At 37.6% G+C, this 65,216-nt stretch overlaps 2 protein-coding genes across 3 annotated transcripts; both read left to right on the forward strand.

Moving 5' to 3' along the window:
• Positions 1–4,756: 4,756 nt before the first annotated feature.
• On the forward strand, positions 4,757–38,439 carry Asb15 (ankyrin repeat and SOCS box containing 15). 2 transcript variants are annotated; one of them, XM_076861925.2, is made up of 12 exons: positions 4,757–4,897; positions 6,689–6,780; positions 12,386–12,458; positions 17,644–17,749; positions 19,168–19,220; positions 19,311–19,442; positions 20,577–20,735; positions 26,737–26,982; positions 28,488–28,659; positions 30,294–30,864; positions 31,679–31,832; positions 36,855–38,439. In XM_076861925.2, the coding sequence occupies exons 4-12, from the start codon at positions 17,646–17,648 to the stop codon at positions 37,025–37,027; spliced, it is 1,764 nt and encodes a 587-aa protein (XP_076718040.2). In that variant the 5' UTR covers positions 4,757–4,897; positions 6,689–6,780; positions 12,386–12,458; positions 17,644–17,645; the 3' UTR covers positions 37,028–38,439. The 2 variants fall into 2 exon arrangements, with proteins under 2 accessions (XP_076718040.2, XP_076718047.1); XM_076861932.2 differs by lacking the exon at positions 36,855–38,439 and having other exon boundaries at positions 31,698–31,777.
• A 14,741-nt stretch (positions 38,440–53,180) lies between these two features.
• On the forward strand, positions 53,181–61,174 carry Lmod2 (leiomodin 2). Its single transcript, XM_076861945.2, has 3 exons — positions 53,181–53,565; positions 58,776–60,143; positions 60,689–61,174. The coding sequence occupies exons 1-3, from the start codon at positions 53,293–53,295 to the stop codon at positions 60,713–60,715; spliced, it is 1,668 nt and encodes a 555-aa protein (XP_076718060.1). The 5' UTR covers positions 53,181–53,292; the 3' UTR covers positions 60,716–61,174.
• Positions 61,175–65,216: the final 4,042 nt, after the last annotated feature.

Below are 65,216 nucleotides of genomic sequence, written 5' to 3' on the forward strand. Positions count from 1 at the left end.
GAAGAGACCTGATATGTCTGCTGAAACACATCACAGGGATTTAGTTAGGAGCTTCTTCAGGAAAACAGGATAAGAATGGGGGAAGAAAGTTGTTTGGGGCTTGGCAGGTTATGCCCATCTCCGAGCGGCTGCATTTGAACCTAGGGCTGTTAGCTGAGGCAGGGTGGCAGCATCATCTGGACTTGCTTGAACTGAGGAATTTCACCCAGGAGTTCCCAGAAAAGTAGCCTCCCTGCCTTATGATGGCTCAAACAAACCCATAATTTATACATGGCTTCCAACACTGAGTGGCTTGGGATGGGGTTCCTGTAAGAGTTCACAAACTGATTAGTGAGATATGCAGGCTTTTGTTGAGTTTCAGCCCCTGATGGCTTCAAATCCCTTCTACACCCATCCTCTCCCTTTTACACAGCCATGCTCATCCCCTCATTATTTGGGGTTGGGAGAGAAGGAAATGGGCCTCTTGGGAAGCATCCTTTAGAACTTGGGGAGCTGGCCACTTATTCACTATGCTCTCACTTTCTTCCATGGGAGGCTTCATGGGCTGAAGGGGGTTCATTATCACTGAGCTATGCTACCCTGGGGAAGGGGTAATGCAGGTAAGGGGAAAGTTTCTTCTTACCCTCTTTACAACATCTATTTTTGGATTTTCTTATCCGACGATGTGCAGAAACTTCACTGAAGTCCTATTTTCTATGGGTGGTTGTAAAAATTGGCACACTGTGGGAACATGACAGAATGAAACTCTTATTCTTTCATTTTGCTGATGTTACTTGTCAATTCCAGCTCTCTAGCACTTCATCTTGGTTTGACAAGATACATATTATGGACAGAGCCACTAAGCAATCAAATATAATCCCTTGGTCCTAAGACTGGAAATCCAACTTGGAAAGCAATATATTATATCAACAAAACATCTCAGAGGTTTGCTTTCCTGAGCTTAATTTTAAGCCAAAGTTGAAAAGGTCATTGGCCCCAAGTAATACTTTCTATTTTTTTAGTAATAAACCATATTATCCATCTCCTGCTTAAAGTCATTTAATTCACACACACCCCATTTCATTTTAAATAAAATTTAAGCTTCTATCCATAGTCCACCTCCCATCCTTACCCTTCTTCACTAAACTTCAGATTGACTTGTTCTTTTTTCAATTCCTCAAACATGGCACATTCTTTTTGCCTCAAGGTAACCAGTAAAAACTAAACTTGCAGTTTCATCTGTCTCAGACTGTCCTTTATACCTATCTGTGAAAAAGTCTTAGCACAAATGTGTTACCACTCAGACTTGTCCTTTCTAAAAGAAGTCTTCTCACATCAGTTATTAACTATTGCCATGCCTATTTTCTTCATAGAGTTTGCCATGATTCATTTTCTTACTCATTTAGCATTCACTTCATAGATATGAATGAAAAATTCTCATGCATAACAACCAGCTAGTTTTTTGGTACCAGTGTTTAAGTACCTAGTATTGTAGAAACTCAATATATATTTGTCAAATATTGCATTGATGAGAATCCCACATTCATCTTCTTCTTTGGGTCCTACCTTTCTTGATTTTGTCAGGGTCTCAACAGCCAATGAGCCAGTGTACTATTATTTCCTACCTAAAACCTCCTTGAAAATATTCATCTAGAGTGAATGGACTAGATATTTAGAATTAGAAAATTACTTAGACATTCCAAACTCAACCTCAATTTGATTTTAAGACTTTTTCAGTTACAGCATGCATAAAGGAAATATGAAAAATATGCTTTATTTTGTATAACAATTATATATTAAATCCTCACACGAAGCCACAAAACCAAATATTTAGTAGAAATACCTTCTGAAAATCTAAAGTATTTTGTCCCAGTACTAACATTATTTTACTAAAGAGAAACCTAATCTTAGCAGAAATAATCACAATTTTTTCTAGTTTCCTGAATCATTGAGCTTATATTTTATACTCTAATTATCTTAACATATACAAAATTGAAATATAAACAATAAAAATCTGAAAGCAAAGGGGAAAGAGTGGAATTTTTAATGGTGAAAAGGATGGATTTACATTGAAATTTTTAATTTTAGCATAGTGAGTTTTCTTCATCAAATTTATATAATTTCTTCCATAAGAGGTAATTTTAAAATGTTCTTTTTCATAATTAAATATTAATTAATAAAATGTCATGCAATTACAACTACAATTAAAAATTGAAACATATAACAGGAGAACAGGAATACTATAGTTCTTTTCAGAATGAACAGAATACAATAATTCAAAATTTTCTTTGGCTGATAATACCTTTATTGTATAATCTTGATTATAATTATGTTTGGTTTGTGTTAAACATGATATTAAGAATAGCAAAAGTCTCCTTGCCTTAGCACTACCTATTGGGGATATGTAAGAGGTCAGAATTAGGGGCTGGGATTCTAGCTCTTGCCTTTTATGTATGAGGCACTGGGTTTGATCCTCAGCACCAAATACAAAGAAATAAATAAAGGTATTGTGTCCATCTACAACTGAAAAATATTTTTTTTAAAAAAGAGGTCAGAATTAAAAGATACTAGAAGAAAAAGAAAGATTCTTTAAATTTCTTTGGCAATCCATTAATATAAAATTATTTTTTTAAGTTGAAATATGTGTGTGTGTTTGTATGTGTATGTGTGTCTTTGTTCTCAGATTCTCTCCTTCACAGTTAGGTCTGAACTCTCTTACCAAATTCTGGCTTTTGTTGTGGTTTTGTTCTCTACACAAAGGTAAACTTCTAGAACTAGAACCCATCTTAGCATACCCTGAAATGTCTACTTCCACATTCTATGCTTGCTAAAATGTGTGCCTACATATATGGAAGAGAGATCCAAATGGCATACTTTCTTTAATGTCTATTTTATGTCTCAGAAGTATGATATTATAATAGTAAATCCTGTATCTGCATAGGGATTGTCAATTTTCTTAATTATGCTCTTATTTTATTCTCAACAACAATAGTGTGAAATAATAAGAGCAGTATTATTTAGGAGGAAACAGGCATAAACACTTAAATATTTGCCTTAAGTCACAAAAATATTGGTAAATCTTAAGCCTAAAATCATCCAAGCAGGTGGTACAACTCAGGTGGCCAAGGGAGAAGGATGGAGGCTAACCTCAACAACTTAGTGAGACCCTGTCCCAAAATAAAAATAAAAAAGGACTAGGGGTATAGCTCAGTGACAGAGTACCCCTGAGTTAAATCCCCAGTACCTCTCTGTCTCTCTCTTTCTCTCTCTCTCTCTCTCTCTCTCTCTCTCTCTCTCACACACACACACACACACACACACACACATGACTAAAATATACATCCCTTGCCTTCATTAAACTCATGGTTGTTTCTTCTAAATACACTCAAAATGCCTTGCACAGAACTAAAAATTAAGAACTTTGTTATGAACAAAAAAAAATATAAGATCAACCAGCTTTTGAAAAACCCATCATGACTCAGTTTAAATCAAATTAATCTTCAGTTAAATTATACAGGAAATAACAGTTAACCCATATGGACAAGTCCCCAGTGTTAAACAAAATCACTGAAGGTGTATTTGAAGGGTGCTTCCTACGTGTCAACCCCTTTGCCAGCCACCCTTAACAAAGGGTAAGTAAAAATGAAACCCCGTACAGAATACTCCCCTCTCCCTTTGCTCATCATGGATTTAGTATGTCTACCTATACAGTACCTTACTAAAAGACTGCCCTCTTGTCACCTTGTCTTTGTGCTGCTGCATGGCAACGAAATGACCAGAATGATGTCCACAGTGGGGCTCCTTCCAAGGACCTATGACATCAGCACTCCTGGAGGTGATCATGCTAATGCATTGGAGTCATAGATTCTGTTGTTGGGTTTTCCATCAGAAAACAGCGCACAGCCCAGCCAAAGCAAACTACCAAGGCACTGGGGAACATACTGAGAAAAACAGATTTTTTTCCTCTCACATTTACAGTCTTCTTTATGCACAGTTGAAACTAAATCTGAATTTTTTAAATCACAAACCCCAAATGCAAAATAATGAACCTGTGCAAAAAGAGAGGAGAAAAGAGGAGAAAAATCTAAAATCCACGGAAGTAAATATGGAGCCAAGAGAGATACATATATAGGTATTTCTTACTAAACAACAAAATGATAAGATATAAGAGAGCAGGACTCTCCAAGTTGTTTGAATATTTCAGTTTTTCTAAGGGCACAGAGATAAAGCTGCATTTCTGATAAGGCTTTATAAAGAGTGGGTTGGAAAAAAAAAGAGTGGGTTGGGCTGGGTCAATAGGAACGTGATGACTGGCGCTGTGGGGCAAGGGAAGTGAATGTGACTACATGACTAATCATAGCAATAGCAGTATTTTTAATCCACAAAAGCCAACAAGCCTCACGCCTGTTCTCATGAACACAGAGTACCTGTGGACAAAGTGGGGAGTGGGGCAGTGGCAGGTGCCTTAAATCCGAATGCCAAGATGCCATGACGATGTCCCCTGGAAGCATACAGTCCTTATTCCCAAAATAGAAATGAATAAGTCCAAGGACAGGCCCTCTAACACTATGCCCCAACCATTTTAACCTAAGACTCTTCAGTATCATTTACTATAATTATCAGCTTGAAATAGGACATGCATGTCTTCCTAATTATAGAGAAAAGCCACGTGTACTTGGATGTCAGTGTCTTTAATGTACCTTCAGCATGATAGCAGTGTTCAGTAACCCTTCACAATTAAGTCACAGCTCTCCCTAAACACACCCTCACCAGACAAACCAGAGGAACATTGTGCAAAAATCTGGGATCATTTTGTTTCCACTTTGAGAAAACCCACAGGAAGAGCCAGCTTCCAAAACAGGCAAATGTGGAAGAAAATATTAACATAAGGAACAGATCATTCTTTCAAATATTTGAGGTACTCAAAGTACGTTTTATTTGTGTGTATCAATAACTAACTACTTCAGGAATAGACCTCATGAAAATGGGGGGTGCCATGGTCATTGTGTTATTATTCTCATAATACAGATGAATAAATTTCATATCAAAAATTTAAATAATTAATTGAAGGTACAGAAACAGCAAGTAGTAAAGCAAGATTTATTTGCAGGACTGTCTTTAGTAACTTGTTCTCATTCCTTTTATCACGCAGCCTCTCTGTCTCTCTCTCACTGTCTACTCGTCTTTGTCCTTTCTGTCATTTAAGCATCATTTAACATATAGTATGATATAGAAAAATCTGTACTAAGAGCTATAATATAACTGGGTAAGACAGGTATAAATTGATTTAGAAACAGAAATTTCACTGAAATATGACAAACCACATTTCAAAGTGGCGAGTACACTTTTTCCCATAGCTTTGCATTACACTTTAAATGAATTTATTTGAATTTTCAATATTATAAATATAAAAGCATTGTATAAAAGTTAAAACATTTTGTAATAGTAGTGCTTTCCAGGAAAAATATTATTGAATAATTCTGAATTATTAGATAATAATTAGCAAAAGTGTTTTTAATCTCCATGCTTGACACTTTCAATACAGAGTCAACGGTGGCATAAACACGAAATATTTCTTGGAGTTTGCTCTGAGGATGACTAAAGTGAACCCTCTCTATCCCAGGTAGAGGAAGCAGGACCTCTCATTTCACATTTATGCTTTTTCAAAATTTTAAATCAAACTCATAAAGTCCCTACTATCTGTATATTTATTCATTAACATCAAACACTAAGACCAGAAAGTTGAGAAAAGAAAGAAAAGCAATTCATGCTCCCAGGAGCCCAGAGACTACTGAGGCAGGAGAAAGGGCAGGAACCTTACGACAGATGTCACAGAGGACCTGTAAAATGAGAAGTGAGGAGCACCTTCAGCTTTAAAGTCAGGAGGCCAGAGATCTTCAGGGAGAGTTGTTTTAGTGTGGTAGAAGGGACAGAAACCTTGTGAATGCTGAGAGTAGCCTGGATTAGCCCAAGGATAGCCATGTCAAAAACTAACTTGAAGCCCAGTGTTTTCATTAGAAAATTACTAAGACAGAGACAGAAGACTTTATCACCATTATCATCATCACATCATCAAACAACTCTCCTAAATTAAAATCCTCAATTTTTTGCTTTCTTTACATCTGCTCCTTACATGCTAAAACTTGACCTTAAAAACGACTTACTTTTTTCTAGACTATATGGTCTGTAATATAACTTGACCTAAAAACTCTGGGTCAGTATAGATGTCAGGAAGTGCCCTGTTCCCATCTGTGTGTTAGATAGGCAATCATTAAATGCAAATCAAAGAGGCAGTTAGTATATGAAGGCTGTATTTAATTAGAATTGACCCAAATCTAAACAATAAAAAATGAGAAATGCTGTGGGCAAAAATTTGCCCAAAGAAATGAGGGTCCCTAGATACCTAAATCACAGATTTATGTCTTAGATACATAATTTTAAAAGGTGCTTTAGTTCTAAGTGGTTTGGTTTTGTTCCTGCAGCAGGAACCCTCCCTGAAACTGAACTGGCGGGTCATTTCTTTTCAGGGGAGCTGTTTGAACCAATCAGGACACAGATAATCTTATTAGCCCTCTGTAGGCTTGCGTTTCTTTTGATGAGAGTCTAGAGAAGTCATGGGTAATACTTGACCGTGTGCCAGGGACCACTTGTGTTTCAGTTGTACAAGGTCAGATCTTAATTTAACCACCAACTGGATGCTTAATTTTAGATACACAGAGGAACACATTGGCTCCAGGGTACTTCCTCTGGTTTAGAAAGGCAAGTCTCTGGATAAGATTGACAAGATGATCATTCCAAAAGGTGAGATTATGAAATATTTAATCTGTACCTTGCCAACTATTTTATGGAGTAGTTCAGTATTGGAAATCTTTAGAACAGATGGAAATGTTGGTTGTGGCTAATGTTTCTTTCCTAATGATAACCTGTAGGCTTGCCTATCTAGGGCCTTTTTAATTATAAGAGTAAAGCCAGGGTTGTCTTGTTTATTTAGAGACTATCAACTCAACTGTATAATTTTTAAGCATTACAAAAAAATATATCATGAAATAAGCTCAAGAGTGAATATGCTAATAGGAAGTGTCATCATACATTATAAGGAATCCCAGAAGGGTCTTACCTGACCCCTTAGTTACTGAAAAAAAAATTAATTTTTTGTAAATAATTAAAACACATCTCTATCATGTTTTTTTAAATTAGTTGTTGCAAAAGATAGATGTTCAGATTGGAAAAAAATCCGTTAAATTAAGATGGTAAAACCCCAAACTTCATGTGACTGAAAAATGTTCTTCCTGCAAATTATACACAATTTTGAAGCTGGAAGGGGCTTAAAATTTACCTGATACCATCACTCATCTGATACTTTATTGAACAACTTCTAAGGAACCTTCTACATCTAAAGTGATTTGATTTTTGTGACAGGGCAGTGATGTGAACAAGGGAGTCCTGCCACTGCTTTGTGCTGAGAGAATTTAAATTATGGTGATAAAATAATCTTAATTTTATATTTAATTGTTTTATAAGAATACCTTATTTTCAAATGAAAAGGTCTCTAAAATTTTTATCTTTCCACCACAGTTAGATGAGTTTGTGGGTTCTTTGCTTAAATTCTTTTAGAAAACTTTTTTTTCCCCTGAGGCTTATAAAATTCTAGGTTACCAAATGAGACCCATTCTTCATTAATTCCATCTGAGTAAATGGGTCATCAGTCACAGTGTAGGGACTTAGCTTGTGTGACATTTATTGTCAGATGACTGGGTATGAAGATTACACCATTCCCCAAACGTGTAGCTAGGTAAATTGCCTAACCACACTGTGCTTCAGTTTCCTTATCTGCAACATGAGAGAGAAGTCTGTCTTCTGTCCTCAAAATTGAATGCATAATCCAAATCCATTATGCACATAGTATCTGCCTCAATGAATGCCAGTTGCAATAATTATTAAATTTACTCTAGCAGATATACATTGAGGATTTACTATGTGCTTGACTCTGTGCCAAACCCTGAAAGAGAGGGAACAGTTTGGTATTGTTTCAAGGAGAAAAGTCTAGAATACATTGTTTAAAGGTAATAAACTCCCTGGGGGCATGGACCCTCTGTAGCCGTGTCTGGCACTATTCCTGAAACCTAGCAGACAGTAGACACATATTTTTGAATGGAAAAACACAATGGTCTGAAAATCTTTAGGAAAATAGAGTCATTGAAAACTGGTAGGTCAGTTCTGCTCCTTCATCTCTTTGAGTAATTGAGCAGGGAGGAGAGCAGATACTGTGCATCCATATTTTAGTAAGATATCTGACAGTGTCTGTCCATGATGGTTATCAAATCAGAGCCATGAATGCTGAATGGAGGTGTCTGTAGGAGGATTTGTAGCTGGATAAACAGCTTTTCTCCAAGGATGCTAAATAACGGATCAACGTCAACCTGGAGACCTCTGTCCTGCACCAATAGCTATTCAACATTCATCATTGTCAATGAGCACAAGCCACATATAAAACATACTTATTAAGTCCTAGCAGAGGAATAAAGGCTCGATCTTAAAAGGATGAAATGTAACAGGAATAAATAGAGTCTTGCATGAAACTGTACAGAAAAGAATTGTGGGTAATAATACAACTCGTAGAACTGGGGGCTTCCAAATCAAGTGTAACATGATACCTCCAAAATTCTAAACTGGGTTAAATTAGCAGATATAGAGTGTCTAAAGAGAGGGAGGTGATCATACCCACTTAATACTGTGTTGATCTGACCTTAAACCATGGCATAGGAAAACTCACTGTCCAAACTTGGAAGGAAAAGGCTCAGCAGAGACCAGACAACCTTGGGATAGTTAAAGGGGGATCTCCTATCCCAGAGAAACAACACTGACTTAATATGGTTCTGAGGGAAAGAAACAAGGACCATCAAAAAATGATTTCAATATATGGATTCAGTTTCAGTATTTTCCCTAATTGTTGAAGCTGGCCAAAGGCAAAGGGCTGTCGGGGTAGGGTTGGAAGTAGATAAGTTCCTTTGCACTTTGGATTCAAACTGAGACTGGCCAATAACTTGTAAAGAGATTGACAGTAGGTGGAGCTATCTGAAGGTTTTTAACTCTGAAGTTTGGTGATTCCATGGAGAAGGAAGGAGAATAAAATTATGGGGATATCAAGACCTAGAATAGAGCTAAAACTGCCCCGAAACAACCTAGGATCCTACTTCTCCATTCCAGAGGAGGAAAAACAGCAGGCAATGCTAATTGAATGTTTGTGACATGTCTGTGACATGTCAGACACGGCTCGCCAGGCAGCTAATGCTGGCAGACTAGAAGTGGAACAGTGTTCGATCTCTATGCCCTTTTGCCTCCAGCAGAAAGACATGATTTCAAAATAAGAAACTAAGAAATTCAGTGACTCATTGTTTGAGTGAGTTTCAAATGGAAAAAGATTTGACTTAAGCAAAGATTTGACGGAAACTTTTGTTATGTTCAATAAAATGCACCATGCCCAGGAACAAATTTTTTAGAGAGAAGATAAGTTTATGAATGTGTGTGTGCATATATATATATATGCACACACACATATATAATTATATATTTTATAATATTTTTTAAGATCTAGAGATACTTAAATTTTTATTATTATTGTAACTAATTAATGCAGTCAAAGCAATCTTACTCACCCTACGGCTCAGTTTTACAAACCAAAATTAGCTTTTTTATTATCTGCAGTTGGCCTCACTGTCCTTGGAAGCTTCCACTCACTAATCAGTGAAAAATAAACTTTTGGTCCTATGCAAGCAATATGATAGCTTAGGTTGATGAACTTGTGCTTGGCTGATTCAGGTTCAGCCATTAGTCTTTCAGATTTCTGCTTCTGCTCAAGCCAAGAAATTCTCCCCATCCCCACCCCAGCTTTCTGCTTTGCTATAGATGTGGGCAATTTACTCTCTCTTAAAAGTTGACAAGGTTTCTGGTCTTCTCATGCCAGTCCATTTTCATAGAAGGCTTGTAAATTTTCACTTCACAGAGTCATTCTCAATTTCCTTTTCTGTTGTTCCTGTTGGTGGTGAAAATATTTAAGACCTACCCTGCCTAGCGTATTTCAAATATACAATTCAATATCTTTAACTAATAATAATAGTCACATAGAAGTACAACAGATCACCAGAATTTACTCATACTGCATAACTAAACTTATAACCCTGGACCAACATCTCCCTACAGTCCCTCTCTCCAGCCCTTGGCAACTCTTTTCTAAGAGATCAACTGTTTCCACGAGTTGAACATTTTTAGATTTTACATATCTATGATATCTTGCAATATCTGTCTTGTTGTGTTGACTGATTTTACTTAGCATACTGTTCTCCAGATTCGTCTTTGTTACCACAAATGCCTAATATCCCATTGTCAATTTATAGCAAATTTTCTTTATGCATTCATTTGTCAGTGGACATTTAGATTCATTCCACATCTTGGCTATTGTGAATAATACCGTAATGGACAAAGGAGTGCAGATTTTATTCCTTTTGGAAATAAAACCAGCAGAGGAATTATTAGATCATAAACTAGTTCTAATTTTAAATTTCTGAGGAACTACCATACTATTTTCATAATGGTTGTAGCAAAAAAAAAAAAAGTGAAGTGATGGATATTTTAATTAGTTTGTGGTAAATATTTCACATGTACAACTATAAATATACACATATATTTAATCATTAGGTTTTACATCTTAAATATATGCAGCTTTTTAAATTGTCAATCTTGGTTACTTTAACCTCAATAAAGTTGAAAAAAAAGTCAATCTTAGTTCAGTAAAAGTGGTTGGTCATATCTGGATAAATGAGCATCATTCAGTTTACCTGTGAAATTAAGAGTTTATTCTTTGTGTATATTAGTGTGAATAATGGGTCATTTCATTGCTTGTGTGTGCAATAATGTTTATATGTATTGCCTATCATTAGGCATTTAGGTTGTTTGTAAGGTTTTGGAAATTTAAATACAACTGAGATAAACATTCTCACATACAAATACTTTCCTACATCTCTTATTATTTTAAAGAATAATTTCCTGGATGTGGAATTACAGACAAGGATGGAAATTTTTAAAATATGATCACATGAGCTTGTAATTAGGGCACATCTGCTAATAGGCTTTCAGGCCTCATCCTTGTCCTACCTTTTTTTTTTTTTTTTTAGTTGTAGATGGACACAATACATACATTTATTTATTTATTATTTATTTTTATATGATGCTGAGGATCAAACCCAAAGCCTCATACATGTTAGGCAGGTGCTCGACCACTGAGCCATAACCCAGCTCTATCCTACCCCTTTTAATTCTATCTATTCTATTTTAATTCTACCCTACCCTTTTTAATTAAGTTATATTCCCCTGGGAATCCATGTGGTTGTGAAACTAAAGCTTCTGTTTATATGTTTATAGTTTTAAAAAGCTAATATGCATCTTCCCGTGTTTCTCTCATAGTTGAATTTGACTTGGAAATCAATAGCAGAAAGTAAAAAAATTCTAATTTTGTAATATGCAACTAGAGATAAGTAAAACTAGTATGACGGGTTCTATCATTAGTGTATTTACATAGAAATTAATCATTAATCAATGTGGCCCCAAAATTGAAAGTGAGTTTTGCAAACAATGTATGTATGACCTAAAGGGAAAGCATGTAGTCAACCTGTTCTTTCAGTAATTTTAAGAGCAGTATATATTTGATCCTTTGATTATTATTCATCCAGCCTGTACTTCCCAAGTGCTCATCTATGGTAGGGAGTGAACTTAGTATCTAGAGATCCATTGGTCCATTTTGCCTTTTTCTAGCCTTTTCTGAAATGTCAGCTCGCATTTCTTTGAGGCAGCACAAAAGTAGCGAGTGTTTTCTGATTTAAGATTCTATGTACATGTTTATGTGTATTTTGCGTGTTTGTGTGTGTGTGAAATGTGTCAGCAGAAAATTTTGTGCTCTCAAGTAAGATGCTGTTTGAACTGATCCTAGTTGTCCCCATCATTTATAGGCTTTTTTTCTGTAGTGGAAAAGGCAAAATGCCCCACAGGGGGAATTCCTATAACATATTACTTGTAAAGTTAATGGTGACTGTGGGTAGAACCGATTGTCCCTCTGAGAACTCTTACAGACTAGCTTACTCTTTTGCTGAAATCAGCAAAATGAAATCATTTACTTGATTTTTTCACTTTGTGCTACACGAGTCTAAAAACTAAGATGTAGAGCCACCCAATAGTCACTAAAGTTTTAACAAAATTTTATCTGTATTATTTCACTCTATCTTTAAAATTACATATATAAATGGTCAAATTGCATAAAATGGGACTGAACATTATTTAGTATATAATAAATGTTTTCCTAACAAAATCAAGAAATGAAAATGTCCTAATTTGACCCTTACTCTTCCTCTGATAGGAAAAAATCCTGATGATTCTCTGTGGGACCTCCAGTAGATGAGTCCATTGTCAAGAACCATTGTGTTGTGAAGGTAAAAAAAAAAAAAAAAATCCTCTGTGAATCAGGCCCTGCATTCCACACAGCAGAAGGTTGCATTTCCTTCAGAAACCTAGGGTCTGGATTTGTGAAGAAAACCAAATTTTACTGTATTGCTTTCTCCTTTTTTCTTTTTTCCCCACTTGGTACCAGGGATTGAACCCAGGCATTTAACCAATGAGCCCCATCCCCAGCCTTTTTGTATTTTATTTAGATATAAGTTCTCACTATGTTGCTGAGGGCCTTGCTAAATTGCTGAAGCTGGCTTTGAATTCCTGATCCTCCTGCTTCAACCTCCTGAGCCTCTGGGATTACAGGCAGGAGCCACTGCACCTGGCTGTATTGCTTTTTTCTTATCCTCTCTCATCACCTCCCAGTAGACCTCAGCCTCAGACTTCCTGTCATCTTCCCAAGCCATGCCACTCCCAATAACTCTTCCAAGAAATGCTGGTTCTACCCTGGGGGCCTGTGTGGTGGTGTTGGCACTTTTAAAAGGGATGATAGTAGGATGGAACAATATGCCCTAAAGGACAGAATCTCTCACTGATGTAACAGAGTGACATTGATGTGACAGGTGCTGGGGACAGTGTGATATTTATGGACACAGAGCCCTGCCTTGCACCATGGAAGCAACTATCCACTCAGCCTGCTCTCAAGGCCAACCCTGTTATGGATTCATGGAAATAATTCCAAAATTGTTCTGCCCAAACCAGAGCATTAGGCTAGGTGGGGTAATGCACTTGTCTGCAATCAAGAGAAAGCCAGCTAAGCAATTCAAGAAAAAGAAGGGGAGTTGTGATTCCCTGATGTAGGAGCTACCATGTTTTAAAGAACCCTCTGGAGAGAGTCACAAACTTATCAATCACAAACTTATTATCCTCAAATGGTGAGGCATTAGCACAGATAGACTGGAGATGGTTTACAGAGGATCTGAGGGGAGGTGTCTGGTACTCGTGTCCACTCCTGCATCATGCCTTGCAACATCGTCCCAGCCTCCTGACCACTTCTGTCAGCCACCAGCTGGCATGTTGATCCTGTTTTTTGGAAGTGATGTTTAGACTCCAAAACAAAAAGTACAGAATGAAAGCAAGCTTAGGACACCTCAGACCACCCTAAGCAACACAAAACCTTATTGTGCAGAGCCAAAGGAAAAGATTTATGTGTTTGGAAGCTATTTTTTATTTTTGGAAGTTATTGTCATCTAGAGCTGGCTGTTAAGAACCAGATCAAAGTGTTTTCTTTTAAAGGCAAACGGCTGGGGATGTTTTCCTGCAGCTTCTGAAAGACCTTAGATGTGAAGGTCCTCCCTGTTTTGTTCAGACTCTGCTTATCAGCTCTTTGACACTGGGTGGATCTTTTAACCACCTGAAACCTACTTTACCACTTATTTACAAGAAGCTACAAAACTTACAACACAGAGTGAGGATTTAAATAAACTAGTATATGCCAAGTGCTTTGCACAGTGCTTGAAGCAAAGCCATCACTTCAGAGTTTTTAGGTCTTACTGTTATCAGCATTTCATTCTTACTAGAAATAAATTCTAAAATGTACATGATTGCTGAACTTTCCCTTTCCAATTAGCTAAGTTTGGAATTTATTTCAACCCATCTGTAAAATAAGTGACTAATTATTTATATCTGAATAATACATTTGGAACTTAGCTTTTAGAAATTCTGAATTTAGCTGTTTTTTGTTTTGTTTTTGTTTTTGTTTAAACCAGGAGTACATGAAAGAGCTTCAGAAGGTCCATGAGTTCCCTAAAATCATACAACATTTTGAGTGGGCATGCATTCCTCCAGAGAAAGAATCCATAGCTCTCATCAAATGTGTCCCTGACTCTCAGCAAGATTTAAAAGAAAAGGCTAATTATACAATAAGATTGCCCCAATTACTTGTATGTCAGGTACTTGTAGAGATTAAGCAATCTCACTAGTGGACTTCTCCAGAACAAGATTGAGTTAAGGGGAAAATATTATTAGGAAAGAGTTAATTTCTCCGGACTTAGAAGTGAGATACTTGTGAATATGTTACTGGTAGAAATCAGGTTCATCGCATTCCACAGACCCACAAACAGTGAGATAAGTAAGCAAGCAAGCAGAAATTTATTAAAAAGGAGATTAAGGTGGGAGTGTAAGAAAGCTCCCACAGAGAACATGGGAGGGGCAAGAGTGTCACCAGGGTCTCCTGACATCCCTTCTTTTAAATGCACAGGAGGGGAAGTTGACTGACCCACTTGTAACTGTCCTTGAGATTTTAATTGTCGGGTGTACGTGTTCAGACTGAATTGTGTAGTCACTTTTTTTTTTTTTTTAAATAAGAATGGAGGCTTTTGTCCCTTTTAGGAAACAGATATTGTTTGGCTTGCTGGAGCACATCAAATGTGGAGCATAACTCAGATGGTGGTCCTGATATCCGTCCTCCTTATTGACTCTCACTATTTTTCCCTACCTCAAATATATCTTAGAGGATGTCAAAATATTATTTGGTCTTTCCTAATACTCCAGAGTGGTGCTTTGTAAAATAATCTTGATTTGCCCCCTTCAGTGAGGACTGAGCCCTAGTCATTTTAAATTTGTGTATTAAGTGAGTGACTCCCTTCTTGCCTTTCTCATTGCATCTGGATGTTTCCACGTCCATTCCTGTGAGGCTCTTTGGACAGCCTGACACCTTAATACACCTGCTCACAGATCCTCACTTCATCCTCAGCTTTCAATACGATGCTAGAGAATCCTGAATGAGACTTAAATTGGTTCCTATCTGTTTTTCATCATTTTTTCCTTATGTCACTAAAGATACAAAACAGTTAAGAATATAGATAACCTTTTTAGTGGTAGTCAAAGGATGTTTTTAAAAAGAAAAAAGGAAAAGAAAATTTCACAGACCCGCATTTTCTAAGGAATCTCTCACGTCTCATGTACAGGAAGCCCACGTTCCCATCAGGGTTAGATTTAAGCTCATGATTTAAATAGGTGAAAGGCTCTTTGTCCTATTACTAATCCTAGAGCCATGCTATGGCCACAGTGCTATCAGAGAAAGGCCATGGGCAATGCCACAGGTTTAACTTCCTCCTCTAATTATTTGAAGGACTCCAAGGTTGTTTGCCAGTAGTGACTCAGGTCTTGTTTGTTTCAGTGACCATCAAGAGAAGCCGTTTGCTGCAGTTGAGTGGGAATGGGGAGAGAGGGAAGAGTTAAAGGAAAAAGAAAGCAGGCTGGGGGTGTGGCTTAGTGATACAGCCCTTGCCTAGCCCTGGGAAGCTCAAGGTTTGATCCCTAGTACTGCAAAAAGAAAGATATTTCCCCTCAGGAAGCTCATGGTGCAAGTGAGAAAACAAAACATAAATATGTGAAGAATTTGCAAAACAAATACAAAATGAGTATAAATCCAATGTTGAGAAAATGTCACACAAAAAGAGATCTTCATAAATAAAGAAGGCTGAGGGGGAAATGGAGAATTCCAGCAAAGCCTTCTATAGGAGGATTGTCTTGAGCCAGGCTTGCAGTAGTGTGGGCCGTGGTTTAGATGCCCAGACACAGAAGTGAGAAAACAAAGCCACACACAGAGTGAGCAATCTAATGTGTTCAGTTGGAAGAATGACTCTGAAAAACATGATTAGTTGTAAGAACAAAGCAGAACTCGGATAATGTTTCCATGGTTTTTTATTAACTCATTAATTAATACCTTCACCACACACGTGGAGACCACAAACACAGGATGTTGCTTCTCTAGGCACTGAGGTTGCAGACTAATTCCCTGCTCTTATGGAGTTACACTCTAGAGAGAAGATACAGACAAGGAAGCAGTAGTTGATTTAAAAAATAATAATAATAAAATGCCACTTGGATCTACTTGGCAAAGAGAATCCCTGGGGCTCACACTGGCCTTTGAGGAGATTGAGATATCATGACATCATCTCTTTAATAGTAAAGAGAGACATTCATTCTGCTAATTTGAAGCAAGCTTACTGGAGCACTCTGCCATGGCAGGTGCAGTCCCTGAACATGACCACTATGCTACACCTTCTGTTCCAAGGTGGGAGTAAGGGCATTGGCACTTACTTAGTACACAGTGAACAAGCACATCCACATGATGTTGCTCGGCACAGTCTGTCCAGAGGCCAAGGACCTTGGCTATCAGCTTATTGAGAACTGCCACTGGAGTTTTAGATTATCTAACCTTGAAGAATGAGAAGAGGAAAAGCACACATCATCTGTATTTTGGTAACTGCCTGAACAACATAGTTTTAATTTTCTCCCCTTGAAAAAGGCATATTATCGTGTAAAATTTCATACAGATAATACATTTTTGGTTTGAAAAGTACTACTAATTAAACGTAATTTCATATTGGTCAATCAAATGGCTACAGAACTATTTTTGTTTGTATACTTATTAAACTTTCTAAATAAGATGATGCAATTAATCCAATAGTAAAAAGAGACATTCATTCTGCTAATTTGATATTTGGAAGAAATAAGCCAATGAGGAATCATTTAAGTTCTTGCTTATTATACTCAGGGCAGGTGGTCCAGTGAGCAGTGGATCTGTAATGAATACCTAGAACTATATAGAGGAATAAATGAGGAATCTACAGGAGAGCTGGCCTCTAGTATATGGGTAGAGTTAAAATGATCTTTATCTTAACAGTTTGGATGCTCTGAGACCAATGAGACCTTACAACTGACCTCTGCTGATGTGTAGAGAATGTAAAAAGATCTCTGTTCTCTGTTATTGCCAATAACCCATTTCTCCTCTGGCTGAATTAAGCTTCTAATGTGCTGTATAAATTGATTCCAAGCTGGTAATATATGCTAATTTTGGCCCATCAGTTTGCACTGCACAAAATTAGTATATATTAGAAGCTTGGAAAAAGAGATTCCTTATAAACTCAACTGACATTACTAATAAGAAAGTCAAAAGTTTTAAAATGTCCAAAGTTAAAAAAAAAAATGGTTCTCAAAAGGCAGGTAATAAACGTTTCTACAGTTTGAACATTCTAAATTAATAAAATGGGCCTCATATATATGGATTACAGGTTCATTGCATTTGTGTTTCTTAAGTGGAAAAGGTGAATGTATTTTAGTTTTTCATTTTGAATTTGCTGTTAATTCCACCTGATATTCTGTATCATTTGCTGATAACAAGAGTTTTCTTCTTTTATATTTACTGTTTTTTATATTCAGATATGGAAAATAATGACCCCGATGAAGATCATCTTACAAGTTATGATATTCAACTCAGTATTCAAGAATCCATTGAATCCAGCCAGACTGCATTTCATCCTGAAAGGTAGCATTCTATTCAACTATCCTCACCAAAATTTCTTTATGGCATTTATTTTGGTATAAGATAAAATGAATCCCATTTCTCAATTCCTCTTATAGGAAAATACTTACCTTTTTTTCTGGCAGGGAATCTAATACCTCTACAGAGACCAGTGTCCACAGACTTTAATAATCTTGTCTTCCACAAATCCCCACCTCATGTGGAAAATGAAAATTACCTAGATGGGAATTCCCTAGTTGAATTTGGTTGGATAAGGTTGCCTATTTTCTAAATCAAAATGTAATCAAACAGACAATGAGTAGTTTGAACAAATTTGCAAGAACAGTTTATATAACCAGTGTATGGATAAACAGCAATCTGTATATTCTATAACACACTTGGCTACTGTCTCAACTAAACTTTACAAATAATCCAATTAAAATATACACAAAATTGATGTTTTATGTAAGTAGGAGTTTCAGGATTTAAAACTGCATAAGTAAATTTCTGTCTTGAACAACACACGTTTCTGACACAAAGTTTAGTTTTCCTTTATATTCTATTAATTATATATAGACTCTTGTATTCTAGAACTTAATAGTGCTTTTGAATAGATTCAGTGCTATGAAGTTATTGCTTTTGAGATTTTAAAAATTAGCACATTACATTTAAATTTCTGGTCTTTTTAATTTTTCCATTGTGTCTAACAGATTTTAGAACCTGAAAATGTCCCAGAAGCCATTCACAATTCTAGAATGTTAGCAGATATTTCTGCTTAGTAGAGTTAAATAAGTTTGTTATGAAATCCTTGTTTCTATTTAATAAACACATATCAGAGAATTGCCCTGAGGGTTTAAATCATGACCTGTGATGGGACACATGTTAGTAAATGCTCTCTGCTTGTTTTCACTTATGGATCAGTTGATTAGAGACACTAACAGACATTTTGGACCATAAGCTCCTGAATGTCTATTAGCAATTATTACGTTCAAGCAATGAACATCGGTTGAACTTAGTGCTTCTAAAGGTGGAAGAAGCCTTAGTGATCTTCCTATTTAATCCCACTGTTTCACTGATGAAGAAACCAACACCCAGAGAGATTGTGGACTTTTCTAGGATCACGAAATCAGACTGTGACCTGAATCCAGCCCTTTTAAGTCTGACTCCCATTGTTTACTCCCTTTCAGAGCTTAGCGCAATCTTAGAGATAATATCACAGTCTTGGATTTTCCCATCTTCACTAGTGTTCTTAGGTTTGGATATCGTAAATATACTCTGTCTCCTAAGCATTTACATTTTTGAAGAAAATAAAATCAGTTTTGTGCATTTCCTGTGGATCTCGATCTTTCCAATTACCCACAAGAACTCAATATAAATTAAATATTTTATTCCTTTAAGGATATCACTAGTATAAACGTGGCTTCTTTTTCTTTATCTTGTAGATTTGTCCCCCTCAGTGATCAGAACAGAAAACTTGTGGAGGCCATAAGACAAGGTAAATGGATTTCTTGTCTGGAGTGGGTTGGATTGGAAATCCTATCTTGCAAAGACAGAGATGTGTTAACAGACACTGTGTTTAATTTAGGTCACATTCTTGAGCTCCAGGAGTGTGTGAAATATAAGCGTGCACTGGACGAAGCCGATGAGAAAGGATGGTTTCCATTGCATGAAGCTGCTGTTCAACCTTTTCAACAAATACTTGAGATTGTTCTGGATGGTAAGAGAACATAACAGCCTTTTGACAAGTAGAGCAGAAATTTAGAAGTTATCATTGTTCCTAATGAACATAAAGAGTAAGAGATAGTTTGGAATATGAGAAAGTCACTACCCATATATTAACTCCAGGAGTACCAAAAATTAGCATATTTCATGATGCTTGAGGTTCACCCTTGCCATCCTTTTATCTTTTTAAAAAGTGGCATAGTTTTTGTGGGAAGGTGTTGTCATTGGCTATGAGAGATAAAGGGTTTTATATATAATGAATTAATTGATTCAAATATAAAGCTTTTTTCTTTTGGAAGTTGGTTTTTAATTTTTCATCTTGAACTATCAAAAGTTTCAAAAGATTATTATTATATATTGCAATGTTAATAATAATTTTTATGTCCTAATGGTATTTTTTCATATTTCAGCATTTATAGACCATTGTTAGAATTCCTTATGTTTTAACTTTCAGTGCTGCTTGCTAATTTGGAAAATTATGAGAAATACTTGATAATTGGCTGGCTAGCAAGACATCTAGAAAATGAGATAACTAGACAGATAGAAATGATGTTAAGAGGTTGGGATTGTGGCTCAGTGGTAGAGCATTTGCCTCACACATGTGAGGCACTGGGTTTGATCCTCAGCACCACATAAAGATAAATAAATAAAATAAAGGTATTGGGTCCATCTATAACTAAAGAAAAAAATGATGTTAAGGATAATATTTCTTTTCTAACACATTCTGAAAAAATGATACATTCATTCAAATATATTTTCATTCCTACATTTACGCACCTCATTTGACCAAAAGAAAATTCAGATGCAATTTAAATAATAAAATGAAGGATTGGAGAGTTGCTTTACAATGTTTTAAGAAATGAGAATTTGCAACCACCTTTTTTTTTTTTTTTTTTAAGCAGCTTGAAACATAGATGTTGGTTGGCTAGCTGTTGATTTTATTAGCAGGTCCAGGAGCATCTAATTTTCTTCACCTTTGTTAGATTGATTTTTATCATACTTTCAATCTTCCCTTTCTCATCAATTGACTTTTCCAATCTGTTTTACATAACAATGGGTTATTCTGAACTATGCAGTATCCCTTAAGTAAATATTTTCAATTTTTTAATACAATGCTTTCATATCTTAGCATCCTACAAGACACTCTGGGAATTCAAGACCTGTAATGGAGAAACACCCTTGACTTTAGCAATCAAAGCTGGTCTGGTGGAAAATGTAAGGACTTTACTTGAAAAGGGAGTATGGCCCAACACCAAAAATGATAAAGGAGAGACGCCCCTTCTGATTGGTAAATGACTTTTTTTTTTCCTAGAACTTTCATAGTTTGAAATAAATAATAAATATTTAATAAGTATTTTTTGGAAATCAATATGCTTTATTAAAAATTATATTACTCCAATTCTTTCCATTTCCTGAGGCTCCTCCTCTGACCCCTATTTCACCTGCCAGATGATTTTATTTTCCCGTCCCACTATGTGTTGGTCAGCTTTCTGTTGCTGAGACCAAAATACCTGATAAGAACAACTTAGAGGAGGAAAAGTTTGTTTTAGCTCATGAATTCAGAGGTTCAGCCCATGGCTGGCCAACTCCATTGCTCTGGGCTAAGGTAGAACAGACCATCTTGGCACAGGGTGTGGTAGAGGGAAACTATTCAGCTCATTATAGCTATGAAGGTGGGGTAGGGGCATGGAGGACAAGATTTAATCCTCAAGGATATACGTCTGGAGACCTACTCCTTCCAGCCATGTCCCCTCTACCTATAGTTACAACCCAACACTATAGTCCTTTCAAACTACTAATCCATCAAGTAGATTAACCCAATGATTAGGTTATAGCTGTCATAATCTGATTGTTCCACTTCCTATATTAACACAGGATATGTTAGTGGGTAACTCATATCCAAACCATAACACACAGTGAGATCAGATGTGAAGGATGACTACATTCTTCAGCATCTAAAAATGAGTGCCACTAACCAAGAAGAGCAGAACTAGTTTAATGAAGCCAGAGGTGTCAAGCCTTAAAGAAAACTCTGTAGGTAGGATCTAGTTGCAAGGAGGGTTCTATGGGGAAAATGTAGACAGAAGAAAGAGAAGATAACAAAAAGAGGGACATCAGATCCATATCGAAATGATCAGTCTAGTCAGACATGGTATCATATACCCCTAATCCCAGCAGCTCAGGAGGCTGAGGCAGGAGGATCATAAGTTCAAGGCCAGCTTTGGCAATTTAGCAAGATTCTAAGCAAGAGACCTGTCTCAAACTAAAGAAATAAATAAACAGGGGCTGGGGAGGTACCTCAGTGGTAAAGCGCCCCTGGATTCAATTCAAGTGCCAAAAAAGAATGATTAGACAAAACGGAACAAGTACAGAGTTTGGCACTTATGAGGGGATTAACAACATTCACACAACAAAGAAAGATGGCTTATCTGAAGGTGTCTTTACTAGCTTCTTCTCAGCCTTGTGCATCCTGCTTCTTGTTGAACAATAGGAATTGGCAGGTCTATTGATGGAAGCAGAAAGAGGTGAAATTAACTAGAAATGACCAGAGATATTAACTAGAAATGACCAGAGATAACTTTTTTTTTTTTTTCCTCTTGGAGACTATAGGAGGATGGATTGAGACTTTGGGTTTTGGGAGCTGACACAGTCAGTTTTATACCATTAAATGAGACTGTGACCATGGGCCTCAATGTCTTAGTATGTAAAATGGAAATACCACAGGCACCATGCAGTATTATTATGAAAATTAGAGAATATATATACAAAACCCCTCACATGTAATAGATTCTCAAGAGAAGAAAGCCATTATGAAATTGTCCGTGTGTGGTGGGAGGAGAAGCAGGAGGAGTAACACTCTAAGGTTATTTACAGCAACCTGGGAGGAGAGAATTAAACAACTCAAGCCGCAGACAGAGCTAGCTGCAGCTCCTTCTCAGAGCACATCATCGTATTTTGGGGACGGGGGGACACTTCAGTATTGTTGGTTAAAAAAACTTAGAAAATCTAAAACACTCATGCAATATTTTCACTTGATGGCATGAATTCAGCAACATCGGTGCAACAAAATGTATGGAGAAATGTGAAGCCAGGTGCTGGGCTGAGTGGCCTGGATATTAAAATGAGTAAATTTAATCTTCCTCCTCCCAGAGTCTAGGACAGCTAGATATGATTTAAATGAAAAAGTCATGTTGCTAATGCTATAATACAGGTGTATATTCAAAGTAAATTTGGAGAATAAAAAAGCAGTGAATCTAAAAATACTTCAAAGAGCCTAAACTCTTTGAATTGATTCTTGAGGGACATAGAACTCTCAAAGGATAATGTCACCAAAGCATGAGGTCACTCTGATCTGTTTTACCTTCACTGACGCTTGCCCTAGGTCAAAGCTTTCAGCCTTCCCAAATTCAGATTATTTATCAAGCTTTCTAATTATGAAAGTTATGGTATGGGCAAAGCTTCTGTCACAAAACCCAAAAACAGACACACAAGGAAAGCGAGCAAACAAAAGTGACTTAAAAATAAGTTTTTTCTCATATCACATTTCAGAGGTTCAGCTTTTGTCGCATAGGCACACCAAAGGTGTAAGAGAGACTAGGATATTTTTTCTCTATATGGATGACTTGTGACCTGCTAACACTTGGGGCTTTTATTGCTAAAAAGAAAAGGACAACCATGAAATATGAGGAACAAATAGTAGACCCTGAGCACATGTTTGTCAGCCTCTGTCACAATATCATGGTGCTTTTCATAAATGCACCAGAATTCTTGCCTGAGCATGTTCTATAAACAGTAGATGAAATATCCACTTGTAAATTTGCTTCACAAGTATTAACGTGATATGCATTATTTTTTAAAGGCCAGCATATAACATAGAGTATTTGCAGTAACATTCAAGAACATATTGTTGTTTCTATAGATAGCCTTTGATTTCTGGGAGTAGTGGGGAGATACATTTTTCAGAGTTACATACTGCTTCACTTTGCAAATACAGAATCATTCTCCACTGGTATTGACAATCCAGTTATGTTTTTAAAGAACACGTAATTTGTGACTCTCATTCATTTATTTTGCTTTTGCTTCATCTAAGTTGTCTTTAGTTCTTAATGCCTACAAATAGCATTAGGCATTTATATACATTTCGAAATTACGTATGTTGCTTTAATTCTCTAGCCATATATAAAGTATGGGAAAGGTATTTTATCACTGGATTATCAGAATGAAAATAGAATTAACATTTGGAAATAAAATTTTAAAGTTGTCAAAGAGAGGACAAAAATCTCCATAGAGGAAATGGTAAAACATAAAACATTCCGGAGGTGGAGTTCACACGCATCTTCATCACGCACACATCTGGAGAAAAGGACTTTTCTTGGTTGCCTTCTCCAGGACTTTTGGTGTGTAGCCATGTCAAGTCTTTTAGGTTCTGTAGGAAAATGGATCATTCATGTCACTTCCTCAGTTTTCTTCTTGAATCTATGGGCTGCTTTGAAATTTGCAATTCAAAGTCCATTAACTTGCGGAGGAGATATAAGAGGTCATGAGTATTGTTCCATTTTTTCTGTATAATTCCATTTTTTACATACTCTTAGCTTCATGCCATCATTTTTGTCTCTATTTATGGAATATCGGTAGAGGACAAAAAATAAAATAATTACTTTTGGTCCCCAGATCCTTTCTTCCCTGTCAGCCTTTGGTGTATCGCAGTCATGTTACACAGTTGCTTGCTGAGTCATATATATTTGATTTGTGATGATCTGACACTTATCGAGGTTTTGTTTTTTCTCTTGGATTCCCTTTCTGCCCATACCCTAGGATTTGGTGTCACCTTTCCTCAGTTGGATAGGCACAAGCTTACCCTGGCCTGTGGAACCCAGAGTAGGGAGGAAGCTCAGGTAACTGTTTGGCACTGTGTCTTAGGTGCACCATCTTCTGTTCCCCGTCACTTTCCATTTACATGTCAGTTCATTCCACTGCTGACAGTTTCTTTCTCTCAAATCATCCTCTCCTCTTTCAATCTTCCAGCCTTTGTCCAGATCCCTCAGAAAAGTCTCTCTGTATGTTTTATGAGTCAGAAAATCACTTGTAGCTGATAAACTAAATGATATGAGCAAAACACAAATATCCAGGGGAAAAGAAGAAAATGATAAATTTAAAATAAAAAGGAAAACAAAAACAAACAAACAAAAAAACCCCAGATGTTCAAAAGCGCCTATAATGGGTGCAAAATTTTTCATCTAAGTCTTGAAATTCTTCAACTTAAGTTAGGTTTTTCTTTAAGCATTTACTTATTATTTATTACAGATTAAAATGTGAAAATTAGTCTAAATTTTTTCTGAAAATATCCTAAAGAGTACTAAAGAATCTTAAGTTTTAGAATTTTAAATTCTAAAGAATTAAAAATATATGATGTATCCATATAAAACTAGAAGTTTTTAAATTCTTGTTTTACTTAATCTGCTGTGTTACACCAATACTGTGCCCTATGAGTTTTTCTTTTGTTTCTTTCAGTTATTTACTGGCTAAAAATGTCTTGGTGAGTTAGTTTGGGAGTGTTTTCCTGCTATTTGTATTGTTATTTCTGTGGAAAATATATCCATAGATCCAAAAAATTAAATTGGAAATGAAGTTCTGACTTTTGAGAAATTATTTTAAGTTGAATACAGCCTAGGTATGCTGTGATTTTCATGGAGAAAGCTTAATCACTAATCAATATACACTCCAAGTGAAACAAGAGCAAAACAAAGCATGAGGGAAGAGGTCGATTATTTAATACTTTTTTTCCAGTTACAAAAAAACTGCAACAGAAGCAAGAAGATAAATGAGGACATACTCCTCATAGTTGGGTTAGCTTGCTTGGTGCCTGCCCTGCAATACCACCAGCCAGGGTGAGGTAATTCACCAGAATTAGAGCTGCCACAGGCAGATGGGCAGTTCAGAGAGAGCCATTTGTCAACAGTTCTACTTTGGACATTGAGAGGAGGAAAATGAGAACCTGCCTCTAAAGGAAGTAGGCATAGTCTTTGTCCTCTAGTTAGGCAGTTTGGAGCCATTTCCCTCCCTTTGACTTTAGATCCGTTCTACATTCTGCCTCCTTCCTGCCCAGAATGTTCTATGTGGCCTCACAGCTCCTCCTGCCTTTTCCAGCAAAGGTCCAGGCTTTGAATGTCTCTTCAAATAGAAGACGGCCGAAGCTTCTCCTCTAGACAGTCCCCTTGTGACTCACCCAGAGCCTTCCACACAACTAGCATGAACTGAATGAATGAATGATGAATAGGAGTGAATGTATCTGACTGGTTTATTACCAAGGTTTTATCTAATGACAAGAAAAAAAAGGGTGACATATTTCAGTATTGTTTCCATAAAATAGAGAATGTCTTAATAATCCAAGGAGGGGAGAAAAAAAATTATTTTAACAGTGTATTTTCAAATATTAGAGACAAACAAGAGGGCGGAGACATCTGATTTAGTGACCCTCTTAGAATTGTGCTTCATTAACTCTCACATACTTCCATTTAGAACAACAGACCTACTGAGGTTTTTTACAGCACTATTATTAACCTCCATTGAAAGTACAGGGATGAGCTGAGTACAGCGGTGCACACCTGTAATCCCAGTGGCTTGGGAGGCTGAGGCAGGAAGATCACAAGTTCAAAGCCAGCCTCAGGAACTTAGCGAGACCGTAAGCAATTTAGCAAGACCCTTTCTCAAATTAAAAAAGGGGCTGGGGATGTGGCTCAGTGATTAAGCACCTCTTGGTTCAATTCCTGGTACTAAAAAAAAGGGAAAAGAAAAGAAAAGAAAGTATAGGTGTGAAAAGTTGTCTTTGCATGGGAAAAAAGAAAAGCTGTGTCTATGGAGGAAACTTGATACATACCATCTACTTATGCAGCTCTAGGGTCCCAAGGTTATAAAACAATACTGACACTAATTTATTAAGATCCTATTATATATTGGGTACTATACTAAGCATTTCAAATATGTAATTTATAGAATTCAACAATAGATGCTATTTGAAGTTTGAAAGAATGCACATGACATCCTATCCTGGTGACGTGCATTTCCCATGAAACTCCTACCCTCCTCTGAGTCTTAAAGAAAAAATAATTGTCATCTTGCAAACTCTAGAATTAGAAATATGGGTATGAGAAATACAATATCCCCTAGTAGCATAAAAAGGAATAGCTAATATCTATGTGATATTAAACTTGATAATTAGTTTAATACCACATCAAGTATCCATGTTAATATGCTTACTCTTGGATGTTCTTTTTAAAATGATTCTCAAGCTGTAAAACAGGGCTCCTACAATATGGTGTCTACTCTGATAAAACACAAAACCAACCTTGATCAGCCCTGTGTCAAGCGATGGTCAGCAATGCACGAAGCAGCCAAGCAAGGCCGGAAAGATATCATAGCTTTGCTACTAAGCCACGGAGGCAATGTCCACCTGAGAGATGGATTTGGAGTCACACCATTAGGTGTGGCCGCCGAATATGGTCACTGTGATGTGTTAGAACATCTAATCCACAAAGGTAGGTAAAGGGAATTGTTCTTTACTGGCTTTTGTCCTGGCTCTCTGACTCTCCTCTTCTACAGTTCTTGGGAGTTTCTCTTACCCACCTTGAATGTCACTGGGCGTGAGGCTTTCAGACCTACCCCTCATTCCACAACACATGGTGACCTACAGATCTACAAAGCCAGCCCTGATTGCTTTCTATAGAGAGCACGATTTTCACATAGATGACTCACCAGGGTCTCACCCTCCCCTTCTCCTAAACTGAAATCCTCTTCTTCTCCTGCTTCTTGATACAATAACTTATTTCAACCAGGACTGAAAGGTTGGGTCTATCTCTCCATCTGCCAGGCCCCTCACATCTTCCTTGGACCAGTACAATCATTTCTTCACCATTCTCCAGTGTTCCCATTTCCAAAAGACAGAAGCCACGCTACATACTGCAACCCGGTTCCTCTCCAAAAGGACAGCAGTTGCAGTGTGAACTATTCAGAAAATCTACTGCATCAACTTGAGTGGTTTTTCCAGGCTTATGCTTCACTATTCCCATCTTGTATCCCATGTTCCAACCAAAACAGACTAGCAGTATTCCCTCTGCTGGGTTTTGGATCAGGTTCTTGCCCTCCTCTGGAATGCTCTCTGACACCATCAAAGTCTGTCTTTGAAGACACTCCCTCACTAAATTTTTTTCCTACTTCTCCCCAATAGGTTGTGATCTTGCTCCTGCTTTAAAACTTCAAAGTGCTTTTTGTAACTAAAGAGCCAGGAGTTAAGAAACTTAATTCCTAAACTGGTTTCTGCCAACTACTCCTTGTGAGACCCTTGCCTACTTGCTTAAATGACTGGTCCTCAGTTTCCTCATTGATAAATTAAGGCAAGAACCACATGATCCCCAAGGGATCCTCTATCGAAAAATAACAAACATATTTTTGTCTCCCAACATAATTTCATTTAATTATCAGAAAATCCCTATAAAATAAACTGTATTACTCCAATTACAGATGCAGAGGGGAAGGTGCATAAAAGTTTTCCTGACTTTCAAAGTCAGCATCAGAGCCAGGTTCAAACACCATCCTGTTGCCCTTGCAGTAGGTTTCCCAGTGCTGGTGGAGCTCATATGTCACATTGTTTATGTGCCCTGATGACATCTTAAGGTAGTCAGAGTTATTCATTCTAGACTCACCTACAGTACTTGCACAGAAAAGGTAGCCAATAAATGTTGGTTGAATTGAAGTAGAGAGTGTTAACTGGTGTCGTTACATTTAAAAGCCTCATGTTCCCTTTATCTGTAATCATTTGTCCGTTGTGGAAATTGACTAGTTTCTCTGACAGTCTTTGTGACCCAAAGATTTTCTAATAAAACAAAAGCATGTTGCATTACTCTTTATTGAGAATATTGAGAACACAGATGCTATACTTTTTATTTAAGTGCTAACCAGAGGGGGAAAAAGAAAAAAGTCTTTTTAAAGGGGTCTATCAACAATACCATCTAATTACCTGCTACAATGTGCTTTATCCTGCCAGGTGGGGATGTGTTTGCTTTGGCGGATGATGGGGCATCAGTGTTGTTTGAGGCTGCCGGGGGCGGTAATCCTGACTGCATTGCTCTCTTGCTGGAGTATGGAGGAAGTGGAAATGTGCCCAACAGAGCAGGGCATCTCCCTATACACCGAGCTGCCTACGAGGGACATTATCTGTAAGTGATACCATATGGGGTGGTTACTTTAAGTTGAAAATACAAAATTATGAATACAGAATAATCACAAGTCTCTTTATACACAATACTCCCCTAAATTCAAAAAGAAGTAGGTAATGTTTGCAAGTTTTGTAATTAACTGTTTGGAACTTGCTGGGCTTTTCACCTTTTTATAGTCTTCTAATTCACAAAATGAATTTATACTACCTTAATAGTAAAAAGAATGCCCTTTCATTCTTTATTTAGAAGGAATTAAATTATAGTTGAGAATTCTATGCAAGTTACCCAAGAGTACTTTTCTGTTTTTTTTTTTTTTAAGTGTTTAACTAAAGGCCATGGAATTTCTAAAAACTTTGCTCTTGACAAAGGATTAGAATTTGTTAACAATACTCCGTTATTCAATGATTTTCCAGCATCTCCAGGATATTATAGTAACATTATAGTAAATGTATTCTAGAATAGAAAAGTTTCATTTTTAGATTTTTTTCCATATAAATGGTTGAATACATTTTGAAACCACAAAATGTGCTAAAGTCAACACACCAATAGAAGTTTAGAATCACTATTTTGAACTACCCACCATGAGAAGATGGTTTTAAGCAATTAAATGTAGTTTATAAAACTTGTAACCCAAAGATTTTCTAATAAAACAAAACATTTTAAGATTTATCATTTTAGGTGGCCACAGGCTAAGTTAAGGGGCCAATGACGCACCATTGACGCTAAGTGACATGTTGTTAAAGTTTACCTGGATTTACTCCCAGTGTTCATAAATTCACACATGGTAGCTCTGAATTAGGCACAAGAGATCAAGTTATCCTTGCTTGTGGCTCTCTTGCATGTCTAAATGGTTAGTCAAGTGTGAAAGTCACAACTATTTATCACATGTACTTAGAAACATAAGCTGTGGTCAGTGATTTCAATTGGACTAGTATAAATTTGATGGAATTTTTAAAGACTTTTTTTGACTAATAATTCAATAGCAAGTTGAATGGAAGGAGAAGTACCATAGCTAACATTAAAGAAGATTGCTTAAAAAGAGTGAGAGAGGAAAATTTATGAGAATTCAAAATGTCAAATCTCTAGTCCTTTCTTTATGTATAACTGTGTGACCTTGGACAAGTAATTTTCCCTCTGGAAATTTCATATTGTCCTTCTGTTAAGGAAAGGGGCTATATTAAATCATGTCCAGGATCACTTCCGGCTCACTTCCAATGACTCCATGATTCTAATGATCAAGGTTATGAAGAGTTCTTCTATGTCACGAGAAGGGTTTACTTTCTTTTATATTTTCTATAAAATTAGTATTGGTTGCTTATAAAAGAATTATATTGTGTAGAAAAGAATAGGAGTGTGGAGAGGAGTCCTGAGGAATCATATCTAGGGCCAAATACAAGACATATAAGATGTTGGATGTTCCCCAGGAAGATTTAGAGAAGAAAATAAATCAAAGTTTACTAAATTACATTAAATACTCGTAGCTTAATGTACAAAAGTTAAACATTTCAATGTAAGGTTATCTAGAGAAAGTAAGGAAAACCAAATGAACATGTATAGTAAAGAAGGGGGTTTATTCAATTTCTTGATTTTCTTAATGTCATGGGGTATTTGGTGGTTGTTGTTGTTTGTTTTAGTGCACTGAAATATCTTATCCCAATAACATCCAAAAATGCAATTCGGAAAAGTGGGCTAACTCCCATTCACTCAGCAGCCGATGGACAGAATACCCAGTGCCTGGAACTACTCATTGAAAATGGTTTTGATGTCAACGCCCTTCTTGCTGACCACATTTCCCAGAACTATGACGATGACAGGAAGACTGCGCTCTATTTTGCTGTCTCTAATAATGACATCCATTGTACAGAAGTCCTTCTGGCTGCAGGTGCAGACCCAAACCTAGATCCCCTCAACTGTCTACTTGTGGCAGTGAGGGCCAATAATCATGAGATTGTCCGACTGCTTCTCTCCCATGGGGCTAATGTCAATTGTTACTTTATGCATGTGAATGACACCCGTTTCCCCAGTGCCATTCAGTATGCCCTAAATGATGAGGTCATGATGAGGCTGTTGCTGAACAATGGCTATCAAGTGGAGATGTGCTTTGACTGCATGCATGGTGACATCTTTGGAAATTCATTCGTGTGGTCAGAAATAGAGGAAGAAGTACTGCCAGGATGGACATCTTGTGTAATTAAAGATAATCCGGTGAGTTGCATCTTCTTCTTCTTCATATGGGGCCATCATCTTAACTCTTATAGTAGTCTAACAAATGTTTTAATTTTTAATATTAATTTTAATTTTTCCCTTTTGACTGCCTCGTCATCCATTGCTACTCAGGAGCATGCTCTTTAACTTCCATATGTTAGCTAAAGTTTCTGAATTTCCTCCAGTTGTTGATTTCTAGTTTTAGATCATCATGGTCAGAAAACATATTTAAAATGATTTTGATCTTAAATTTTTAATCCGGTTTGTTGGCCTACCATAGGATCTATCCTGGAGGAGGCTTCTTGTACTACTAAGAAAAACGTGTTTCCTGTAGCCTAACTCAAACTTTCACTTGTTTAGGAGTATTATAAGAAAAGAAAAATCAGCTCGAATTTTTATGTATTTCTTATTCTTGATTTTTTTTATTTGCAATGATATAGGGTTACAAGGATACATTTAGCCAAGAAAATGTTATTTCTTTTTCTTCAGTTGGAACGGGATATAAAGAAGATGAAATATGTGCAAATAATTATTTATGCTTATTTGGTGGAATATTGGGGTTAAATGGATAAAAGCATGATTCTTCTATGCTGTATTGACTAGAATCATGTCAGAACCATGTCTATATGTCTTAAAGACTATTAGTTCAAAAAACAAGCAATTTTTCACCTTTGTTCATTCCAAGGAGGGATGTTTTCTTTTCTAGAAAAGGACAAAGATGTAACTTTTCATAACAAAATTAAGTGTTTATGTACATGTTTACATATGAGCATATTAAAAGTACTGCTAAATTAAATTTAATCAATTTTCTCAGTTCTGTGAGTTTATTACAGTTCCGTGGATGAAACACCTGGTAGGCAGCATTATTCGTATATTGATAGATTACATGGATTATGTTCCTCTGTGTGCTAAACTGAAGTCTGCATTAGAAGTACAGAGAGAATGGCCAGAAATCCGCCAAATACTAGGTAAAAAATAAAATTCTCCTACAATTATTTTTATTAAAAATGTGTATAATGTCTCTGATATTTTTCAGTGTTTATTCAGAATTATCTAAGATATTTTTAAAACATCCTTAACACTTCCTCTGTTTTGAGTTACAAATTTTATGTTTTCTTAATATTTTCAACTCTTTAATTGCACAATGAATAATATTATATTCTGGCTAGAACTCATTTTTGGAAAATTACCTTCTATAATGTATAATACATAGACTTCATTCTCCGTGAGGTCAGGGATCTCCTTGTTTCTTTTTGTATTCTCAACATTTAGCATAGTGCCTAGAGAGTAGTTAATACTTAGTATATAATTATATAGTAAATGAAGAAATGGAAGGGATTAGAATTATTTTTTAGGTCTTTATTGACAAAATCCTAGTATCAAAAGTTTGTGTTATAGGCAGGTCATTTGTATTTTCTAGGCAAAAGCTTATAATCCCACTAAGTGTGGCAGCAAACTCCAGTAATCCCAGCTAGTTGGGAGGCTGAGGCAGGAGAATCAGGAGTTCAAGGTCAGTCTGGGCAATTTAAGGAGACCCTATCTCAAAAAAAAAAAAAAAAAAAAAAGAGGATGGACTAGGAATGTAGCTCAGTAGGAAAGCACATCTGGGTTCAATACCCAATACAGAAAAAAAATATATATATATGCTTTCAAGGAAAGTACATTTACAGTTTAAATGACTCCAAATACAAATAGAAACTAGGGAAAAAAAATCATAGATTGGAGAGTTTCTCTTTCAAAGTATGACTTTGAGAAAATGAACTCTCAAAACTTACTTGAACATTAATTCCATGGAGCTTAAAAAAGTATCATTGAACATTTCATGACATTTTAAATAATCTGGCACTCTTGATGTATCTAAATCAGTCTTCTCTTAGAATGAGTTCTAGAATAGAAGAGATTTTGTGGCAAATAAAACAGAAATCTTAGTCTTAATCAGAGCCTAGACTCTGAGGTCAGACTGGATGGGGTGGAATTCAAGCCATGCCTAGGTCGGGGGATGCTGGGTTATGTTGTACAGGTGTGATTGGGGCTGATAGCTTCATGGAAACAAGCAATAATTTATTGTATCAATTTTGTTTTTTATAAAAATTTCCAAGATAATGATAGCAGCTTTGTGACTTTGAACAAGTTACTTACATTTTTTATACCTATGTTTTTTCCATTGCAAAATGGAGCTAAGTTAATATTTACCTCAAAAGTCTGTCTTGGGGGCTGGGATTGTGGCTCAGCGATAGAGTACTTGTCTTGCATGTGTGAGGCCTGGTCTCGATCCTCAGCGCCACATAAAAATAAATCAATGAAATAAAGGTATAAAAAATGTTTGTTTGTTTTTTTAAAAAGTCTGTCTTGGGAATTTAAAGAGATAACATGTGGGATTGAGGGTGTGGCTCAGTGGAAAGCACTTGCATAGCATGCACTAGACTTTGTATTTGATCAAAGCACCAAAAGTAGAGAGAGGGAATGATAGAAAGAGGCAGGATGCATGTAAAGTGTCTAACTGGTACCTATAATATTAAAAATATTGAATACATTTTGCTATTTTGTGTTATTTTAATTACACGGTAAGTTTATGGAAAGTATCTGAAATGTATACGCAAACTACGTCATGAAATATTATAAGGAATAATCATGCTTATTTTTACAAATTAAAAACTAAGCTGAGAATATTGCTCAGTTGGTAGGGTGCTTGCCTCACATGCACAAGGCCCTGGGTTCTAATCCCCAGCACCACAAAATAATAATAATAATAATAATAAAGCTAAGTCTGAGAGAATTACAAAACAGCCTAGATCCTGTGGATTTTGAAATTAACCTCTCAGAGCTCCCTTCCTGGACTGAAGCCCGCATTAGAAGAAGTCAAAATCAAACAGGACAGGGACCAGAGACAGTTCACATAAAAATGGGTGGCAAAGAGGATAAGGAGCCCTCAGGGAACAAGCCACCAGATTTTTGGATATGGTAACAAAGAAACTGTTAACAGAGCAGGAACCTCTGCAAAACTGGAAGAGTTATCTTGAACCCCGACTCCAAAACAAACAAACAAAAAAAAGTTAAAGAAACTGTGGTGGAGAAATGGGTGATTCCAGATCCGGGGAAGGAAATGTACAAGATGAACCTGGAACACCCACCTGGTCACATCAATAGCAATGAACCCCTCAAAGACTACAAGAACCACACCAAAAGAATTCAGACCCCGGTCATGATGGTATCATGACCCCAAAAGAGATCATTATTTTGATGAGTGGAAACATACCCAGTCTTAAATAAATGATATTTTAAAACTGGTCAGTTCCAAAGGATGATAGAGAATTGACTTGTTATTTTGGAAATTGATAAAAGAAAGGATTTAAACTATTCTATCTAATTTATATAATTCATGCCACTCTAACCAGAATATGAGAGCAAGAATTTTCCTTTATAAAAGTATTTCAAATAATTAATGGAAAGGAAATTATAGTCCCCAGTAAACTAATGGATGTGGTCATTGAGTATTAACTGCTGTTCGTGTCACATTATATCCTGAATGGAAGAATAGAGTTCTGCCAAAGAGATCAAATTTGAGTCTAATCAAGAAATAGAGAAGACAGTGGGCCCTGGGTTGCACGTACTATCGCATGCCATCCTCAAAACTCGGGCTGTGAGAAAACAGAGGTCATTGGGGTCTTCAAAGGTTAACTGAAAGGACAAGAAGGGAATGCAGAGCCACAGATTAAAGAGACTTACAGGACAAATCAAATGTTTTTTAAAAAGTATTGTCCATATCTTTAGTACATTTAGTGTAGGGATAGTACACTTAGATGATGAAACTTTGAAGGAAATAATTGCAATACACAGAGAGGTAGTGATTACTCATGGCAGAAGAAAGAGATGAAGATGGGAAGGCCCATAGAGGAAATTCTGGGGTGGCTGGCCAAGTTCTGTTTCCTGACCTGGGAGGTGAATAAAGGTGTTTGCCTAATAATCACTTAAAATAACTTATGAAACTATACACGTGTGTAGTTTCTTTATATGTATCTTATTTCACAATAAAAAGGTTTAAACAGTTTGGAGGTTGTAAAGGGGGAGAAACTCAGGCTAAGATAAATTAATTACCCAAAATTATAGACATAGAAAATAACAATGCAAAGATCTGAACTCCTGTCTTATGTTAAAACACAAGCTGTTTCTATAATACCACTGTACTTTTTGTTGTAGACAGCACAGATTTTGCTTCTATAGGGGTATTCACTGTCCATGTGTTTTTTGTTTTTGTTTTGTTTTGTTTTAAAGAGAGAGAGAGAGAATTTTTTAATATATATTTTTTAGTTTTCGGCAGACACAACATCTTTGTTTGTATATGGTGCTGAGGATCGAACCCGGGCCACACGCATGCCAGGCGAGCGCGCTATGGCTTGAGCCACATCCCCAGCCCCGTCCATGTGTTTTTATTGCAAAAGAATCCCCAATTCTGATGCTTTTTAAAAAAGACAATCTAGCCAGGCACAGTGGTACATGCCTGTAATCTCAGCAGCTTGGGAGGCTGAGATAGGAGGATTGCGAGTTCAAAGCCAGCCTCAGCAAAAACTGAGGCGCTAAACAACTCAGTGAGACCCTGTCTAAATAAAATACAAAATAAGGCTAGGTATGTGGCTCAGTGGTCGAGTGCCCCTGGGTTCAATCCCTAGTACAGAAAGAAAGAGAGAGAGAGAGAGAGAGAAGGGAGGGAGGGAGGGAGGGAAGGAAGGAAAGAAGGAAGGAAGGAAGGAAGGAAGGAAGGAAGGAAGGAAGGAAGGAAGGAAGGAAGGAAGGAAGGAAGGAAGGAAGGAGACAATCTAAGTAAAAATAATGCCAGGAAGTTTTGTTGGTTTGTTTGTTTCTATCATATATTATTGCAGCCTGTCAGTTGATTGCTATGAGCATGGTCAACCACTGGATGTCAGGATTCCTCCAGATATCTGTAAGGCAGGATAGGATGGTAGGGAGAAAAGTAAAATTGTAGTTTTTGTAAAAATGTGAATTTTTTCTTCCTATTTTGGTAACAATAATTTTGTCTCAGCAATTTTTGGAAAATGTGTTGATTTAAGAGATTATCTCAATGTTCATAGTCTCAAATGAAAGAGAAATGTGATCACTTTTATTATTTTATTGAATGATAGTTAACATTTATTGAATGGTTACAATGTGCCAAGCACTTATTTCATACTTTATATGAACTAAATTATTTAATCTTCAAACTATCCTAGGAGGTAGGTCCCATTGTCATCTGCATTTCATAGATGAAAATACTAAAATCACAGAGGTTAAGTGACGCACCCAAGGTCATTCAACACTAAGTGGCAGAGTCAGGATTTTAAGCCAAGTCAGCTGAGTCTAGAAGCCACACCTATGTCTGCATGCTTTGTGGCCCCTGTACTAGTTCATGTTGCTGGTGTGACGTATCAGTATTGTCGTAATAACTTAGATTAAAGCAAGAATTGAAAATAAAGGCTTATGTAAGATAGATGAAGAATGTTAGTATATTTTTCATGAAAATATAAAGTGTTTAGGTATCAGATCCTGGAAACAAATCTCACGTGGAATAATGAAGAATTATGCAATTATTCATATTGATGTTTCCTAGATAATTATTCATCAAAGAGAGTGAAAGAGGGAGGGAGGAAGGAAGAAAAATATCTCTATAATATTCAGTTCGAAAGAAGAAATAAACAGATGTAAGCATTTGCTTTCTCAAATTCATTCATTTATTTGATAAATTCTCGTTGAACATCTATTATGAGTTAGGCTCTGTTCCTACAGATACAAAATAAATCTCTGCCTTCATGGAGCTTACATTGTAGAATAAAATAGAATGTAAGTGGTCTAGAATACTTAATTTCAATGAAAATCACCAGTTGCTAAAGTGTACATCTCTGTTTTTCATTCATGTTAGTCTGAAAAAAATCTGTATTTTATAGGCCAATCCACTAGTGTTGTTTTAAATTTTTGCTTATTTCCCCCATTCATTTTAGAGAATCCTTGTTCATTGAAGCATTTGTGCCGATTAAAAATTCGAAGACTTATGGGACTCCAGCGACTCTGCCAGCCAGCCTCCATGGAAAAACTTCCACTACCATCAGCTATTCAAAGATACTTATTATTTAAAGAGTATGATCTCTATGGACAGGAGCTAAAATTGCCATAGCTTAAAAATAACATTTTTAAATGTGATTTTAAATATTTTAAAATGTGATTCCCCCAGAGAATTTATTTGGATCATTTTACAACTTTAAGTGTATTTAAATCCACTGAGAATGTTATAAGTGTACTGTGTCCCTATGGGTACACCATATCGTACATAAAGACCTTGCCTTATCTTAAGACAGTCAGTATTCTGTATTTGAATTTCTAATGATTGTCTTCACTTGCAACAAGTCTTTAAATTCTCCCTATCAATTGGCTCCTACAGTATCCGTTATTAAGGGTCTATGTTTAAAAAGCAAATAAGCACTTTCTCAAACCCATTCCTCCCATTTGTTGCTGGCCCATTTCTCTTCTCTGAGAGTCCCTCTGTATGAAAGGACTCCTGCCTGCCTGCAGGTTCACACACTATAATCTGGCACTCTGCTTTCTCTCCTGCTCTTCTCAAGGTCCTTCGCCACCTCCTATTGCTGAAGTCAATGAGCACCTTTCAGTCCCTCTTTTGGTTGATTCCTGTGCCATCTGACACTGTTGCCTGCTGTTTCCTTGAAGTTCTATCTCCTGCCTGGTTTTCACTATATGGATACCTTGTTCTCTAAGCTGTCCTTCTACCTCTTTGGATGCTCTATCTCTGGCTTCTTCCTATGACTCTCAACTCCTGCCAATCCTTTAGTAATATTTTCTCTAGAAAATTTCATCCACTTGTATGACTGCAGTAATTTTGTTGGAAACTACAGCACTTACATCCAAAAAAAGCTTTCTCTCATGTGCCTGAGACCTGTGTAGGCGACTATCCCAATGAACATTTGAGCCTAAAGACACCTCAAATTCAACATGTTCCCAATTAAACTCATGACCTTTCTCTTATATTTCATAATGTAACAGCACAATGATTAACTTAGTTTTCAACAGAGAAAGACTAAACATCAGGCTTGACCTCCTCGTTTCCTCACCCAGTGTAACTGATCACCACATCCTAAAAAAAATGTATTGCTTGAAGTGATCTTTCTTCTCAGTTCCACCAGCTTGGTGCTAAGCCTGGCTCGGATCCTTTTCCTAGGATAATTCAGTGCTGCTTCTCTGGCTTGCCTGCTGGCTGTCTTCCCCTATCCCACACACATTCTGCACACAACATCCCAGAATGATCTTTTATAAATGCAAGAAGTTTCACTGCCTTGCTTAAAACCATTCCCATTGTTCATAGAATAAAAGTCCAAAGTTCTTATGTGGCCCTTCACTATCTCACTCCTACTGCCTTCCTCTTTATGTGTCCCTTTCCTCTCTCCCCTATAACTGTATTATATGCTTTCTAGAAGTTTATTCATTGAACAGTGAGTGATTCCCAGACTTCAGGGTTATATACATACACTAATAGATTTGTTTCATTAATTTAAAAAAAATAGAGTCATCTATCTTAATATATATATATATATATATATATATATATATATATATATATATATATATATATATATATATATATTCATTCCATAAAGGAGATATATATATATACCCTTTATGATTTCCATCATTTCACAAAGAGAGCACATTTTGGGATGACAGAAAATAAGATGATCATAAATTCAGTCATAAAAATTGAGTAACTTTAGCTTTGAAAGAACTTATTGCACTGTCCTCGTTTCCCTGTTGATGGGTAAAAATTTCCCTGTGGCCCAGCAAGTATCTGAGGATGTTTGTTTGGGAATCACTGCTATAGAATAGACTATGCTCTCTCACACCTAGAGGTCTTGGTATTTCCTTCTCCCTCCACCTGGAACCCTTTCTCTACCTCCTTCTGGCCCTCTTCATCTGACTGACTGACTCACCCTCACCCTGCAGATCTCAGGTGAGGTGTTACTTCCTGGAGGAGGGGGGGCTCTGGCCCTGAACTTCTCAGTCTGTACTGTAGGAGCCTCTGTTCTTTCCTGTCTTTCCCACTAGACTGGAAGCTCTGTGAGGGGGGCCTCTATATCATTGTGTTTCCCAGTGTGTCCTCAGAGTCAAACACATTCTCTAAAAATGTGAATGTTATATAAGACCCAGACAAAAATAATCAGTGACCTCATGGTAAAATGATAGTTTTGAATTTCCAAATTGATTGTGCAATCTTAGTAATATTTTAAATTTATTATTCTTTGATTTTGAAATTGTATTTTCTTATGTTTATTTTTACCTTGAGTGACTATATTCTTTCAATAGTAGCACCTCATTGATTTGTAAAATTTTCATATTGCATTTAGCTTATCTTTAAAGATAAATGAGTGTTTAAAAATGCTATATAATTAGGACTATAGTTTTATCTTGTATTTCTTAGAGGACATATTTTTATAGAAATTAAACTTCATGTATTTAATTTGAACTGTAATGTTTTGTGCACAGGATTGCATAATTTCTTTGTTGCTTTCTTATTTGTGGTTAAGATGCATTGTTGTCTACAGATATTTCTCTAAATAAATAAAATATAATAATGAGGTTGTAAGTCTGCTATAAGATACTTCAGATATTAAACTAGTACACTTAAACCTTGACATTTTCTCTAATGTATTTTTAGGTAAATATATTCAAGAAATGTTTTGATATAAAGATGTGAATTAACTGCACATGCTATAAGTTATCAAAGTGGTTATTTTGCTATTTATGAAGCAGGAGGAAAATGTAGATTAAGAAACTGAGGTAATTGTTGTATTCAGAACAGATTGATCTTTTGCTCACCACATTTTCTAGCAGTGTTTTTGTTTTGGAGAGAACTGGATGGAAAAAGTAATTAATCCCTATCTAATTAGGACTCTGTTTCTCCTAGAGTGTGTGTGTCACTTTATCTGGGAGAGGGCAACAGCTGCTCCTCCCAGTCAGCCCTAGGAGAGCCAAACATTCAACAGTGGTGCCAGTTCAGCCACTGTGGCCTGACACAGTGGAGCCTGGAGGCTGTCGAACTGTCAGTGGCTGCTTATAGTCACTGCAGAACTTTTGCTTTGTGTCATCCAGAGAGCTGAATGGAAAAGAGCAGATCTGAACTCTCAGTTGGATGTTATTTAGCTCTCCTGTAGACCAAAATCAAAGAATATATCCATTTCTGAGTAAAAAAAAAAATTAAAAGATGCACATTGAAATTGAGTGCCTCCTGAAGAATATAGTTCAATCATTTTAAGTAATTACAGAACACATTTCCAGGCAATAGAATGACAGTGCAGAAGATGGCAACTGTATAATTGGGCAGCAAATATCCCTAGGTAACACCTCTCAGATGCAGGCTTTTGAAAAATCAGCACATAGGGACTCAATAGCCTGGAAACCACAAGATGGATTCTCATGATGTAGAGTATGCACTTAAGCTTTTTTGCTGACACTGACAACAGAATTTTTATCCAAAGTAGTTTTGAAATTTTGGTTCCAAGTCATATTTCCTCTACATACATAACTACTTTCCAAATCTGAAATTATTTAGGACATATAAAAATTCAAAGATACTCCAAATTATTTATTAACCAAATTAATCTTATGTATGTACACATATATACACACTTATGCATAAGTACATGTGCTTGACCTACATATTTAATATAGTGCACACATATGCATATACATGCTTTGTAGTATGTCATGTTATTTCAGCGTCATATAATGCAGTAGGCAAGGATATGTACTTTGTTTTCAAAGACATTATGTTAAGTGAAATGAGTCATAGAAAGACAAATACCACATGATCTCACTTATATGTGGGATCTAAAAAAAGCAAATTCCAAAGCAGAAAGTATAATAGTGGTTACCAAGGATTGGGGGAGGTAGGGGAGGAATGGGAAGATATTGATCAAAAGCATACAAAGTATCAGTTAGACAGGAAGAATAAGCATTAGACATCTATAACAGATTGACTAGTTAATAACAATGCACTGAATGTTTGAAAAATCACTAAAAGTATATTTTATATGTTCTCACCATTAAAATGACAAATATGGGAGTTAATGCATGTTTATCACCCATTCCACAAAAAAATGTATACATATTTCAAAATAGGTTGTGCATCATAAAGTTATACGTTTCTGTCAATTAAAAAATATAAAAAAAAATGCAAAAGATACTGATTACCGTAAATATCATAAGTGAAGCATCCAAATAAATCTTATTAAAATACAGTTTAAACCATTTCTTAACATTTAAAACAATACAGTTAGAACCAAGCTCTGCAAATTATAATTTTTTTATTCTGAACAAGATACAAATTTATGATGCATTATGTCCAACACTGAGTAAGTGCATGTGAAACCCAAGCTTTCGTTATTATTATTGCACCGTGGCAGTGGCAGTGCCAGAGCTGCAAAAGTCAACAACCTTGGTCTTTTTTTTGGTACCAGGTATTTAACCCAGTGGTGCTTAACCATTGAGCCACACCCCCAGCTCTTTTATATTTTATTTACAGGCAGATCCTCACTAAGTTGCTGACGCTGGCTTTGAACTTTTGATCTTTATTAAGCAAAATGAATCTTATATATGTACACATATATACTCACTTATGCACAAGTTCAGGCTCCCGAACTGCTGAGATTATACCAACAACAACAACCTTGGTCTTATAGTACAGGACCAGAGGTGGTCATGATTAGATCTGAGAATATGAAAAATAATGTTAAGGATGCATTATAATAATGTTAAGGATGCAAATAATTTCACTATCATCTCAAAATTATTTGACAACATTCACAGGATGAAAACGCAGCAGAGAGCTGTCCCTAGCACATAAAATCTCACATCTTCTTTTGCTTTGTAAAGTCCTGATCAACAATTATTTACTAGGAGAAAAAGGGCTTCTCAAAGGAAAAGATGTGTAGAAAGAGTCAACTTATTTGACCTCAGTGACCATGTTATATAATATCAGGGAGTGCTAGAGATGTCTGGGGATTTGCTGTTTTCAAAAGGAGATAGTCTAGTAATTTGAATCTGGGCACTGGAGTGCCTGAGTTATAACGCTGGTCTAGCCAGTAATTCCACCAGAGGTCCTGGACAGGAATTCACATTCTGTGCTTCAGATTCCAGCAAATGGGGCAGCCATTGCTCTCAATCTCTAAGTCTTCCATACCCGGAACTGCCAGTGAGACTAAACTACAATTTCCTGGAAGCAACCTATAATGCTGGATGAGGTAGAAGGCTGGAGGGTACCAAAAGTGACACTTATCTTAGAGTTGATTCAGTGTTAGATACCAATATCCCATTTTTTTTTACTTCTATTTTTTTTTTGTGTGTGTGTGTGTGTGTGTGTGTGTTACCCAATTGGATTAATATTGTTGAAAGAGGCCACAATTTCACTCACTTTTGACTTAAAAATGCTAACTTGCTTAGGCTTTTCTCTGACCCCTCAACCTTCACCCAGTTCCCTTCTTAGAGGTACCCAAGAGGCTAAATTGAGTGTGGGAGTTGGAGGGTGCCCTGATTAAATCTGAACACTGATGATACAGAGCTGTACACTTCTGACAGTTACTCTTGTGTATCTGATAATCCCATATTCAACAGGAAACACAGACTGTTATCTGATGATTTCAATAAAGTTTAAAAAGTAAGTAAACTTAAGAGAGGTAGGATGATATTAAAACCTTTCTAAGTAACAGGCTTTCATAAGAGAAAGACAATGAAGACCCCATAGGAAAAAAATGCATAAATATTTCCTAGAGCCCAAAGGCTAAATGATTTTTCCATAAATGTGGAAAGAATCTTGAGAAACATCTGGTCCACTTCATCACATCTGGAAAGACTGCTTGGATAGCAAGGTCTCTCATTTCCCCTGTGTATTACACAAAGCACTTTACATACATTGTCTCATTTAAGTCTTATAAGCACTCTAGGAACAGAGCAGAAAAGATCTGGATTACTTCCACTCTCTAAAAAAGGAGATAAATCTTGCAGCAATTAAGATAGTAAATGCCAGAACTAGGACTTAACCTGGGATTCCTGATTCCAAAGCCAAAGCTCTTCTCATCTCACCAGTTTTAGTTCATTGGGAATTAGGAGGGCATCATCCATTATAGCCAAAAAATGAAAATAACTTCAATGCCCATTAGCAACATAAAACTCAGTGTTGCATATTCCTACAATGGAGTATAATTAGTCAACATGCTACAACATGCATGAACTTCAGAAACATTAGGCTAAGTGAAAAGAAGCCAGGCACAAAAGACCACAAGCTGCAGAATTCCAGTTATTTAAAATATTCAAACAAGGAACAGAAAACAGATTAGTAGTTTCCTGGGGGTGGGGGTAGGGAAAAAAAGGTTGATGGCAAATGGACACAAAGCATCTTTTGGGAGCAATAGAAATGTTCTAAAATTGGTTTTTGGTGATGGTGGCACAACTTGGTAAGTCTACTTTTTAAAAAATCATTAAACTTCTACACCAAGGAGAATGTTTTTTATAGCGTATAAATCACATCTTAAAAATTACCTTTTTCTTTCTTGTGTAGGTGTGCAGGTGTGTGTTTTGGGGAATGAAATCAGGCCTTGCACATGCTAGGCATGTACTCTATCACTGAGCTATGTCCCCAGTCCTTTTTATTTTTACTTTGAAGCACGACCTTACTAAATTGTCCAGACTGTCCTCCAACTGGAAATCCTCCTGCCTCAGCCTCCTGAGTAGCTGGGATTTTAGATGTGCATCACCACACCTGGTTAAGGGGGTGGTGGAGGAAGGAAGAAATGGAAAGGAAAGAAGAGGAAAGAAAATCACTTCAAAATAAAATAAGAGGCACATGTCTCTGACAGGTGAATGCTGGATGCTGTGTTTACAGCCTTGATGAGGTGGTCCAGCTAAACAATGGAGTCTTCCAGCTCAGAGGAAAGCATTTGGCTCTTATCAATCAGGGCATGATTTATAAGGTTTGCTATGCTGATAGGACCATTAGAAGCCAAAGATGAAGCCTTCAAAGGCTGCACCATGTTTGCTGCCTTCACTGATCCTACTGGCCCTCACCCCAGCTAGACTCTGCCAGTCTCCCACATTTGCATGCTGGTTGTAATATGAGTCTTTTTCCTTTTTTTAATTTAAAAATCAAATGTACAAAAACATATAGATTGAAGAGCTAAAAGTGAAGGTTTCCTGTCCCATAAAGGACACAAGTCTGTTTAGGATCTTGTTACCAGTAGGATGGGTCTTTTATTATAACACCATTGAAAACCAGCTCCAGAAAGGAAATCTAGGAGAAATGAGTGCCTGGAGAAAATCAGAGGCAAACATTCAAAAGGCTGTGGTTCTCCAGAACACAGGGAAGGGGAGGCATAGAAGTAAAGGTCAGTTAGGAGCCGTGAGTCTGTAGGAAAAGGAAGTGCCTTTGATCTGAAGGATAAAACTGCAAATGAAAAAGCTCAGTAACTGCAGTCCAGCTTTCAAGCTCTAACTGGCACACTGAGTCCTCTGATTCCTGTACTTTGACACTGACTTTAGCTTTCTACCCCCTCTTCACAGCAGGATCTCCCCTTTTCTGTCCTTTAAGTTACCATTTGCCTGCAGCACTTGATGTTTTTCTCCCTCTGTCTGTCTCCCCCACAACCCCTCAGGGTACTGGGGATCAAACCAAGGCTTCCCACAGTCTAGGCCAGCACTCTACCACTGAGCTGCATCCCCAGCCTGGACTTGGAGATTTCTAAGGTAGCACTTGTCATGACCACAAGCAGGGAGCTACACCAAGGCAAAGATCCATGTTTTGAGTGCCTGCTCTCCGCAAGTTTCTCCCTGACACCCCAGTGAGCAAACCTGTCCAAAACAGTGATATCAACATGCAGGGTTGTGACTAAGATAGTTCCTGAAAGGAATAAAAATCTTGTCCATGCCAGGTAAAATTTCCTTTATCAGACCTTTGAGTGGTGTACATCAAATCTGTTTCCTGTTTTGGAAGTCGAATCCCATCTTTATGGTCTGTTATATGAGATTTAATAAACATTGATAAAATTCAGATATTTCTCACTTTTGGATTTTTTTCTGGAAATAGTCATATTTCACTTTGACATGTTTGAGTCAGATCAACAAATAAATCATCATCGGCCTTGCTATACATGTGACCAAGTACAGATGCAGTATACCGGTATACAAACCCGCACTTTCAACCTATGCATCTTTCACTTTGACACATTTTGAAATGACAAATTAGTAAACTTCAGTGTGAGAAGCTTCTTGGACTTATGGAACATAACTATATCCATCACTTATTAGATGGGTATATGTGAAGAGACTTTGAACCTCTCAAAAACTATTCACATCTTTTCCAATATGGAGTTAATAGCATTTACTTTTTCCTCAGAGTAAGTGGCAGGGCACAAGATTATTAAATGGAGATCACATTTTATTATGCTGCCTGCTACACTGTGCAAAAATGTATTTTGTAAACTACAAATGTTATACAATTGTGAAACCTTATTATAAATAGCTCTAACAATTTTAAATTTGACTCATGTTCTCTACCACAACTTGGCAGAGCTGGATTTTCTTGACTTGCCAAGCCTGAGAGTGAGACTTGATAAGGGAATTGCCAGTTCTCATCTAATGCCTGTGGCCTGTTCAGTTGTTGTCTATCTAGAGCCTGACCTTTGCCTGACATTCTCCCCTGGGAGCCTCTCTCCAGCTATCTGAGCTGCTCCCGGCAAAACAGACTGAACAAAGTCGGAAGCTTAACTTCCTTCACAACCATTACATTTGCTCAGCAGCCTTGTTACAGACCATCTGTAAGAAATGTTGAGAACCCAAACCATTCTGTGTAACTGAGAACCTTGTTGGATTTATTTATTGCACCTGGACCATGACAGAGATGGGATAAGACTTAAAAAAAAACACAAAAAACCCAACAACAACGAAAGAAGCAAGTCAGGAATAGCTTGTTAACAGCAGATGCTCTTTGACATTTGTTAGAATTAAATAATTTTAGTTTCCCAAATTTGCAAATGACAATATAGCATGATTTCAATGTTCCTCTATCTGCTAGATGAGGACAATTTAAATAAGAAAGGCGTCTATGAAGTGAACAAAGATCAACTGTGAGATAGTAGCACTTAGTGGCCAACTGGACTGGTTTGTCAGTTTAGAGGTCCCACTCAGGTGCAGAATGACCATAAAGCATGAATCTCAGGGCCTTGCCTGTGGTACTGAGGAATTGTAGAGAGTTTGGGGGAGGGGCAGGGAAAGCCAAGTTAGAATTAGGTAGCCTTTCTCTGAAAGTATTTCTTTAAAATACTTAGGATCTCAGTGTTAGGGTGTGGCTTAGTGGTAGAGTGCTTGCTTCCCTTCCATTCGGCTTTCGTTCAATCCCCAACACCAAGAAAATGAAATTATTATTTCAGAAGAAATAATCCTGAATCACCTAAGACCCAGGAATTTGTCATGATTTCTGTTATTGTTTCAAACACATTTTCACTTTCACAACTAAGTTTGTATTTATAAATTTATATTATTCTTCAAGAGGTCCCCACCCCTATATACTCTTTGGGCTCCATTAGACCTGGATCTACTCTTGCCTGTACTTCAATTCCGGTTTCATTTTTTGTATATGTGTGTTGTTTTTCAACCTCTTCCTGAACACCTAATAATCATGCAGAACTTGCAACAGCAAATGGGGCAGCCACGCTCCTTCCACTGGGGAAAACACTCTTCCCACAAAGACCTGTTTGAAACTGGTAATCCCAGATGGGATGCTGCCATGGAATTGAATTTTGAGGAAAGACCTCACAAAGTGTAGGTCTCAGCAAAGTAGAAGAGGCAAAGGCTTTTCAGGCAGAGGGAGGAGCAAGTATCCTGGCTAAGAGGTAGAGCAAGTGAGGAAAGTTCAGCCCAGAGTGGCTCAAGTTAAGCCCAGAGTGGTTTAAGAGTTAGAGGCTAGGGGAGGGGACCCAAGTTGAAGCTGGACAGGTGAGTAGGACCCTACACTGGAGATGCCAAAACCTAGATGAAAGTTTTGTCTGAAGGACAATGGAAGTTGTGTTTTTAGAAGATTTCCCTGGCTGTACTGTGGAAGAGGGGAAGAATCAAGCAGCAGGTACTGGGGAACTATTGGTCCATCGTTGCCATCAGCTGAAAAAAATGAGGACAGCAGCTTAAACTCAAGTTGAGGTGGGGAAATGGCCAGAAATAAAGAAGGTGTTCAAGAGATGTTAACACATAGGATCCCAGGCCTTATGACTAAATAGGCCCATGCTGAGACAGATGGAGCCAAAGGAAACAGCTTCCAACAACTGGTGCATAAGGGTATCTTTTTTTTTTTTTTTTTTTTTTTTGACACGCGGAAGCCTGAGGATGGGAGTGGGGAAGCTAAAAAGAAGGCAGGTTGAGTCAAGGTATTCTTGAGACACTCAGACACAGATTTTTCTGGGTAGTTTCATGAAGCATTTTTAATCTTGAGAATACAAAGTTTAGCCTGTGCAATTACAGCATTATAAGTCCTGGGCTTTTGTGGGCCTAAAAATCACAGAAATTAAATTGGGTATATTAAATCTGTGAATGATACGGGCCAATTCTAGCATAAAGCAATGAGTCTCTAGAAATGAGATTTTAAATTAAATATATATTACATGTCCCATGATATATGAATATTGAATATAATTTAAAATGAAGATAAACTCATATAATTCATTCATTTAATTGGCTTTTGTTATTTTAAGTAAGAATGCCCAGACAGATATTTTGAAATATAAACATTTCTCAAAGCAACCAAATTCTTCCTGAAATTTGGGGATTATTAAAGGGGGGGAAAAACAAAGAAATAATCAGTAGCAGCTCTGAGCACTCCTAAATATTAATTGCCAAAAGTATATAAGCCACAAGCAAAGTAATTCATTTTAGGAAGTGGGAGGTCCAATACGCATGGGTTATCAGGAGGTCTCTAACTTCTGCCTTTTAAGAGTACTAACCCAAGTACTGCCTGCTGACAGGGCTGGTACTCTCGATTTTTGGAGGCACTAATGAGTTTTGCTCACTCTCTGGAGTCTCCTTAGCATCGTGACAGTGGGGGAGAACAGCTGCCCGTTAGGCAACCTTGGCAAACTATGGCTCTGGACGGCAGCTCTAAGGCAATGAAGGCAATGGAAGAAGTAACCACCTAATTCCAACTGAGAATAAAGTCCAAGTCCTCTTGACACCACCTAGAGAGCCCTTCACATCAAATATTCAACACCTGCAAACACTTACCCAGTGCGGGGACATTAAATAGCAGGTGAGAGTGAGACACTCAAGCATTAATAAATCACACCAGTTTCTGCCTCATCTCTGACTCCACTCACATCTTCATCGATGCTCGCTGGTCTCCTCCCCTCTCCGCCTGGCTGGAGGTGCCATGCACTGCGTGGTCGCCAGCTGTCTGCTCTCTGCCAGGTGTCTGAACTCGTTGAGGGCAGAGCCTAGATCGGTTTCTGTTTTTCTGTTTGTAATCCTAGCTTCCAACACAGACATTCCAGGACAAGTGGCTGGTAAATGTGTGTTAAACAAACAAACATTTCAAGAAGAAACTAAAAGGGAAAATCAAGTTGAAAGATAAAGATCAATGATTCCTAAAAAGGTAATTGCCAGATAATGAAAGTCTCTTGATAATTGAGGATCAAAAACTGCAAAATTCCTCCCAAGATAGAATTTTTCTTAAAAAATAAAAGATGCTGATCTTTTTAAAGGCTTATCGTAATGTTGATTCTAAAAAACAATTCTACACACACACAAAAAAAAAACAATATGACCAAGTAAGCATGCCAAAGAATAAAATGCTAAATTATTCATCATACTTATTTCTAGTCAGGGTAAGGTGACAGTGTTTGGTCAGTTAACGGATTTTATCCAATATATTTAAGGTTTCTGGAGAAGATCCGGTGAACTAGCATGGTGCATGAGTTGTGATTATTATCATGATCAGAGTAATTTTTAATAACAAATATTCACAATCTCTAAATGATTGTTCTGAAGGTAGTGTCCTTGGGAAGCAATTTTTTTTTTCAGAGATGTTGCCAATTAGCAGGACACTTTAATGCTCCTCCTTCTGGAATCACCTTCAGAATCATTCAGGGGACACCTGATATTTGGCAGAAGAAACTCACATGTCACTATGTTTATCTTGTATTGTTCCAATGAGAGAACTAAAATTATATGGCCTGATTTTCCAATCAGTTTCAAAACAATAGAAAGAATAGTCTGCATATTTGAAAATGTCTATCTAAGAATGCAATGAATTTTTGGCATGTACCATTTTCACCAACAATGTTCAAGACCATCCCTTATAGAAGTTATAAAAAGAGGATTATTTCAAGGTCCTTTGAATCTGAGATTTGTGATTCTAAGAATATCTGAACAATATTTTATAGTCACACAAAGTTTTTATTACAATCTGTGGGCATCGAGCTCCCACTTCTCCAAGTCTGGGTTTGAATACCATCTCATTATGGAAATCTTCCTGGATTAACTACTGCCCACACCACCTTCTTGTTTCCCTGTTACCCAGTTCTTCTTTTCCCATAGAACTTCTATCTGATGTATTCCATATTTAGATGCTTATTTATATTTTATCTGTCTCTCAGAACAAGAACATAAGCTCCAACAGAGAAGAGACTAGCTTAGTAATGTTCATTGTTCTAACCCCAGCAATTAAATTAGAATCTGTCATGCAGTATGTGCTTAGTAAATTATAAAATAAAAATTAGCTATATGTATTTATATATACATACTATATATACATATATATTTAATTACAAATGTGAGAGTCAAATACAATTCCACTATTTTTATACATAATTATATATTCAAAACTTGCACAATGGTCAACATATAGTATATCTAATAATTAATGAAAGAATGGATTTTGTGCTATCATTTGTATATATTTTCTCTTTTTTTAAAAAAAAGTTTTTACATAACTCAGCATTTTTTATCTAAAATACAATTACAAAGCTGAATAACTCATTTCATTCACAAGATTTAGCTATCATCCCTTGATGCCATTGCCAAAAATCTAACTCATTTTCAAATAGTAAAGATGCATTTCCACTGAGGCAACACAAGAATATATGCCACAGGCTATAAAAAAAATGATGCAAATCAGCCTGATTTGATCATAACTCAATGCATAAATGAAAGAAAGTATCACATAGTACCTCATAAATATGAACACATTATCATTATTTTAAAAAATAAAATTAACCTAAAAAAGTGAACTTATTATGTCCTGTTTTATCCTTACCTCTCTAATCAGCATCACTGAAAAGTATCATAGTTATTTTTGGAGGCAGAATGCCATAAGGAATTAAAATCAAAATATTCAGCTAAACCATCCCTGCAAAAAACCAAAGTTAGATGACTTGCTTTTTCTAATTTCAAGATATACTACAAATCTATAATGATTAGGACCATGTGGTATTGGCAGAGGGATAGACACATAGATTAATCAAACAGAAATGACTGTCCAGAAATACACACTAATTTACATGGCCAAGACAAGTCCATAGGGGAAAAGATAAGCTTTTTAATAAGCAATGCTAAGATAACTGAATATGTTCATGCAAAAAAATGACTTTGTATCCTAACCCTAAACTTATCCAGAAATTAAGTCAAAATGATAATAAGCCTAAATATAAAAACCTAAAATTACAAAAACCCTTAGAAGACAACATAGAGTAAATCTCTGTGGACTTGGATTAGGAAATTATTTCTTTATGCAGTATGAAGGATTGAATCCAGAAGCATTCTAGCTCAGAGCTAGGGCTACTTCAACTTTCAATCTTCCTCAATCTCTCAGCCTCTTGAATAACTGTGATTATAGGTGTGTACCACAACACCTGGCTAGGAAATAATTATTTAACTATAATGCCAAAACATAAGAAATAGAAGAAAAAATGATAAATTGGGCTCCATTAAAATTAAAAATATAAACTACCCCATTTACAGTAGCCTTAGAAAAAATTGGAAACTTGGAAATCTATTAACAAAAGAGGTGAAAGACCTCTTACAATGAAAATTACAGAACACTAAAGAAAAAAATTGAGAAGACCTCAGAAGATGGAAAGATCTCCAATGCGCTTGGATAGAAAGAATTAATACTGTCAAACTATCTATACTACTCAAAGTATTATACAGATTTAGTGCAGTTCCTGTAAAAATCCCAATGATATTCTTCATAGAAATAGAAAAAGCCACCATGAAATTCGTTTGGAAAAATAAAATACCCAGAATAGCCAAAACAATCCTTATAAAGCAAAGTAAAGCAAGAGGCATCACAATATCAGACCTTAAATTATACTACAGAACCATAGTAACAAAAATGGCATATTATTGGCACCAAAACAGATATGTAGACCAATGATACAGAATAGAGGACACAGAGACAAACCCACATAAATACATTTATCTCATACTAGACAAAGGTACCAAAAACATACTTTGGAGAAAGAGAGCCTCTTCAACAAATAGTGCTGGGAAAACTGGAAATCCATATGCAGCAAAATGAAATTAAACCTCTGTCTCTCACTCTGCACAAAAATCAATTGACAGGTATAACTAATTAAAACAAATTTTTAAATTTTTTTAAAAATTAAAAACATGATCTTCAAAAGTCACTAAAAGATAAGCCACAGAATGGGAGAAAATATATGTAAATGATATATCTGATACAGTACTGTAATCAATTTATAACTCAGCAAGATATCTCGGTTTAAGCATAAAATTTGAGTTTTTTTACCAAAGAAAAGATGGCCAATAAACACATGAAATAGTGCCCAATATCATTAGTAGAGAAATTAAAATTCAGACTACCATTCACACTCACTAAAATGACTGTAATCAGAAAGACCAACAATAACAGATGAGGATGTAGAGAAACTGAAACTTTCATTTACTGACATGAAATGTTGATGGGGCAGTCATTTTGGAAAACACTTTTGCAGTTTCTTAAAAAGTGAATTTACCATATAGCACAATCACTCTACTTATACGTATCTATCCAAGAAACATGAAAATATATAATCACTCTAAGATTTATCTGCTACATATTTATAGAAGTATCATTCATAATCCAAACCTAGAAAAGCCCAAATATTCACCAACTATTGAATGTATAAATGAAATACTTACATTATACAAGTATTAAAATGTACCATGCATACACATTTTAATAGAGTTTTATATAACTATGCTAAAGTATTATTCTTTTGAAGTCCTGTAACAATTATATATATTTTAACACATTCACAAGAATATGTGCATATGTGTAATTACAAATTAGCATTCCTTCAATTTTCAGCTCAGATACAAATCTAGGTTGAAATTCTATCTTTACTCCTTTTTAACTCTGTGCTCCCAGGTTAATTACTTAACTTCTCTGGGTCTTCAGTAGTAAAATATGAGCAGTGGTATACACTTTAAAGGACTGTGTTGAGGGAGATGATAAAATATTTAAAATGCTTAGCACTGGGCTAGCATCATGTGAGTCCTTAATAAATTATACCCAGGATTATTACTTATCATTTTGTGTTTTATCTGAAGATCTAATTTTTTAATAGTGCTCATGAGGTGGGGAAGGAAGCCATTTGGTGCAGTGAACAAATTTACTTCTGCCTTCCCAGCTGTCTGGTTCAAATTTTTCACTTAATCTCTCAGAGTCTCAATTGCCAAAATCTGTAAATGAGGATCATGTTATTTATCTCACAGGAATTATGATTAGGAAAATTATATGAATGTGCTTTGTAAATTGTGAAGTGCAATAAAATTATAAAGCACTGTATTATTATGATCTCTGTCCCCATTCCCATCACCTACATTATATTTATACAAGACCAGAAAATCTGTCCCTAGGGTACTGTGGAGTCGTGGCTCAACCTCTAAATTGATAATGAAAGAATCTCTTCATGGCTGTGGTGGTAGTGGCAGGTCGTTTTTGAAATATATTTTATTCCCTTGCTTTTGAACACAAAGTGAGAGGAGCCATGTCACTCCCTATCTGAAACACTCTCTGCCTGTCCTCATAAGCTATCAGGCTCAGCTAAATATGGCCCTGGCCACTATGCTAATAATCCCCACTGGTTCTGAGACCTCCATCCACCACCGATGTGACATTCTTTGTGTTCAAATGTCTAGCTGACGTGTGATGCTTAAAACAGCCCATGCTTTCACCCCCTCTGCATTGTCACAGCCCTGGATCACCACTCTTAAAAGGCTACTGCGGCCACTCCTAGCACCAGTTGCTGACCAGCCTGCCCGCCTGCCTCCCTGCCTGCCTCTGGCTACCTTGAATGCCTAGTTCTTCCAGCTCCTTGGGGGTCTGACGAAGCAGGGACCATGTCTACCTTTGGCTACAGAAGAGGACTTAGTAAATATGAATCCATCGATGAGGACGAACTCCTGGCCTCCCTGTCAGCTGAGGAGCTGAAGGAGCTAGAGAGGGAACTGGAAGATATTGAACCTGACCGCAACCTTCCGGTGGGGCTAAGGCAAAAGAGTCTGACTGAGAAAACGCCCACAGGGACTTTCAGCAGAGAGGCACTGATGGCCTATTGGGAAAAGGAGTCCCAAAAACTCCTGGAGAAGGAGAGGCTGGGGGAGTGTGGAAAGGTAGGCTCCTTGGGACTTTTCCTTAGCTGCTCCCACTGCCCTTCCCCAACCCCAAGCCCAGACACTCTGTTTCCTCTAACTTTTCAGTCCTCATGACTTTAACCTTCTTACAACTCATCTGTACTTGTTACTGAGACATTTCTCAGGCTGAAATAGTCTTGTAACTTTTGTAGCCACCCATGGATCATACTAGTTAAAAAATTCTTAGCTGGGCCTTTTTTTTTTTTTTAACTAAATGTGAGAACCTCAAGAGGGGAATTATTCACAATCAAGGTATGAGTTTAAATATTTTGCCAAACCTAAGTCTTAGTTTAGTTGCAAATTGGTGACAAGACATAGTATCTGTTTCTGTGTAGTTTCTCTTCAGTTCCATTTGTTCTGTGTTGCTTTGACTGCAGTAATGGCTACAGTAAAAAATAGTTCCATGTTTCCAACACCAAAAAGTGTAAGCTGGTGGGAAGCCCATGGGGCTGAGCCAAGGGGCTACTAGTCCTGCTCTGTCCCCAAACAGCTAAACTTTGACTAGATGGTCACTTCTGTAGGATTCTTTCTATGTGTACATTGAGGGAGCTCAGTACATGCATCTTTTGTGAATCAAGAAGCCCTTTGAGATTTCGATAAGTTCTAGACTTCTTCAAAAAAATGCACATGTGTGTGTGCAAACACACACACACACACACACATACACTTTTGCATACAATTTCAAAATGATGAAAGCCCTCTAAGGACCCAGGTTAAGTACATTTGTGGAATCATCCCTGAATCCTTTCTATTTTATGATGGTGATTCTTGAGGCTAGGAAACGTGGTCTTATCAGAGAGCTCAGGTTTATTAAGCTCTTGTGTACTGCCCAGTAAACAGTGACTTTGAATCTGCCCAAAAATCATGACTGGAAGGAGGGTCAAAAAACTATGCTCTGGGAAAGTCATTAGACCAAGAAGGATGTTATAATGTAAGAAATGTTAACATAACAAATCAAATTCTGAATTTGTGGAAGAATACAAATCAGGAGAATAGTTTTAAACTCTTGCACTCCATAGAAATCACCTACAATCAAAATGGCTTCATGCCACCCACAAGCTGCCACAGTACTAATCTGGGTACTGTTGGGTGATCTTGATGATAGGTGTGTAAGACACATTTGCAGTAAGATAGATATGTGTGAGTTTTGTCCATGTCAATCATTGCAGGAAGGGCCACTGGGATCAGGACAGGGTCTGCCAAGGCCACAGTCACAGCCTGTATTAAGAAACTAGAAGGGGAAATGAGAAGGCACACACATGATCAGTCAGGATTTGAGCCAGTCAATTCCTCCACAACCATAATGTTAAGAAGTTTTATTTTTTATTTTTTTGTTTTTAAATCTGATGTGGGAATGATTGTTAAAAGTTTGGTGAAATAAAATGGCATGTTTATTACAGTTATTAAAGAATTTCCTTCATAAAAAGAATAAAATTGTCTTTGAATACCCAGGACGTATAGACAACTACAGCAATAACCCTACAAAAGCGTTTTAATGTCATAATGTCATGACAATGGTGGGAACCAAAGGACAAGCTGTTGTCAGCTGTTGGTGAAACCCACCTGATCCTGCCAAAGGTTTTGCTGATCTCTGCCAGTGGCTTATCAGCCCAATTAGAGAGGCTGTCTTGTTTATGAACTTTGATTCCTTTCTCAGCTAGTTAGCTTTCCTCCCACCACACTTTCCCGTGGCTGGCCAGCTGTCCCTCTAGTCACAAGGAGTTCAGGGCAGAAGCTTGCTGATGAAGGGTGTAAATCCATTACCAGCACAGGAAAAGACTCAAAGCAGCTGAGGAGGGCAGAGGAGCAGGGCAGCTGTGTAAGTGACAAGCTGTGCATCAGGGACCATGAGAAGGAGCTGGGGGTTTGGGGAGGTCAGGCTCCTGGCTCTGTAAAGGCTTATGAAAATCCTGTGCAACACGTGGCTTCTGCCCACCCTGATTCACACAAATGTGTGCTGCGTGAAAGCTCCAGGGGCCCAGACAGACACACAATGGTCCAGCCATCCAGCTCCCCTCATTTGAGTAGCTGTGGGATCTCTGCAGGTGCCAGTGAGTTTCTTCACATTATCTCATTTCATTCTTACCCTTCTGTGCAGGAGAAGTGAGACTAGGAGAGCTTAAGAAACTTATTTGAGGTTAACAGCTTGTAAGAAGAACTGAAATTCAAACTAGATTCTGTTGGCACAAAGACTATGATTCTTATAATTGTGGGTGCCCAACCAGTAGCATCAGCATCACCCAGGAACTTCTTAAAGCTGCATGTTTCAGGGCTACCCAATGTCTTCTGAATGAGAAACTCTGGGAAGGGAACCCATCAGCCCTCAAGGTGATTATGACTTTAAAAATCACTTAACTCTACTGTAGTTTCTTTGAGACAGAGAAGTTTAGTGAGTCACCTGAAATCAACCAGATTTTGTTTCATTTTGCTTTATGGGCAGAAACAGAACCAGAACTAAAAACCAAGCCTCTTGCCTCTTTGTTCATGTAGTGATGCCAGAGAGGCGATCAGGAGAAATAGCTGGCCACCTCCCTCTTGTCGCTCTACTCATTCTCTAAAAGTACGTGCTTCTCCCTATTCTCTCCCTGACCACCTCCCCATTCCCACTCACCACCCAACTTCCCACCTCCATTCTCCAAAGTGATGGCAAACAGGACATGTATATCCCCTAGTGCAGGAATAATTTATAAAGTTTAGAGGCAAAGTTTCTGAACCTCCATGTCTACTTCCCCTCTCTAGGTCCCTTTCTGTTGTTCTTCTTCTAGACATTCCCCCCTGTGAAGTAACTGACCATCTCAGATGGCTCAAGACTATCTAGATTTTACAACTAACAATCCTGCATCTTAGGAGGCTCTCCAGACTAAGGCACACAAAGCAGGACAGTTGACTGATTGCCTTACCTCCACCCGACCTGATCATGCTTTCTCCAAGGTCTGGTCCCAACAGTGAGCAGCTGTTAATCCATGTCAGTTTAGATTCCTTCAGTAAACAAAACAATTGCGGCGTCCCTGCTACATGCTAAACACTGTGCTAGGTAAGCAAACCTGATATGGTCCCTGCTGTCACCCGGATAAGAGTCTATAGGAAAAAATAACACATATTTATAATAAAATATGATAGGTAGTTTGTTGGGGGAGATAAAATACTATGGGGAACACATTGCAGGGATAATTTGAAGGAGCATCAAAGAAAGCTTTCTATAAGGCATCATTTAGGTGTTACCTGACAACTCACATTGCTAGATAAAGGATCAGATATTATCTTTCCAGGTATATTTCCAGGGGGAAACATCTCTTGCAAATAGAGCCTAAAGGACTTCTGAAAACCAAAGAGCATGAAATGTAATAGCGGCAGAAAAGGCAGCATACCTTGGATTTTGAGAGAGATTCCTTTTCTCCAAAGGCTAAAAAACTAAAACACACTTTCAGACATATGTGCACACACACATAATTGACAGGGGCTAGGATTATAAGAACATGTATAAAGGGATTTGGGGTGGTAGTGAGAACTGTCTGTCTGCAATTCTTCCTTCCTCCAGGTAATCCATTTATTCCACTGCTGGCCCTCTCTTACTCCTCATCTATGCCAAGGGGCTTGACCAGAGCCAAACTCTTTCTTTTTTGTGTGTTGTTGAGATGTGACTGGTAGAAAGCCGCCACCAGTCCCCTTTCCCCGACACACACACACACACACACACACACACACACACACACACCATCCCTCTCCTTTCTGCTCCCAAAGAAGTAAGCAAATTAAAACTGGATAAGTCATCCTAGGAGGGGCTGACCCCTTCCCAGGCCATCACTTGGTGCCTGCCACTCCATACAAGTAGATTTCTGGAGACTATTTTGTGATAGCAACTGGGCAAACAAACTTGGAGACAGCTGCAGTGTTTTCCAAAGCTTGATCCACATGCCTTAGGCGGCAGCAGCCCTTAGAGTCGAAAACAACCTTCCAATGTAGAGGGAAGCTTCAGAGCTTTGGAGACAGGGGAGAACCCAAGGGCTTCAGAGAGGATAAAGGACTCAAAAGAGAGCATGAGGGAAAATCAGGCTCTGTCAGCACTTTCCAGACATTTTTTTTTTTTTAATCATTAAAGATAACAAGAAAAAGAAAGGGTCATGTGGGCATCTTTGTACAGTGAATCCTGTAAACAGAAAAGACAAAGATAGTATGAAATTGTGTTTACCTGAAAGTCCTTCGTAAATGATATGTGTAAAACAACTTAAAAACACCAGACTCGGCAAAGACTTGCTTCACAATTTTCTACTATTCTCTGCTGATCTATGTTACTGGTTAGAATCTAGTGGGTGCCAGAGTGATCTTCTTTCCCTCCTGGTTGTCTGCAGTCCATCTCACTGAACTCTGAGCTCACTAGAGGTTTCCAGGTGATTTCTGGAAAAGGTAATCTGAATGTTTTTCTGCATAGAGCCTAGTTTTGACCTCCCTGCTGTCAGGAGCAACAGTTCACAGGTGATATGGAGCCGCTGGGTCCCTGGGCCTGGCTCTATCACAGAAGTAGATAAACGTGGAGGAGTAAATGACACCTCAGCTTCTGTCTACACTGAGACAAGAGAAGCAGAAAGCAATTGGCCCAGGTTACATATGCTATTGCCAGAAAATTTGGGGGAGAATTTTTTAACATTAGATAAAGCAAACACATTACCACAGTGTGTGTGTGTGTGTGTGTGTGTGTGTGTGTGTGTGTATATATATATATATATATATATATATATATATATATATATATATATATTTTTTTTTTTTTTTTTTTTTTTTTTTTTTTTTTTTTGCTCAGGATGGAGAAATAAGAAGGGACCAAGCACTGATGCCAGATGGAGGCCTGAATTTGCTAAACTCTAAGTAGACAAGGAATCAAGTAGTGCAGAGCCCATAGTGGGAAGACAGAGTAAATTATCAGTAGTTTTCCAAAACTGAGGTTCTGACCTTTTGCTCACATGGCAAAATGATAATATATTGGTACTCAACAAGTCGAATGCTTGATATGCTGTGCAAAACAAATGCGCTGTAGAAAAAGTTGTTTGATGGTTATATAACAAAATATGGACCTTGGCCACCTCAAGGAGAGAGCTCAGAAGCAGGGGATTATTGATATCTTTCATTATAGACTTGTTACTTATCATATGCTACTGTTATAAATTAATAAAATGTGCATTAAAACTCTCCAGGTTGCAGAAGAAGACAAAGAAGAGAGTGAGGAAGAGCTAATCTTCACAGAGAGTAACAGTGAGGTTTCTGAGGAGGTGTATACAGAGGAGGAAGAGGAGGAACAAGAGGAGTCCCAGGAGGAAGAGGTGGAAGAGGAGAGCGAAGAGGAAGAGGAAAGAACCATTGAAACCCCCAAAGGGATCAACGGAACTGTGAACTACGATGGTGTCAATTCTGACCACTCCAAGCCAAAGACATTTAAAAGTCAGATAGAAAATATCAATCTGACCAACGGCAACAGCGGGAGGAACACAGAGTCACCCGCAGCCATTCACCCTTGCGGAAATCCCACGGTTATTGAGGATGCTTTGGAAAAGATTAGAAACAATGACCCCGACACCACAGAAGTCAACCTGAACAATATAGAGAACATCACGTCGCAGACCCTCACCCGCTTTGCCGAGGCCCTTAAGGACAACACGGTGGTGAAGACGTTCAGCCTGGCCAACACGCACGCTGACGACAGCGCGGCCATGGCCATTGCGGACATGCTCAAGGTCAACGGGCACATCACCAACGTCAACGTGGATTCCAACTTCATCACAGGAAAGGGGATCCTGGCCATCATGCGGGCTCTGCAGCACAACACGGTGCTCACCGAGCTGCGCTTCCACAACCAGAGGCATATCATGGGCAGCCAGGTGGAGATGGAGATCGTCAAGCTGCTGAAGGAGAACACGACGCTGCTGAGGCTGGGATACCACTTCGAGCTCCCAGGACCAAGAATGAGCATGACGAGCATTTTAACGAGAAATATGGATAAGCAAAGGCAAAAGCGGATGCAGGAGCAAAAACAGCAAGAGGGATATGATGGAGGATCCAACCTTAGGACCAAAGTCTGGCAAAGAGGAACGCCTGGCTCTTCACCTTATGCATCTCCCAGGCAATCTCCCTGGTCATCCCCCAAACTCCCCAAGAAAGTGCAGACTGTGCGGAGCCGACCTCCATCTCCTGTGGCCACACCCCCTCCTCCTCCACCTCTTCCTCCCCAGAAGCTGCCTCCGCCTCCCCCTCCACCACCTCCTCCTCCTCCTCCACCTCCTCCAGCTCCCCCTCTCCCAGAGAAAAAGGTCATCACCAGAAACATCGCAGAAGTCATCAAACAACAGGAGAGTGCCCAGCGGGCACTGCAAAATGGACAAAAAAAGAAAAAAGGAAAAAGGGTTAAGAAACAGCCAAACAATATCCTAAAGGAAATAAAAAATTCTCTGAGGTCTGTGCAAGAAAAGAAAATGGAAGACAGTTCCCGACCTTCTACCCCACAGAGATCAGCTCATGAGAACCTCATGGAAGCAATTCGGGGAAGCAGCATAAGACAGCTAAGGAGGGTAAGTCACCCCAGAACAGAACTTCAGACACAGAGTTAATAAGTGAGTTGTACTCCATTGCCTGGTGCTACCAAAGTCACCTCTCCAAATACTTATTAGTATTCTAAATATTTCAGTATGTGATAGCAAGTATACCAAGCAAGGTGTCAGGCACAGGTACATGAAGGAGCACATTTCCATTTGAGGGCTGTGCTTGAGCCACCTGCTTAGCACCTCAGTTTTTTGAGGGCCAAGACTCCTTTAAAACATTACAACATATAAAAAATCCAATTTCCTTAATATGAAAGTCAGGGAGTACAGTCTACATTCCAAGAGGATTCATCATTTGTCAAAAATATTAAACAAAGTTGCAAGCAGGACAGCCTGATCTATAATATAAAATGTGGATATATATGCAGCAATAATCAACCCTATATTTGGGTTTTCTCACAATATACTGGTAGAGACAGACCCTATGGATATCTATCTATGTGTGTGTGTGTGTATGTGTTTTGTGTGTATGTGTTTTCTGTTGCTTCATTGAAAGAAATTCCCTGTATTTGTAGGTGGAAGTTCCAGAAGCTCTGCGATAAAAACAGTCTCTAGAAGAGTATGCAGAACTGTTCAATGGTGTTAAGTAAAAATACATCATGGGATGTTTTCAGTTGCCGCCTTTAATTTGAAATGTTCTCTGACTTTAAAAATAGCTTCACCCAGAAATTCCAAAGAGAATTTAAAGGAACAATCAGCATGTTTCTTCTGTAAATATGAAAATAAAGTTTTGTTTTTTTTTTTTTTTAATTTTCGTGGGATTTGTGTGGACAAGAAGTGGTTAAAAATGCTCTTCATATCTCTGGATGTGTTGGTGACTTGGAGCTGTCAGGAGTTTAAGAAATGTGCTATTATTTTTGTAATCCAAATAAATTTGGATCCAAGGGTTATTTTTTCTTTTTTTAAAAAAGTCAGACTAATATTTTTCTGTGAGTTGGTATATTTGTCAGATATGTATGTAACATTGCTGAATATTAAAAATATTACATTCTCACTCAAAAGGTTTGAGTCCTTAGCATTTGCCTTTTGTTATTTCATTATGTCTAAGAAAATTTGACCATATCTCTTTCTAAAGGACTGGGATCAAGAACTTTCTTTAATGGACTCTTGTGCCAGGCACTTTGGCAAATGCCTATAATGCCAGGTACTTGAGAGGCTGAGGCAAGAGGATTGCAAGTTTAAGGCCAGCCTTGTCCTCTTAGCGAGACTGTCTCAACATTAAACATTGTTTTAAAAGGCTGGGGGTGTGGCTCAGTGGTCAAGCAGCCCTGGGTTCAATCTCCAGTACACCCCTGCCAAATAGGTTCTTGTAACAATAAAACAAAAGGATAAAAGGGTCACCTTTATCATTTTGGATTCATTGATATTAGAACCAGGAAGAAAGTGGATGGACCTGTGTTTCCATTAAGTATGATGGAAGCCAGTGGTTAATTCAGTCATTTATTATGAAAACCAACTATTTCTGAGGGGAATAAATGGAAAGTTAGGAAGTTTCTTGATAGGGAGCAAATAAGTGCCAAAGGAATGCCTTAGAGGCAAACCCCCAAATTCCCAGCCACCTTTGGACTAATGCTAAAGACACACCATTCAGGTCTCCCTGGAAACCCTCCCTGGACAGTGGGTCTCAGTGGTGTTTTGCTTCTTTATTCCCCCTATACGACTGTGGTGATGCCAACATCCATGAAACATACCTGATGACATGGCTGATGTATCTCCAATTCCCTGCTATCATTCCCCTCCATCCTGTGTCAATGGAAAGGCATCCAAATTCCCATCAAAGAAAGATGTATCAGAGATTACCTTGGCTCCACTCTAGTTCTCCCCCCTCATGTATGAAAGCTATAAATCCTTTCTAAAGTCTTATGTATTAACTATGATTAGCCATGTATCCTTTGTGTCCTACAGATTAGAACAGTGGTCTCCACAAGCTCTCAGGGCTATCCATTCAATAATGATTTGCTTCATGGACAGAGCTTTGGGTATCTCCAATCAAGAAGACTGTGTTTCACTAGAAATTTTCTTTGACACTTCCTTGGTTTGTTTCTATAAGTTTATTCCCATTGTTTATCCATTCTCTTACTGAATAAGAATAGCCATTGTAATCACTTCAAGAGGATTCCAGAGGCCCAGCGAGCTAAGAGGGTGGTAGGTGAGTGATGTCTCCAGTATATTTCACAGCCTTGAAATGCGGTGTCCCCATTGTATATACAAAGAAACTAAGGCACAGAAAAGTTAGGAAACCATGACTACATAATGCAGGTTCCTTCCATGTCATTGCCCCTCAATGCTTCCATCCTGACTGGAATCCTCCAAAGGCTCCTCATTTTTAAATCCACACGGAGGTGGTTATTTCCCTTGGAAGTTATTTCTCTGTTTCACTTCCTTCTATTAGCATTCACAATCATCATGTTTACTCTTGCTTAAAGAAATAAAAGTTAAGTTTAGGTTTTCAAAGGTGTGTGTGTGTGTGTGTGTGGGTGTGTGTGTGTGTATGTATACACTCATGCGTAAATTTAGACTATAAACTCAAGTCAGACCTTTCTTTCCCCTAATACCGTGTGCACAATGTCAGGGTTCTCCTACATGGAGGGACGGGAGTGACAGGTGAACAGCTTCCAATTCCATCCTGTTGAGGCAGAGGAACGAGTGTCTGCTGATAATCTGGTCATTGATAAGAGCATACAGGAGTCCCAGAAAAGGTATGTGGCAGCCCTCCGGAATGAGGAGGGAAGAGCTAGTGGTGTGTTGACAGGAGCTGGTTGGACTCTAGAGACTGGCCAGGCCTTCTCCTCAGAAAGGAGTGACTAGAAGACGTATTTTCTCTTTTGCATCATAAAAAGCTACCTTACTGGAGCTTTTCTCCTACTTCAGAGATTGCAGAATGCGCTTTTACTAGGCCTTCACATTCAGTCCACAAAAGAGAACACTATAAAGTCCATAATAAGACATAGTGATGCTTATCATTAAGGAAAAAACATTTCTAGAATGTGCTATTGCAGAATCTAGTACTGTAAACATGTAAGATTTTGTTAGTCATCATTCAACACAGGATGGGGACCCTAGTTCATACTCTCTGCAATCTCACAAAGCTGGTATGAAACTAATTAGTTCATCTTCTATAAAGAGCTTTCAACTCACTGGGAGAAAGGCTGTCCAAGACCCGATGAGACGTTTAGGCTATGATTTATACATATGCGTGGACCTCTGAAAATACACCTCGTTCTGATTTGAAATCGGGCCAGAATGCTGAGTCTCACACTGCTTCACAGGCCCTGCTGCCATAGGTATTTAATAACTCTGTGTCAGCAGGATCTTGATTTAACACTTGCCCTGAGATGGTTGCTATGAGGGTGAAAGGAAGAGGTAGTGACAGGCTGCAATGTCTATATGGAGATACTCTAAAGACAAGGTGATCAATATACTCTTGAAAAGAGCTCGTAACTTATTCCTTTTGTGACATGGTTAAAACTATTTCTTCTTTGTTTCTCTGAAGATGCTAAGGTGGACTTTTAGGTCCATTAATCACCACATACATTATATAAAAGGCTAAGGATTGACCTAAGACTTAGAAGGATCCGAAATCTGTACCACAATTGGTGCACTTAAAATCTGCAGACATTTCCTGAGTGCATACCATGTTCCAGAAACTCCTCCAGATGCTAGAGAGGCTTGGTGACCAAAAGAGTTCAAGCCCCATCCTCATGTGACTATATTCCCATGTAAGGAGGGACTTCACACTATTCTTTCCGGCACCTGTGCATGTCCTTATTCAGTGAATCCTATGGAGGAAGAACTGTGCCCAATGCTGGGGAGACCAGCTTGAACTAGAAAATGTCTTCTACCTCAAAGTAATGGAAATCCTAAGAAATCAACCTTTCCAAATGAATAAGAAGAACTCTTCTTCATCTATGAGCTGTACAAAAATAGGTGTTGCATAGATTTTACCTGTAGGACTCATTTTACCATTGACCCTTGTTCTAAAGTAGATATGAAGTGAAGAAAAGCTTATCAGAGAAGGTATTGCCTTTATTTGTATATTTTAAAGGATAGAGAAATCACCAGGGTTTTTTAAAAAAGCCTAATGATGAGGAAAGATATTTCAGTTTGAGGAAACAGGGTAGTATAGAAAATGGCCAGAAATCATATAATTTCATATAATTCTATAAAAACATCAATTTGGTAAAAAGTTAACATTTCCCTGTTTTTTTTCCTTAAGTATTATAACCTTGGTGGATTAAGAAGAGGAGTTTTATGATTTCTGTATGGTCTTTTCTTTTTACAAAAATAGCATGTGATCAGAAGAACTGATAACTTTGAAGTATGTATCTTTTAAAATCCTTCTTGCATATTTGAACATACATGAAACTATTTTTTCTATGAAAAGGGAAAGATAGCTTATATACCATTATACCACCCACATTTTATTTAATCAATTTCACCAGCTGTCAAATATTTAGATTATTTTGATTAGTCTTCCGGTGTTAGGCATTTTGTATTTTGTCTGTTCCAACTCATCTCTTAGCATTTGATTATTCTAATCTTTCAATTTCCCAAAACCCTTAGAAGAAATGATTGGTTGAAAAATCACAGCTGAAATGTTGTTTTCCAGATAGAACAGAGTCCGGGGGCATCCCTGTGGTACACCAACACTGGAAATTAGATTTCAACCCAACTGTCGTGTTTACCAAGTTGCTCTCAGCCAAATTACATGCCTATCTTGGTGGAGGCGATCCCCCACTCACTGTCTTGACAGGGTCACAGTGAGAAAAAGTGTTGGCAAAGCCGCTCTCCCACTGTCTTGACAGGGTCACAGTGAGGATGAATGCTGGCAAAGCCACGCTGGTTGGTGGGTAACCGAAACCATGAGACCCTTTTTTATGTAATTGGGACTTTGCATTTTCATGCTTATGTTTCTCACAGGAGGCATGAGCATGTTAAATGCCAAACAAATTAAATTTCAGATGGCTAGAACAGAACAGGTAGTTCATGCCTTGGAGGCCGTTCTACCCACCCCTCAGCATATCAAGGACAAAGTAAAAGGCT

Source organism: Callospermophilus lateralis, chromosome 1 (assembly GCF_048772815.1).
Source record: "Callospermophilus lateralis isolate mCalLat2 chromosome 1, mCalLat2.hap1, whole genome shotgun sequence".
NCBI classification, from domain to species: Eukaryota; Metazoa; Chordata; class Mammalia; order Rodentia; family Sciuridae; genus Callospermophilus; species Callospermophilus lateralis.

What these genes read in the sequence shown, in the direction of transcription:
- Asb15 (XM_076861925.2), top strand. Translation starts at nt 17,646, where the DNA reads ATGGAAAATAATGACCCCGATGAAGATCATCTTACAAGTTATGATATT. An exon ending in AGAACATCTAATCCACAAAG is followed by an intron (nt 26,983 to 28,487) that starts GTAGGTAAAGGG and finishes TTATCCTGCCAG; the next exon opens with GTGGGGATGTGTTTGCTTTG. An exon ending in GTGTAATTAAAGATAATCCG is followed by an intron (nt 30,865 to 31,678) that starts GTGAGTTGCATC and finishes CAATTTTCTCAG; the next exon opens with TTCTGTGAGTTTATTACAGT.
- Lmod2 (XM_076861945.2), top strand. Translation starts at nt 53,293, where the DNA reads ATGTCTACCTTTGGCTACAGAAGAGGACTTAGTAAATATGAATCCATC. An exon ending in GGCTGGGGGAGTGTGGAAAG is followed by an intron (nt 53,566 to 58,775) that starts GTAGGCTCCTTG and finishes AAAACTCTCCAG; the next exon opens with GTTGCAGAAGAAGACAAAGA. An exon ending in GCATAAGACAGCTAAGGAGG is followed by an intron (nt 60,144 to 60,688) that starts GTAAGTCACCCC and finishes CTGTATTTGTAG; the next exon opens with GTGGAAGTTCCAGAAGCTCT.